Source organism: Apium graveolens, chromosome 7, assembly GCF_009905375.1.
Source record: "Apium graveolens cultivar Ventura chromosome 7, ASM990537v1, whole genome shotgun sequence".
NCBI lineage: Eukaryota > Viridiplantae > Streptophyta > Magnoliopsida > Apiales > Apiaceae > Apium > Apium graveolens.
Window position 1 is genome coordinate 271,725,934 of NC_133653.1, and position 70,073 is coordinate 271,796,006.

The 70,073-nt window shown below is 31.8% G+C and overlaps 5 long non-coding RNA genes across 5 annotated transcripts; all 5 read left to right on the forward strand.

Moving 5' to 3' along the window:
- Window positions 1-894: 894 nt before the first annotated feature.
- LOC141671162 (uncharacterized) lies at window positions 895-2,868 on the forward strand. Its single transcript, XR_012554983.1, has 3 exons — window positions 895-1,068; window positions 2,103-2,169; window positions 2,646-2,868. It is a non-coding gene; the product is annotated as an uncharacterized LOC141671162 (long non-coding RNA).
- A 4,420-nt stretch (window positions 2,869-7,288) lies between these two features.
- LOC141670367 (uncharacterized) lies at window positions 7,289-12,303 on the forward strand. Its single transcript, XR_012554516.1, has 7 exons — window positions 7,289-7,570; window positions 8,829-8,895; window positions 9,397-9,488; window positions 9,620-9,756; window positions 9,832-10,384; window positions 10,995-11,061; window positions 11,876-12,303. It is a non-coding gene; the product is annotated as an uncharacterized LOC141670367 (long non-coding RNA).
- A 14,826-nt stretch (window positions 12,304-27,129) lies between these two features.
- On the forward strand, window positions 27,130-29,074 carry LOC141671292 (uncharacterized). The gene is made up of 3 exons (XR_012555031.1): window positions 27,130-27,274; window positions 28,309-28,375; window positions 28,852-29,074. It is a non-coding gene; the product is annotated as an uncharacterized LOC141671292 (long non-coding RNA).
- A 4,420-nt stretch (window positions 29,075-33,494) lies between these two features.
- LOC141670368 (uncharacterized) lies at window positions 33,495-38,509 on the forward strand. The gene is made up of 7 exons (XR_012554517.1): window positions 33,495-33,776; window positions 35,035-35,101; window positions 35,603-35,694; window positions 35,826-35,962; window positions 36,038-36,590; window positions 37,201-37,267; window positions 38,082-38,509. It is a non-coding gene; the product is annotated as an uncharacterized LOC141670368 (long non-coding RNA).
- A 12,249-nt stretch (window positions 38,510-50,758) lies between these two features.
- On the forward strand, window positions 50,759-54,486 carry LOC141671027 (uncharacterized). The gene is made up of 4 exons (XR_012554900.1): window positions 50,759-50,921; window positions 52,697-52,763; window positions 53,952-54,053; window positions 54,154-54,486. It is a non-coding gene; the product is annotated as an uncharacterized LOC141671027 (long non-coding RNA).
- The last annotated feature ends 15,587 nt before the right edge of the window (window positions 54,487-70,073 follow it).

The window sequence follows — 70,073 nt, forward strand, 5'->3', positions numbered from 1 at the left end:
TTAAGTAGCTGGAAAAGGTAATTTATTAGTTATTAGTGGTTATAGTATTATTATTATATTTTATTAAATAAACTTGTCTGTGATATTTAAAGAAGTTGTTTTAATTGACAGAAAATAAAAAAGGTAACGTGTTATAGTTCAAAACGATTTTTATTTCTTATCTTATTATAATTCGATTACTAAGTCTAATAAAACTTTTAAGTAAAATAAGGGTAATTCAGTAAATTCAGCGTGTATCAAAAAAATATATCCACGACAGCTAATGGTTAGAGGTGCAGATGGTTTTGACTTTTGTATTTATGAATAGAGGGTTTTTGTATTATCTTAAACGATGAGATGAGATTGTTGGAACTTAATTAAGTCTTTAAGTAAAACAATGATTAAATAAAATAAACAATTAAGTAGCTGGAAAAGGTAATTTATTAGTTATTAGTGGTTATAGTATTATTATTGTATTTTATTAAATAAACTTGTCTGTGATATTTAAAGAAGTTGTTTTAATTGAGAGAAAATAAAAAAGGTAACGTGTTATAGTTCAAAACGATTTTTATTTCTTATCTTATTATAATTCGATTACTAAGTCTAATAAAACTTTTAAGTAAAATAAGGGTAATTCAGTAAATTCAGCGTGTACGAATAAACAAGTAGTGTACCAAAATTTTTAATGTTTCTTCTGTAAATAAGGGTAATTCAGGCGTGTACCAAAAAATCAGGTATTGTACCAAAACTTTTAATATTTCGCCTTTAGATATAATGTATTAAAATGGGGAATTTATATGATACTACTGCCCAACCTAAATTAGACACGTGAATCAGACTCTCTGGCCCATACCTAATTTATCGTAAATTAACCAGAAGCCCAAAGGCAAACTCATAAAACCCTCGACAAATTTACAAACCAATTTTTAGAGCAGGCGGCGGCTTTACAAATCCATGGATGAAATCTATCCAAACCCTCTCATTTCTCCACCGAGAAAGCACAGGAAGATGACGTTAAACAATAATCAATACGTTTCGATTTTTGACTTACCTGAAGAACTCTCAGGAGAAATTCTCATAAAACTACTGGTAAAATCTATCTTCCATTGAATGTTTGAATCAAAATTTTGCTATATTTACATGCCTACTATCTCTGCTGGTATGCATCATTGCATGATATATTGTGTGTCTATCATTTTTTTAGAAGATCGTCACGAGCCTGCAATATATAGCTATCGCTTGTTGAAAAATACACTACTCTACCTGATTCACCTCTTGCTATATAAAATTTGCTATATTTTTTATGTTTATAGTCTGAATACTAAATACCTGGAAGAAAAGAAGTCATGATAAAGTTTTTATTGATTGCATTGACGGTCATGATGGTGCTTTCTTTAATGGTGCTGGGATAGGGTTTAATTCGATTCACCATTAAATTGTAATATGCTTTGATACCAAGATTGATATATATATAGTAGTGTGACTGTGAAGTCTTGAAGCATATAATCAATCAAGTCGTAGTGACTGAAAAAATTTCACTAGTTTCTGTGTGCTTGATAGTGTTGAAAGGCTATTTCACTAGTTTGTGTGTGCTTGATAGTATTAAAAGGCTATCCCTTCACCAAGTTATCGCCAACAATCAGCTCTTCTCCCTTGGTGGATAAGTGTCAGTTCCTTTCTAGTATTGCCCAAAAACTTTCTTTATTCACATTTGAGAAAGACTCTTCGGCGGCAAGGTTTTACATATAGGGCCATCTGCTTTCTATATCTTGCTTGTTCTTTTCTTCAATGAAGAGAAGACCTTTCTTTGTATGGTACCTGTGACCGAGCTATTCCTACTCTTTCTTATTATGTATACGGATATTATTTTCGAACTCTATTATGAATAGGATTGAACTGGGATTTCATGATTCATATCAATTTTTGATTTATCCTTCGTGCTAAAACTTGGATCAAGCACAATTGTGTTTTACTAATTTGGATTAGCACAATTGATCGAGAAAAATTAACTATGGCATAAAATTTTAACTATGTTTTATTTGAATTTCCTTCTCAAAAAGCTCGTATCCAATATTTTTGAGGTCTTCAACTTGATTAACCTTTTCTTTATGAATTTGTTACAGCAAAGAAACAATGAAGAAATTGCTCCAGAAAAGATCGAGTTGCCCTTGAAAAAGCTTGCTTTTGGAGGTAATTCTTGTTTCACATTTTAAAAAGTTAAAGTTTCAATGTTTTTATTATCTTTTCAAGTCTAGTTAGTTTTAGGTTTAGTGGTTTTAGTCATAAATCATTTAATACATGTTCTCTTGTTTAGTGAAGATGTTTGGATTAATTAAAAAAAATCCCCGGAAGTCCAAGGTAGTGGTTTTGATTTTAATTAGAGCGGGTTGCGCTTTGCACTTTAACGACGTCTTTGTGAAACTTGGCGTCAAATCTTTTCCGGCATCTTTAGCCTCTTTAAAAATATATTGGTTACCATTAATAATTGAACTAGAACGATGTGAAGATAGATTGTGATCATCAATAGTTGTTTGAATTTAGTTGATATATTTATTGATGCGGTTAGTTTTCCTATTCTTTCTATTATTAAATTTTGTTAACACTTAAACACTAAAATGTTGTACAATATTTTGACGTGGGGTGGTGAATATATTCTTACTTTGCAGAACAAGTGGATGGAGTCTTTTCCCAATATTATTTCAAGGGCAACAACAGTTGAAGTTATATCAGCTGGATTGGGAATGGCTTGTTACAAATGGTAACATATATTCATTTCATGGTAGAAACATCTTTAAAAAAAGTTATGAATAGAACTATAATACATATTCATATTCATCTAATAAAACATGCAGGACAATAAAAAAGTACGAAGGGAGTATAATATATGGTTTTTGATCCATAAGTACTCGTAGGGAAAAGATATGAATGACATTTGACCATTTGATTAAATTTCATTCTGCAATTTGTATCATGTCTTCAATGAGCATGATTGCTGAATGTTGGAAAATTAATAAGGTCAGCAATACTTAAGCCTAAGCTCTCAAACCATATTGTTATAATCCGTTTGTAAGAATTATTCCTGATATATGCACCTGAAAAATGATTAAATGTGATCAAAATTGAACCCAACTGTTTTAAATGAATTTGTTGTTTGATATTTTATGTGACATTTTTGTTTCAGTTCTAAATTCAGAAAAACTGATAATTTCCACTTAATTCCAGAAATTAAGGTAAAAAATGAACAGAAGAATATGATCACGATTAAAAATAATTAAACTCGGTCGAATTTAGAGTTACCCTAGTCAACCTTTTATTTTCTGCCTAGTCAAACTCAAACAGAGTGAGATAGTGTTGTATTTAACCGCGATCATATTAAAGCGGTTGTATTTAGTACGACCTTCAAAATAAATCGGTTGTTTTCGGTTGTAGAGGAAAAAAGCAGGAAAAAGCTTGCCAAAAAATTCATTTTTAGCAATAAACACGACCAATTTCTTTCATAAACAACTTTAAGAAAAAGCGGCAAAATTCCTGGGTTTTTTGAATTTTTTGTTAAAAATCCGGAAAAAATGCTGTAATTTTTTCAGCTGATTTAAAACTGAATGCAATAACATTTGGTCGTATTTTTTAAATACAACTGCTGGCCATTGTAATTAACGGGTAATTTTTAAAAGGTTAAATATTAAAGAACGTTTTGGGAAAGACTAGGGGTGTAATTCGAGTCAAGTCGAGTGTATGCATATCAAATTCGAGTTCGAATTTTTTTTATCGTGTCGAGCCCAAAAATAATCGAGCCTGAAATTCTGACCATATCTTATTTTCAGAAAACAATCACTACAATCCGATAACTACTGTGCTAAGTTTTTTTTCGATATTTTCATGAATCATGACACGAATCAAAGATCCAAAATTACCGTCGAGACACCACACATATACTATAACACATAATACTTTGAAAAATATCATCAATTAGCCCATGTTTTGATAATCAGATATAAACGCATAACATATAATCTTGAAAATACTAATCGATCGAAAACTAATTACCTCAAATTCTAACCAGATTTGATTTTACCCTTTTTGACCCTTTAAACGATGATTTCTTAGAAAAACGATTTACGAAAGTTGTAAAGAACGAAAAAATCTTTCCAAAAAGTCCAGAATCAATAAATTCTGGCTTACGAATTTTACAAGACTGCTGATTTTTATGTAAAAGAGCCCTACAGATTTTTAATAAAAAAATGAGGAACTCGACGACTATGGTGTATTTATAACGATACAAAACCCAATATCTTAACGATACAAAACCCTATATCTTAACCTACAAGTTATACAAATTAGAATTGATCCAAATTTTACGCCCATTGGTCTAATTTAAATTTTAAATTCTAATCATTATCCAATTATAATATTTTTTTTTCAATTATCCTATTATTATTATAATTCTAAAAATTACGGAATATTACAAGTATGATAGGATAATGAAAGGTTTTAATAATGTGATTGGTCTAGAATACTCTTTGATTGGACTAAAATAATGTAAAATTATGTGATCGGTTAACTACGTATTATTATACAAATAATTACTAACTACACTAATAACTAAACTATACATATATTGTATAAAAACTCTCTACTTGTATAAAAACTATCTGGAATAATATAGGTAGACTAAGAAAATATAACTTTTCAGAAAAAAATCAACATAACTTACATTTAAGATTTGAATTTCATGTCAATTATCGATATAATGAATATATAAAATAAAGGCTCGCAAGGGTCGACTCAGTTGGTTAAAGAGGGGATAACTATACGCTTGATCATAGGTTCTTATAATCTCACGGTTGAAAAATTTATGATTATGGCTACTGATATAGAACTTATCGCTTAAACGCGGTTTACCTGGTTCACGTGGTTTGAAAGTTATTGCGTGAACGCGTAGGGTAAACCCAGTGCGCACCCGAAAGGTAGCGACTGCGCTTACCTATGTTAAAAAAATATGTACTAGACAATAATTGAAATTTTGGTACGATACTTTTTTTTGGTATACGTTAATTTTATTGAATTATCCATGCTTTACTTAAATATTTTATTACCTTACTAATAAAATTATAATAGAAAAGGAAATCAATTTGTTTTCAGCTAAAACATGTCTTTTTTATTTCTCCCAACAAAAACACCTACTCCAAATATCACGTAAAGTCTGATTGTATAATTTATACTGCTTATATCCCTTTCAATTGTTTACAGAGAGAATGTTTGACACGCATTTTAAGTTGGATATAAAGTATAGTTTTGTATTTTTACATTTATTTTTTAGAAGAAAAATAAAATATTCAATTTTTATTCAAAATATAAATTATAAAAATAAGTTACATAAATATATTATATTAGCAAGTTAAAATGCTTTTTAGACAATCTCTAAGAAATGTAAAGGTATAACAAACAAATTACTTTTTACAATTAAAACACATTACCTTTTCAACTTTTTTTTAACCAAACCCTTCCTTTTTATTCTATTAACATGGGCATATTTATTTAAAAAAATAAAATAATGATATTATAATTATTATAATTAAATTAATTACCATTTTCAACTAAAATACACTAAACATTGAAACTTTGGTACAATACTTACATGTTGATTCTGCCTACTTACTCTTACTTAAAAGTTTAAAGAAATTTTAATTTTTTTTATTATTGAGATTTTTATAGGTTAATACACAAGTCACTGTCTTTCACTATTTATTATATTAAATAAAATTTAAGTTATAAATAAAATTCTAAAATATTTAAAAAATATTTGAATTTAAATTTAAAAATTAAAAACAGAATATATTATATAATAAAAATATAATTTAAGCCGGCTTTTATGCTAGTTTATGTATTAAATAGAAAGAATATCTTAAAGTGGGGAATTTCTCTGAGACCAACGGGGGTGCATTGAACTAGGATTTTAAAAGATTTTTTTATTCAAATCTAGGTGTATTCAAATGGGATTAAAAAATATATCAGAATTCTATGATATTCAACTTGGATATACTATACAATCTGATGGTATTTAATTAAGATTTTAAATTATGCTAAAAAAACTGACAGTATTCAACTGAGATTATATAAAATTCATTAAAATGTAGTAGTATTCACATGCTAAAATCTAGTGGTATTCACATGCTGAAGAATTTTTTTGAACTTCATAAAATGATGGATTTTGTGGGATTGTTCAATGTATTTTATGGTTTTTGAAATCCCACCATAATTGATGAGATTTCGAAGGATTGTCTTTAAATCCTAAAGACTCTTCATCAACTCTACGACATTTAATCTCAAATTCGTGTAAAATCAAAATCAGATATAATCCATTAAGATCCATAAATTATATATAATAATGCATTAAAATCCTAATTCAATATACTCCCTAAATTATTTATGTAGTAAATAGAATATAATGTATTAAAATGAGGAATTTCTACTAACTCCTGTCCAATCTAGGGATGACAAAATAATCCGATCCGACGGATACCCAATCCGAAACCCGAAATTTTGGATTTACCGAACCCGATTTTTTGGATTTGGATATGGATTTAATTTTTAAACCCGAACATTTTTGGATTTGAATTTTGATATTAGGTATACCGATCCGAACCCGATCCGAAATCCGAAAATCTATCTGAACCCGATCCGAACCCGAAATCCGAAAAAACCCCGAATTATTATATATATATATATTTATGTATACTATATTAAAATTTTATATATTACACATTATAATATATATATATATACATTATACATATTATTATATAATTTTAGAACATATATTTTTATATTTATGTTAAAAATTAACTAATTATAAAGTTTAATAAAAGATAATTATTCAATCATTTAATCGGGTAATAAGGTTTATAAGGTTAACAAAATATCTTTTAGTAATAAATTTAAAAAATTGGGTATTAATTGAGTTGATTTTTTAAATATTAGCTATACATATAATAACACAACTAATGATGTGGTGTAGTGGTTGAAGTTGACATGTTAAAATTCTTTCTCTACAAGTCGCGTGTTCGATCCTAAGCACTTGTAATATCAATAATTATACAAATTTTCAGATTTCGGATTCGGGTTGGGATATGAATATCCAGTTCAAAAAAATTTCGGGTTTCGGATACGCGAATCCGAACCGAAATTCAATGGATCGGATTCGGATATTAATTTTTGAGTACTTTTCGAGTTCGGGTCGGGTACGAATATAAATAAAATTTTTGTGTTTGGATATTGATTCTGCAATACCCTACCCCATTGCCATCCCTAGTCCAACCTAAATTAGACACCTAAATCAGACGCTCTGGCCAGTACCTAATTTAAATTGTAAATTAACCAGAAGCCCAAAGGCAAACTCACAAAACCCTCGACAAATTTACAAACCAATTTTTAGAGCAGGCGGCGGCTTTACAAATCCATGAATGAAATCTATCCAAACCCTCTCATTTCTCCACCGAGAAAGCACAGGAAGATGACGTTAAACAGTAATCAATACGTTTCGATTTTTGACTTACCTGAAGAACTCTCAGGAGAAATTCTCATAAAACTACTGGTAAAATCTATCTTCCATTGAATGTTTGTATCAAAATTATGCTATATTTACATGCCTACTATCTCTGCTGGTATGAATCATTGCATGATATATTGTGTGTCTATCATTTTTTTAGAAGATCGTCACGAGCCTGCAATATATAGTTATCGCTTGTTGAAAAATACTATATAAAATTTGCTATATTTTGATGTTTATAGTCTGAATACTAAATACCTGGAAGAAAATAAGTCATGATAAAGTTTTTATTGATTGCATTGACGGTCATGATGGTGCTTTCTTTAATGGTGCTGGGACAGGGTTTAATTCGATTCAGCATTAAATTGTAATATGCTTTGATACCAAGATTGATATATATATAGTAGTGTGACCGTGGTTGAAGTCTTGAAGCATATAATCAATCAAGTGTAGTTACTGTAAAAAATTTCACTAGTTTGTGTGTGCTTGATAGTGTTGAAATGCTATTTCACTAGTTTGTGTGTGCTTGATAGTATTAAAAGGCTATCCCTTCACCAAGTCATCGCCAACAATCAGCTCTTCTGCCTTGGTGGAGAAGGGCCAGTTCCTTTCTAGTATTGCCCAAAAACTTACTTTATTCTCATTTGAGAAAGACTCTTCGGCGGCAAGGTTTTACATATAGGGCCATCTGCTTTCTATATCTCGCGTCTTGTTCTTTTCTTCAATGAAGAGAAGTCCTTTCTTTGTATGGTACTTGTGACCGAGCAATTCATACTTTTTCTTTGCTAAAGAAAGAAAGCTAAAAAATATTTGTGATAAGATTTAATATCTAAGATTTTATGTGCATATTTCTTGTTCGATCATTATCTATCTCTCTATCATTCATACATACATATATAAAGTTTGACGAGCAATTTATTATAAGCAATTTGTAATTTAACGGATGATATGCTAACTTTAATCAATGGGTAGATGATGTTTTTGGTAATATAGTGACAAAAAATCCTAATAAGAACTACTTACACTTGGTATGTATAAGGATATTATTTTTGAACTCTATTATGAATAGGATTGAACTGGGATTTTATGATTCATATCAATTTTTGATTTACCTTTCATGCTAAAACTTGGAGCAAGCACAATTGTTTTTTACTAATTTGGATTAGCACAATTGATCGAGAAAAATTAACTATGACATAAAATTTTAACTATGTTTTGTTTGAATTTCCTTCTCAAAAAGCTCGTATCCAATATTTTTGAGGTCTTCAACTTGGTTAACCTTTTCTTTATGAATTTGTTACAGCAAAGAAACAATGAAGAAATTGCTCCAGAAAAGATCGAGTTGCCCTTGAAAAAGCTTGCTTTTTGAGGTAATTCTTGTTTCACATTTTAAAAAGTTAAAGTTTCAATGTTTTTATTATCTTTTCAAGTCTAGTTAGTTTTAGGTTTAGTGGTTTTAGTCATAAATCATTTAATACATGTTCTCTTGTTTAGTGAAGATGTTTGGATAAATTAAAAAAAATCCCCGGAAGTCCAAGGTAGTGGTTTTGATTTTAATTAGAGCGGGTTGCGCTTTGCACTTTAACGACATCTTTGTGAAACTTGGCGTCAAATCTTTTCCGGCATCTTTAGCCTCTTTAAAAATATATTGGTTACCATAAATAAAGAAACTTCAAACTCTAATAATTGAACTAGAACGATGTGAATATAGTTAGATTGTGATCATCAATAGTTGTTTGAATTTAGTTGATATATTTATGGATGCGGTTAGTTTTCCTATTCTTTCTATTATTAAATTTGGTTAACACTTAAACACTAAAATGTTGTACAATATTTTGACGTGGGGTGGTGAATATATTCTTACTTTGCAGAACAAGTGGATGGAGTCTTTTCCCAATATTATTTCAAGGGCAACAACAGTTGAAGTTATATCAGCTGGATTGGGAATGGCTTGTTACAAATGGTAACATATATTCATTTCATGGTAGAAACATCTTGAAAATGAATTTATTATTGTTGCAGATGTATGAAGAGTTGAAGGTGTTGTCCCTTTTAGTGCCAGCCCATGAATTCTATTTTCTTCATTTTTCTCAGCAAATTGCACAAATGCATGGGCTATAGTTGACGTTTCCTATGACCTTCCCCAAGGACCTTTTTATAATTCTCAGAGTCCAGTTCGTCATCTACCTTCTGGGTGCTTAATTCAGGACATGCTCAATGGCCACTCGAAGGTCTTGCTAAGTCTTTATATCACAACCATTTGTTTTTTTTGTGTTTTCTGACCCGGTCGTCTTTCATGATTATAGATTACTTGGATGGAACACACGGAAATAGAAGATATAAGACCGATTCATAATCTTTATATGAAACATGTTGGTCGTGGTTTAGCATTTGGCGCCACAAGCAAGCTTGCTACACTTCAAAGAACATGTGAAAGGCTTACCTGTTTGATGAATTCCAGTAATATGTCTGATCTGGGAGGAGGTAAGGCATCTACATGCTCCTTATTTTAGTTTTTCCTTATCTATTACTACTATTTAGTGGTGCTCATTGTGCCAAATGTATGTGGATAATAATTTTGCACCTGATATCCAGTAATTACATGCCCTCATGGCAAAAGAGGTTTGATGAAGCTTTCCCAAAGAATGGTTAAGACTTTCTGTTCTAGCATCAACATAGTTAATGGTCAGCAAATGATGATATCCCAGATGAACTATGCGGAAGTATGAGCAACTCTTCGAAAGTGCACTGATCCTGGCCATCCCAACAACATGGTTCTCAGTGCAGAAACTACTATTTCGGTCCCATTTGCTTCTATAGAGGTTTTCAATTTCTTCATGCAAAATAAACTGATTTCTGGTAAGATATCTGATACAAAGTTTCTTTCTAATCATATTCCTGTTCTAGTTGATTCATATGTGGGGATATTAGTTTTGCTGTCATGTATATACTATGGAAATAACTTTTATGTTTTAAAAATTATGTAATTTATAAAATAACGTTTCGAGAAAATATTGTATTCACTAATAATAAAACGTAAGAACGTATCTCCTTAAGATAAATTCAATACAAGGCATATATCTTAAGTACCGAACTAAGGTTTTTATTTTACCAATAAATGATACACAATATTCTAAAATTAATAACTACAGAAAATAAATTACTTTTCCTTTAAATCTAAAAATTATAAATACTTGTGGGATAGGTCTGAATTTAGTATATTTTCTACATACAAGGATTGAATATTTTTAATATACAACATCAAGTAGCAAGCTACAATCCTAGTATATATATAGTAGTGTGATTGTGGTTGAAGTCTGTGGTTGAAGTATTGAAGTATAGAATCAATCAAGCGTCATAAGTGCAAACAAGTCCTCGCCAACACTCTTCTCCCTTATCGAAAAAACTCGTATCCAATATTTTTGAGGACTTCAACTTGATTAACCATTTATTTATGAATTTATTACAGCAAACAAACAATGAAGAAATTGCTCCAGAAAAGATCGAGTTGCCCTTGAAAAAGCTTGCTTTTGGAGGTAATTCTTCTTTTACATTTAAAAAGGTTAAATGTCCAATGTGTTCTTTATATTTTTAAGTCTAGTTAGTTTTTTGTTTAACGGTTTCCGTCATAAATTATATTATACATGTTTTCTTGTTTAGTGAAGATAATTGGATAATTTTTTTTTAAAAAAAAGATGCTCAGAAGTTCAGGGTAGTGGCTTTGATTTTACTTGGAGCGGGTTACGATTTTCCGTCTTTGTGAAACTTGGCTTCAAATCTTTTTCAGCATCTTTTGTCTCTTTAAAAATATACTAGTTACCATAAACAAAGAAACTTTAAACTCTAATAATTTTTCCAAAGGCAAATTTACAGAGCGCTCGATAAACTTTTTAATCCTCGTAGCTGTTGTTAATCCCAATTTTTAGAGCAAGCGGCCTTCCAAATCCATGGTAGTCTATTGATTAATTCTCCGGTCCGAAATTAAACAATACTTGGTATTTTTTGATTTTGGACTTACGTGAAAAACTCTTCAAAGAAATTCTAAACACTTTTAGTAAAATCTAACTTCCATTGCATGTTTAAGGAAAAATCATGGTATTTTAAAACTTTTCACCCTTACAATAAAAACCGAGTCGTTTAATGCTCAAATTAATTTCTCATTCAGTAGTAGATTTTTATGATTTTATAAAGAAAAGTATTCTTTTATAGATATATTGTGGGGTCTTAATAAATTTATAAAAAGGAATTGTCAAAAATTCATTCAGACAATTATATTTGCTAGTCTAAACACCATATGTATTACATTACTACTACGACAACATATTTTACTTGCTCTTGATTTGTTTCAAGGATACATATTCATGGATGATACATATTCATGGATGATACCAGAGAAAGAGAAATGGGTGGTAGCTCGGGTGGAGATGGCTCTGAAAGTCCCTGGAGAAGGTGTCATGCCAACAACACACAACTCAACTAATTGAAAGTCTTGAAGGCACTACACCATAAATGGTCTTCAGCAACATCATGCTTAAAAATGTACCCATAAGGCGTTGATCAACTTTGAGGGTGTAGAAAATATTCATGTGGCCTTTAATGTTATACCAACACATTTTAGAAAATTATGTCAACATCTCTAATATGTTGCCTTACAATGCTATAGCAGCATTTTTTACACCAGCTGTGGTGTTGCTTTAACTCTGTGGCAACAATATGTAGTAAATAGCAACAAAGGTGGGGTGTTGTCTTAAATCTTATTGTAACATCTTTTCCCTCTATAGTAACACCATTTGATTAACATTTTTTATTTTTACCAACACCGAATCATGTAACAGCAACACGGACTAGTTCTCACGGTTAAAGTTTTAGCAACATTTTTACGAGCTAAGGCAATATTTTTTGTGGTAATTTTATAATAGTTTATTTCTTAATAAAAATCAAAATATTAATTAATATTCATCTCAACAATACATAAACCAAATGCAAATCAACTTACAACATAAATATTTCGATACAGAACTTCCAACTTGAAAGTTCCAAGTCAAACATAGATAATAATTCCAACCTAAATTTAAAGTCGTGCTAAAATTCTTTAACTACTATAAGTTATAAACCTCCATTCACATAAAAGTAACGGCTATAAGATTTTCGATCTGAGTGACCTTCTGGAACCTCTGCTTGAGTTGAGGGAGACCAGACTTTCTCTATAGAATCTTCAAGGTGTTAGCATTTTAGTTCTTATTGCTTTCCGATTCTAGTTTACCTGTCTAGGCGTGATATTTCAGTGATGTTATGGGAGATGACTCCAATAAATGAATAGTCCGAATTTTCGTGACAAGGGAAGTTTGTAAAATTTATAGATAAAGCTGCCTGGTTCATACCATAATTCTCCATTATAATGCAGCTTCATATATCCATAAAGTATCGGCGTTCTACTTGATCAGGTCTCTGGCAGATTAGAAAAAAATAAAAGTATTTGGTTTGTTATCTTAATAGTCAACCGGCGTTTTGACCAGAATTTTTTACTTCAGCTCGGCTCGGCCCGTTTTGATGGAGAAAGCTCGTGTTCGGCTCGGTTCGACTCAGATCGATTTTGTTCGATAAAAACTCGTGTTCGACTCGTTCGTTAATGAGCTCGAACTCGAACACAGTTTTCTGTTTGTTAAGAAAGCTTGGCTCAGCTCGGCTCGGTTCTTCAGAAAAAAAAAATTAAAACTCGGCTCATTTCAATCAAAACTCGGCTCAACTCGGCTCGTGAACAACCCTAATTCTTTAACTTCCAGCTAACAGTAAAAAAAACAAAAAACACCAAAGCTTCTGGTTAATCCGATTTGTATAAATTAAATACCCAAAATTTAACAACTTAGAAGCCCTAGAATATGGGTTTGTAAACAAATTCTAAAAACCCCCCTAAAAATTTATGGTCCGTGAACCAACTCTAAAAATCCCCAAAAATCAGGCTTTGTAAATAAATATTAAAGAACCCTACAAAATTACGGTTTGTAAACCCCATTTCAACCAATTATAATCAGGGTGTACTTTTAATTAGAGCTTTGAAAAAAGAGAACAAATTGTGGATCTTTTAATTTATGAATTATATTTTGGATTTGGTTCATGTTTTTAGCTTCCATTCAACCTGCACTTTAATTTTTATTACACATATTTGTCACAGTTTGATAGTCTTTTGATAGTCTTGTCCCTTTTCACAAATAAGAATACTTTACCTACTTGGTCTTAATAAGTTGGTTGGCTGGTAGCCCACAAAAAAAGTACTAAGTTATATGTTCTTTAAATGTGCTGAGTGTTTGATATTTTATGTTTATTTTTGTATACCTGCTCTTAAAAATCTTTATGTTTTATGTCCTCATTCGAACTTGTAGGCCACAAAGACAACAGCAATCAGAAGGCTGAGGTGGAAGGCCATGTCAGCAAAACTAGTTGTTAGACGTAAACACCTGCTACTTCCGTTATTCATTCTTTTTGAAAATTAACAGTTTGTTATCATATGTCAAATTAGTGGTTTAATTGAGACCGAAAATTTGTGAGTGACCCGAACGATATATTTGAATGTAATAAGTGAGTTGTTTGATAATTAACCCCTAAAATTAATAACTAAAGATAATAAATTACATTTCCTTTTAATCTAAAAATTATAAATACTTATAGGATACGTCTTATAAGTTTAGCATATTTTCTAAAACAAGGATGATTTTCTTATTGTACAACCTCAAGTGAAGCAAGCTACAATCCTAGTAGTATATATAGAGTAGTGTGACTGTGGTTGAAGTCTTGAAGCATATAATCAATCAAGCCTAATGATAGCAAAAAATTACACTACTTTGTGTGTGCTTGATAGTGTTAAAAGGCTAACCCTTCATCAAGTCATCGCCAGCAATCAGCTCTTCTCCATTGGTGGATAAGGGAAAGTTCATTTCTTGCATTGCTTAAAAACTTTCTTTATTCTCATTCGAAAAAGACTCTCCCCCGCAAGGTTTTACATATAGGGCCATGGGCCATCTGCTTTCTTTGTCTTGCTTGCTATTCTTTTCTTCAATGAACAGAAGACCTTTCTTTGTATGGTACCTATGACCAAGCTATTCCTACTCTTTCTTTGCTGAAGAAAGAAATCTAAAAGTTATTTGTGATAAAATTTAATATCTAATATTTTATGAACATATTGCTTGTTCGATCATTATCAATCACTAATTCATATATAGATATATACATGTATAAATTTTGACGAGAAATTTATCCCTTTTGTCACGTTTACATGTGTATATTCAGTATTTTACTAAAAGGAACTAGGACACCTATCACTATATTGAAAAACCACTTGGTTTAACAATGTCGGTTTAATAATGTCATAATCTTTCATTCCCGACTGCCACATATCTTGCTATTTTTTTTTTCATATCACTCTTTCATTATCTGCTCTTAATTTCTATATATACTTGTTTCCTAGCTCAAATATAAATCTCCATGGTTTATACCATCTTTATTTCTCCTCTCTATTTCTCTCTCTAGAATTCTTATGTCACACATTTTTCATAAATTTAGATCTTGATTCTCTTTAACCACTTATAACACTACCACCAAAAATATCTTATTGTACTTGGTTGTTTGCTTTTTATTCCTTATTTGTTGATATTTCTTTCCACTTTGTTTGATTTTTTTAATTTTTTTATTATGCATGCAACTTGGTCAATTTTTAAATAGTTTTACAAAATAATTTTTTTGCCAAAATTCATACTAAATTTTAAATCAATGAGACTGAATCAAAACCAACTTTTATGCTTTTTTAAAATAAAATAAAATTTTATGTTTAAATTTATCTTTGAGATAATTAAGGGAAATCCAATCTTGATCCAAACCATGTATGTATTTTTTAAATAATATATTTATTAATTTTATTTTAAGTTTGAGTTTCAGTTGAGTTTAGATTTTGAACATATTTTATTAATACTGGCATATAACACATGCGATGTACATTATATCTTTATATCTTTTATATCGTTTTTCATATTAGAATACTATAATCATATTCTCTATGCTTGTATTACTGATCCTTCTTATCATATTCTTTATGGTTATTTTACGATTCATTCTAATTAGTTTTAGAGGTACTATAATACAAATACGTATATAGTGTTGACGGAGGAAATTGGTAACAATAAAATTTGAGGTTCGTAGCCGGAAACAAGATATGTGACGGTGGTTCTTTGTCGGAAACGTGAACAGTAATCGATGGATTCGATGAACAGTATTCGTCGGAAACGATGAACAGTGTTTGGTGGTGGTGATTATTGGGGGCTGAGATTGCTTAGGGTTAGTGGTGGCTCCTTAGGCTCTCGCTTCTGACCCCTTGTAATTTGCCTACGTATCCCTATTTATAGGAAATCAAGTCCACGTAGTTCTTGGGGAACAAGAAACCTAATAGGCTTAGATTTCTTATCCCGAGGCCCAATGGGAAACCCATTGGAAACCGTATTCTACTAGCTTTAGGAATGTCGGCCGATGAGGCCCAACCACAAAGGCCCAAGACTCGTCCGCGGCTTCGAGACTTCACGGATAAGGCATCTCCCTGGCCAAGGATAACCCTCCGCTACCAGCTGTTTCTCTAGTCCGCAGGACGCAGGTATAGCCGTAGTTCACCCCAAATGTTGGACGCATCCTTGTCCCCCGATAAGGAGCCCCTACCAGATTGCAAGACAAGTGATCCCAAGTTTTTGGGTGCAAAGTGCAGGATACTCCAAAGTCTCCCAACGAGGACACCCATTGACTCTCTGAGCCAGAGCTCCCAAAACACACACCAGATTTCACCCCACATCCCCAATGAGGACACCCATTGACTACAGGAGGAGGCCTTTAGTAGATATGCTACAGAAAGGAGTTCTTCAATAAAGTACCTGCATCAAATAAGTTAATAATAATAAACTCCATCTTTCTTGAGCCTTCCACGAAATCCGTCCAAGCAGCCATGTCTCGAACCTATCCAAAACCATTTCCCACATAGGGCGCGCGCTACGCTCTTTCCAGAACACATTGAAGGTCCTTTACATCATGAGGGCGCGCCTTCTTCCCTGAGGGGAGGGCGCGCCTTCTCTACTGTCCAAGCGTTCATTGATTGTTCTTCCCCAAGTGTCCTAGCAGTCTATCAAGCAACATGTTCAAGTCAAGTTCTGTGCCAAACTGAGAGTGAGGGCGCGCCCAAGTGTATCTCTTGGCGTCGCCCTGGTCATCAATCCTTTGATTTCTCTTATTAAGAGGGCGCGCTCTAACTTGTCCAAAGGTAAGGGCTTGCCCTAACTTTTTCAAGGGCTTTGGCTCGCGCCAACCTGTCCAAGGGCTTTGACTTGCGCCAACCTGTCTGAGGGCTTTGACTCGCGACAACCTGTCTAAGGGCTTTGCCTCGTGCCAACCCGTTTAAGGGCTAGGCCTCGTGCCAACCCCGCCACGAAAACTCATTTTCTTGGCCGTCCGCCCTTGGCTGTCCGCCCTTGGCTGTCCGCGAAAACCCGTTTTTTGGCGTTCGCCCAAATTGAATTATGTTGACCCGGATTTGACCCGGATATCTTCCGTACCAAATTTTGGCTATAACATATAGTTATTAGACGAAATTTGTAATCCAACAGATGATATGCTAACTTAAATAATCAACGGATATAGGATGTTTTTGGTAGTATACTGACCAAAAATCCTAATAAGAACTACTTACGCTGAGTATGTATAAGGATATTATTTTCGAACTCTACTGTGAATAGGATTGAACTGGAATTTCGTGATCCATATCAATTTTGATTTACCCTTCGTGCTAAAACATGGATCAAGCACAATTGATCGAGAAAGTTTAACTATGGCATAAAATTTAATTATGTTTTGTAAGAATTTCCTTCTTAAAAAGTTTAGATCCAATATTTTTGAGGTCTTCATCTTGATTAACCTTTTCAGTATGAATTTGTTAAAGCAAACAAATAATGAAGAAATTGCTCCAGAAAAGATGAGTTGCCCTTGAAAAAGTTTTCGTCATAAATTATTTTATACATTTCTCATATTTAGTGAAGATATGGATATATTAAAAAATATGCCCAAAAGTCCAGAGTAGTGGCTTTGATTTAACTTAGAGCGGGTTGCCCTTTGCCCTTAAACGACGTCTTTGTGAAACTTGGCATCAAATCTTTTTCGGCATCTTTAGCCTCTTTAAAAATATACTCGGTACTATAAACAAAGAAACTTCAAACTCTAATAATTTTTTGAAAGGCAAACTCACAAAACCCTAGATAAACTTTTTAATCCTCCTAGTCATTGTGAATCCCTATTTTTAGATCGGGGGCCTTCCAAATCCATGGGTAGTCTATTGATTAATTCTTTGGTCCGACATTAAACAATAATCGATATTTTTCGATTTTGGACTTACCCTATTTTTATCTATTTATTTCTTCTAACTAAAACACGTCCTCCGAATATAACTGGAAAGTCTATTTAATAAAATAGAATAATAATAATATAATTAATTATAATTAACGAATTACTTTTTACAGCTAAATCACATTACTTTTTCAAACTACCTATTTTAACCAAAGACTACTTTCTTTTCCAAAAATAACGTGGACATATTTATTCAAAAAAAATAAATTATTATATAATAACTATTATAGCTAAATACCATTTTCAACTAAGACGCACTAAACATTGAACGAGACTTGTTTTTTAGTTCACATTAATTTTACCGAATTACCTCTATTTTACTTAAAAGTTTTATTAGTCTTACTAATAAAATTATAATTAGAAAAAAATCAATTTTTTCTAGACTAAAAATGTCTTTTTTTATTTCTCCCAAGTAAAACACGTACTCTAAATATCAAAGAAAGTATATTTAACAAAATAGAGTAATAATATATAATTTTTACTCCTTTCGTCCCTTCCAATTATTTTTTTATATTTTTAAGAGAATGTTTGACACATATTTTAAGTTGGGTATAAATTACAGTTTTGTATTTTTTCACATATATTATTTTAGAAGAAAAATATAAACATTCAATTTTTTTTTTAAAAAAAAGAAAATTGTAAAAATAAGTTACATAACTATACTTTATTAGCAAGTTAGCTTGTAGACAATCTGTGAGAAATATAAAGAAATAACAAAACAAATTTCTTTTTATAATAAAAAACATTATCTTTCCAACTACATTTTTAGCCAAACCCTTCCTTTCTTTTCTATTAACATGGGCATATTTATTTAACAAAATAGAATAATGATATTATAATTATTATAATTAATTATCATTTTCACCAAAAATGCACTAAACATTGAAACTTTGGTACAATACTTACTTGTTGATTTTTCCCACTTATTCTTACTTAGAAGTTTAAAGAAATTTTGTTTTATTTATTATTGAGGTTTTGTAGGTTAATACAAAAGTCACTATCTTTCCCTATTTAATATATTATATAAAAGTCTAATATATACATAAAATTTAAATCTTTCTATATATAATAGCGGGCGGAATTGAACCAAAATCTACCCATTAGTTCTAACACTACAATACCACTATGACATTAAAATTTCCGCTTCCTATTGCAATTCACAAAATTACTCTTTTAGTCATATTTTTCCGTTCATATATATTAATTTAGTTAGCTATATATTTCTAAATAAATAAAGTTACAATTTAGATAATAATTTTGATCAATATCTAACATATAAAGATAACCATTATACGAAAAATATAAATAAATTAAGACATGACATGTATTTGGTAAATAATATAGTATATTTCCAAGTAATTGACTTGTTAAAATCTACGATATTATATATAAGAATCAATTAACAATGTCAAATAATCAAGTTCACACTAATACGAAAAATAAAAAAATAAAGTTTATAATGCGCATTTATTCAATAAAAATTATATTGTTAGAGATTTACATAATATAATTTTGAGAAAATAAACTGCTATATTTTAGTAATTTGACCAAATTGACAACAAAAAATCAAATAAGTCAACAATTATGGAATAATTGGGATAGTGTTAGATGTACACATAATGCATAAATTTATTCAATTTTAATTTCGACCAACATATTTAGGTTTATTTTGAACTTAACATAATAATCTATTCGATTTTAAAAGAAATATTAAAATTTGACCATTTTTCTAAAATAAATGAAAAAGTCATAGAAAAAACCTCACAATTACTACTATCAATCGAAATTACAAAATTTCAATTGGAGAAACACGATTGTTTTACTTCAAATATGGTTGAAGTTATTCAAATTTCAGTTTCTCATTCTCCCAAAATTCTGAATTTTTTAATATTATAAAATTTCAGAATGCTCACTATGCTCACAAAATTTTAAAACTTTGTACGCGGAATTCTGGTATTGGTAGAAAACGGCCAGTGTCCCGCACGAGCTATTACGTTAATTAAAAAAATAAAATTCTAAGATACTTAAAAAATATTTGAATTTAAATTTAAAAATTAAAAACAGAATATGTTATATAATAAAATATAATTTAAGCTTGCTTTTATGCTAGTTTATGTATTAAATAGAACTAGCTTAAAACTTGTGCGATACACGGTTGTTTTAAATAATTGTCATTTTATTATTTGTATTTTAATATTTTATTAATTATATATGTTAAAAAAGTAAGTATATCTGAATAAGTATAACTAGATATCTTTCATTATATTCTAATAACTATTTATAATAATTAGATTTTAAAATAAATAAGTTTATACAGTGACACAATAATTAGATGCTGAAAATATATATTCGACCCAATTAAATAGGTCATGCATTTCAATTGTGATATTTTAATTTACAATTACTTAGATTGTTGATAAGATTCAAATATTTTACTAATTTATATGATTACTATTATATCTAAATATATATTTGATTTAAAAATTTCAATGATTATAATTTTCGCGATAAAACGACAACGGATTATAATCGGAGATTGAAGTGATTTTTTATTAGTGATTTAGCGTGATATAAGCATGTTAGTGCTAATGTTGATATGGTATATATTCTCGGATACTTTCAGTTTGGGATCAGTTTCAAAACGTATAATGAGAGTGGAGACATATGCAATCTATCAACTAAGGCCGATATGGAAGTATAAGTGCATGTGACCATGTGTAATTATTTTCTCTAATCTTGTTGTTTATAAGAACGTGTGCGATACATAGATTATTTTTAATATATTTTTTGAATTTATTTATATTTGAAATTTTAAAATATGAAACTTGTCATTTAAGATATTTAATAATATTTTTTGATAATAATTAAACATACACATACACGTATATGTAAGTGATATCTTTGAAATAAGACATATCTTATAAAAAATAATATTATTGGCTGTGATATATAGTTTTATTGAAATTTATAGCTGTGCATAGATATGATAACAATGTTTTATTTAAAAGATAAATTTTAATATTGATTATAGTACAAATTACCCTTAATTTGATTTTTGTCTTCTTTTGACCCAGATCAATTGTACATATTATTTTGTTATAGTCTAAGAGAGACTATACCGACTAAATTCAACTAATTATTTTCAGTTTTAATTTAATTTGTTTAAGCTCAAATATATGGTATAATTATTTTAGCCCCTGTAAAATTATATTATTTATTTATTTAGAAAAATATAAATTATTTTATTTTAATTGGTCTAAATAATTTTTATTTTAATTTTTTTTCTTGGAATAATAGTATTAAACTTTTTTAGCCTTGTTGAATAGTATATAATGTTTTATTTTCTGCTGACACTACTCCACAAAGTGACGAATTTTAATAGTGCAGATGGAAAAAAATAGTATGAAAATGATTGAAATAGAACCTATAGTTACATAAGCCCATTATTTCAACCAAATCCAAGTATATATATTTAGTTTGTTTGAAAATCTTTTTAATGCAGGTTCAATATTATTTTATTTTAGTCAGGATGAGTAGTATATTATCTTAGTTCAGTTTGAATATTAATTTATTTAACCCATGTAACAAATCAAATTAATTCTGTTTAGTTTTTTTATTTGTTTTTTTAGTCCGGATGAACGGTATAATTTTTTAAAACTGAATGAATAGTGTGTATTATTTTCTTTTATCCCAGGCCATTGTACTTGCCAACGAATCATCTTTTGATTTGAATAATATTTTAGTCGGTTCAATAGTATTATTTTTTTGGGCTCGAGTGAATATTATGTATTATTTTGTTTTGTCTCGAATTCATTATACATATTTATTTGTAATTATATCTATGTTATTATTTTGTTTCTAATTAAATTAAATGATAAGATTTTTATTTTTTCTTAAAATAATTATACTTGAAATATATGTCTATATTTTATGTTATTTTTAATTAAGTTATTATTTTGACACATGTCGCGTATCTTTTGATGGATTCAAAAGAGAATGAAATTGTTTATTTTAACTAAAAAACTTTAGTTTGCGATAGGAGTTTGTTAGGAGGAACGGTTCAAGGGTGCTAATTAGATTCGACTGGGTATAAGCCGTAAGGATATGTACTGTTTTGTCGGAAGGTTTCTTGTTAAGGATCATGAGTCCCGCGTTGGTTTTTGAATTAATATTAAATAATTAAATAAGAATAATTAATTAGTTTAATAAAAATAATAAAGTAAGGATAATTAAGTAATTTCAGCAAGTACCGACCGACCGACCAACTATCAAACTTTTAATATTTTATCTTCATATAATAGTATAGATAGTATAAAAGATAGATAAATAATCAGCATATATTAAAAATAATTGTCCATAATATTTTTAGAGAAAGATTTGTTTTATTTTGAGAAAATAAAAAGACAACGTGTTTTACTTAAAAAATGTATAGATTAAAAAGAATTGTCTAAAATATTTGTAGAGAAATGGTTGTTTTTTTTTTGAAACTGAACTGATTTCATTCACACCGAAATATCATAAGAAAGGGCCTCCAACAAACACGCAGGAGGAGACGTGCATACATTATAGGAATTTACTAAACAAGGAATTCTAGCTATCTCATGTGCTACCTTGTTAGCATTTTTCCTGACAAAAACAATTGAAACTTTATACAACTCTTGGAGAAGCTGCTTACAATTCTAGATTATGTCTCCAATCTCCAAGTAGTTCAGATTCTTACTGTGAATGGCATTGATAGCGAGCTGTGAATCAGATTCTAAAATCACCTTATCCTCTTGCCGTTGTAATTCTTTGATCCACGATAACGCTTCCCGAACACCAATAGTTTCCGCTTCAACTACTGATACTTCACCCCCGAACTTCTGATTTTTAGCGGCCATAAAATCGCCTGCACTATTTCTCAGTATCATACCAATGGAGAACTCATTTGTTCCTGGAAAAACCGACGCATCCACATTTACTTTAAAGACTCCAGCCTCAGGTGCTTGCCATTTTGAAACTAATTTCTGCATGCTTCTTGTATTCCCTGTACTCTCTTGCTGTTTTCTTGCATGAGTCCATTCTTTCTGCAACTGAAAACTACTGTCCATAGCAAATTCTGGAGTGACTGTCTTTCCGTCCCAAACTTTTTTATTTCTCCAATACCAAATACCCCATAAAGTGATGCATATTTTAATCTTCTCCTCAGTTGTTGCAGAGCTTAGTTTCTGGATTAACCATTCTGACGCTACCTCCACCTGGCTCCAATCATACGTCAGACCAACATAGTTCCAACACCCAACCGCAAATCTACAATCATAGAATAAATGTGCCATATGCTCAATGTCAACAGTGCACATAGGGCATATAATAGGGACTCGAATACCTTTCAGACTCAGCCTCCTTCGAACTGGTATTGCATTCCTACAAAAACGCCATACAAACACTTTGATTTTGTGTGGCAGTCTCAGTCGCCATATATTTTTCCACCCCGTACCCTGCATAGCTACATCAGTACCAAAATGAGAGTCATACCAGAAATGATATGCATTTTTAGCAGTATATTTTCCATCGCTTGAATTCACCCATACCATCCTGTCATTTACTTCTCGCTGTGGAATCGGTATTGACATAATTGCATTGGCATCTTCCTGTAGAAAATTTCGTCGAATCATCTCCGTATTCCATTTCTTCTCATCTGGTAAGAAATAACTTGATACTTTTTCAGTTCTTCCTTCGTAAAACTGAGATTGTTCAACCTGAAAATTCATCTTATTCCTCAACCATGGGTCGCGCGTAGCCACAATTTCATTTCCATTTCCTAACACCCATCTGAAGCCCTTAGCTAGCTCTTCCTTTGCACTCCATATTCCTTCCCAAATAAAGCTAGATCCTCGACTTTTTTCTGCTTTCAAGATATACTTATGAGGGAAATATCTACCTTTGAAAACCCTTGTGACCAGTGAATGCGGATTCTGCATAAAATTCCATACATGCTTACCCAGTAGGGCTATGTTAAACCCATGCAGATCTCGAAATCCCAGCCCTCCCTTACTTTTTGTACAGCTCATGTTATTCCATGATAACCAATTCAAGCCTTTTTGGTTCTCACTCCTTCCTGATCGCCACCAGTAATTGTTGTACATCTGCTCAATTTCACGACACAGTGATACAGGTAACAAGAAACAGGACATAGTATATGATGGGATCGCTTGTGCCACATTCCTTATTAACACTGTTTTACCTCCTTGAGACATCTATTTTGTCCGCCATGCTTGAATCTTTTTACTCGTCTTCTCTTTTAGATAATTAAACACCCTTTTCTTCGATCGACCTACTAAAGATGGCAGTCCAAGATACCTTGTATTGGTGATCTCGTTGTGCACCTCCAGAATCTGAGATATTTCCCTTTGCTTATTCTCCTTGACATTAGCACTGAAATACACTCCAGACTTTTGAAAATTAACCGATTGCCCAGAGAGTTTTTCATAATTAACAAGCAACTTTTTAACGTTCTTTGCTTCCTCATTTGTAGCCCGAAAAAATAGGAAACTATCATCAGCAAATAACAAATGGGAAATCGTTGGTGCTACAGGGCTAATTTGACACCCATGAATCTTCTCCTGATTCAATGCATCATCAATTGCATTCGATAGACCCTCCACACATAGCAAAAATAGATACGGAGATAAAGGATCTCCCTGTCGCAATCCTTTCTTTGGAACAACTGGCCCAATAAGCAAACCATTTAGGCTAAAGTTGTACGTGACAGTTTTGACATACAACATCATCCATTCGATCCACTGTTCACAGAACCCCATAGCTTGCATCCGCCTTCTTAAAAAAGCCCAACTTACTCTATCATAAGCCTTGCTTATGTCCAATTTCAACACAACTTCCCCTATTCTGCCATGCTTATTCCGAGACATATGGTGAATCATTTCAAAAGCTATGAGCACATTATCCGTTATACCTCTATTCTTGACAAAAGCAGATTGATTTTCTGAAATTAGAGATGGCAGCACCTCCTTTAATCTATTCGCCAGCACTTTTGCCATGATTCTGTACAGGACATTGCATAATGCAATTGGTCGTAAATCCTTCATACTCGATGCATTCTCTTTTTTTGGGATTAAGACCACATTCGTACTATTTAACTCTCCTGGAAAGCTCTTCTCCTTAAGCCACTGCACACACTGTTTACTTATAAAAAAGGTACTCCCTCCGTCCCTCCCAATTGTTATCATTTCTGGGAGAGTGTTCAACACACATTTTAAGATGGATAAAAAGTATATTTCTATAACTTTTTCTAAATATTTTCTTTTTCTGAATAAAAATAGAATGTTTAAACTTTTATTGAGAAAAATAAATTTTTTAAAAAAAGTTATAGAAATATACTTTTTCTTCATCTTAAAATGTGTGCCGGGCACCCTCCTAGAAATGATAACAATTGGGAGGGACGGAGGGAGTAATTGGTTAGATATTAAATAAGGGCAATTAAGTAAAATATATTTTTTTTAAGAAAGGGCAATTATGTAATTGAAGAAAGGACCGTAATATTTAGTATTTAAAATAATAATATAGATTGATTAATTATTCGACCGTAATGTTTATTTTATTTATAATTGAATTGTAAGATAATGCTTACTTTAAGTATATTTGTCTTTACATTAATAGTAAAAATTATATATAAAAAAATATTTTTTACGATGGACTCGTACAAAATATATCCGTGACAGCTAATGGTTAGGGGTGTAGATGGTTTTGATTTTTTGCATTTATTTAAGAACATAGGTTTTTTGTATTATCTTAAATGATGAGATGAGATTGTTGGAGCTTAATAAAGTCTTTAAGTAAAACAATAATTAAATAAAATAAACAATTATGTAGCTGAAAAAGGTAATTTATTAGTTATTAGTGGTTATAATGTTATTATTCTATTTTATTAAATAAACTTGTGTGTGATATTTAGAGAAGTTGTTTTAATTGAGATAAAGTAAAAAGGTAATGTGTTATAGTTGAAAACGATTTTTATTTCTTATCATATTATATTTCGATTACTAAGTCTAATAAAACTTTTAAGTAAAATAAGGGTAATTCAGTAAATTCAGCGTGTATCAAAAAAATATATCCACGACAGCTAATGGTTAGAGGTGCAGATGGTTTTGACTTTTGTATTTATGAACAGAGGGTTTTTGTATTATCTTAAACGATGAGATGAGATTGTTGGAACTTAATTAAGTCTTTAAGTAAAACAATGATTAAATAAAATAAACAATTAAGTAGCTGGAAAAGGTAATTTATTAGTTATTAGTGGTTATAGTATTATTATTGTATTTTATTAAATAAACTTGTCTGTGATATTTAAAGAAGTTGTTTTAATTGACAGAAAATAAAAAAGGTAACGTGTTATAGTTCAAAACGATTTTTATTTCTTATCTTATTATAATTCGATTACTAAGTCTAATAAAACTTTTAAGTAAAATAAGGGTAATTCAGTAAATTCAGCGTGTATCAAAAAAATATATCCACGACAGCTAATGGTTAGAGGTGCAGATGGTTTTGACTTTTGTATTTATGAATAGAGGGTTTTTGTATTATCTTAAACGATGAGATGAGATTGTTGGAACTTAATTAAGTCTTTAAGTAAAACAATGATTAAATAAAATAAACAATTAAGTAGCTGGAAAAGGTAATTTATTAGTTATTAGTGGTTATAGTATTATTATTGTATTTTATTAAATAAACTTGTCTGTGATATTTAAAGAAGTTGTTTTAATTGAGAGAAAATAAAAAAGGTAACGTGTTATAGTTCAAAACGATTTTTATTTCTTATCTTATTATAATTCGATTACTAAGTCTAATAAAACTTTTAAGTAAAATAAGGGTAATTCAGTAAATTCAGCGTGTACGAATAAACAAGTAGTGTACCAAAATTTTTAATGTTTCTTCTGTAAATAAGGGTAATTCAGGCGTGTACCAAAAAATCAGGTATTGTACCAAAACTTTTAATATTTCGCCTTTAGATATAATGTATTAAAATGGGGAATTTATATGATACTACTGCCCAACCTAAATTAGACACGTGAATCAGACTCTCTGGCCCATACCTAATTTATCGTAAATTAACCAGAAGCCCAAAGGCAAACTCATAAAACCCTCGACAAATTTACAAACCAATTTTAGAGCAGGCGGCGGCTTTACAAATCCATGGATGAAATCTATCCAAACCCTCTCATTTCTCCACCGAGAAAGCACAGGAAGATGACGTTAAACAATAATCAATACGTTTCGATTTTTGACTTACCTGAAGAACTCTCAGGAGAAATTCTCATAAAACTACTGGTAAAATCTATCTTCCATTGAATGTTTGAATCAAAATTTTGCTATATTTACATGCCTACTATCTCTGCTGGTATGCATCATTGCATGATATATTGTGTGTCTATCATTTTTTTAGAAGATCGTCACGAGCCTGCAATATATAGCTATCGCTTGTTGAAAAATACACTACTCTACCTGATTCACCTCTTGCTATATAAAATTTGCTATATTTTTTATGTTTATAGTCTGAATACTAAATACCTGGAAGAAAAGAAGTCATGATAAAGTTTTTATTGATTGCATTGACGGTCATGATGGTGCTTTCTTTAATGGTGCTGGGATAGGGTTTAATTCGATTCACCATTAAATTGTAATATGCTTTGATACCAAGATTGATATATATATAGTAGTGTGACTGTGAAGTCTTGAAGCATATAATCAATCAAGTCGTAGTGACTGAAAAAATTTCACTAGTTTCTGTGTGCTTGATAGTGTTGAAAGGCTATTTCACTAGTTTGTGTGTGCTTGATAGTATTAAAAGGCTATCCCTTCACCAAGTTATCGCCAACAATCAGCTCTTCTCCCTTGGTGGATAAGTGTCAGTTCCTTTCTAGTATTGCCCAAAAACTTTCTTTATTCACATTTGAGAAAGACTCTTCGGCGGCAAGGTTTTACATATAGGGCCATCTGCTTTCTATATCTTGCTTGTTCTTTTCTTCAATGAAGAGAAGACCTTTCTTTGTATGGTACCTGTGACCGAGCTATTCCTACTCTTTCTTATTATGTATACGGATATTATTTTCGAACTCTATTATGAATAGGATTGAACTGGGATTTCATGATTCATATCAATTTTTGATTTATCCTTCGTGCTAAAACTTGGATCAAGCACAATTGTGTTTTACTAATTTGGATTAGCACAATTGATCGAGAAAAATTAACTATGGCATAAAATTTTAACTATGTTTTGTTTGAATTTCCTTCTCAAAAAGCTCGTATCCAATATTTTTGAGGTCTTCAACTTGATTAACCTTTTCTTTATGAATTTGTTACAGCAAAGAAACAATGAAGAAATTGCTCCAGAAAAGATCGAGTTGCCCTTGAAAAAGCTTGCTTTTGGAGGTAATTCTTGTTTCACATTTTAAAAAGTTAAAGTTTCAATGTTTTTATTATCTTTTCAAGTCTAGTTAGTTTTAGGTTTAGTGGTTTTAGTCATAAATCATTTAATACATGTTCTCTTGTTTAGTGAAGATGTTTGGATTAATTAAAAAAAATCCCCGGAAGTCCAAGGTAGTGGTTTTGATTTTAATTAGAGCGGGTTGCGCTTTGCACTTTAACGACGTCTTTGTGAAACTTGGCGTCAAATCTTTTCCGGCATCTTTAGCCTCTTTAAAAATATATTGGTTACCATTAATAATTGAACTAGAACGATGTGAAGATAGATTGTGATCATCAATAGTTGTTTGAATTTAGTTGATATATTTATTGATGCGGTTAGTTTTCCTATTCTTTCTATTATTAAATTTTGTTAACACTTAAACACTAAAATGTTGTACAATATTTTGACGTGGGGTGGTGAATATATTCTTACTTTGCAGAACAAGTGGATGGAGTCTTTTCCCAATATTATTTCAAGGGCAACAACAGTTGAAGTTATATCAGCTGGATTGGGAATGGCTTGTTACAAATGGTAACATATATTCATTTCATGGTAGAAACATCTTTAAAAAAAGTTATGAATAGAACTATAATACATATTCATATTCATCTAATAAAACATGCAGGACAATAAAAAAGTACGAAGGGAGTATAATATATGGTTTTTGATCCATAAGTACTCGTAGGGAAAAGATATGAATGACATTTGACCATTTGATTAAATTTCATTCTGCAATTTGTATCATGTCTTCAATGAGCATGATTGCTGAATGTTGGAAAATTAATAAGGTCAGCAATACTTAAGCCTAAGCTCTCAAACCATATTGTTATAATCCGTTTGTAAGAATTATTCCTGATATATGCACCTGAAAAATGATTAAATGTGATCAAAATTGAACCCAACTGTTTTAAATGAATTTGTTGTTTGATATTTTATGTGACATTTTTGTTTCAGTTCTAAATTCAGAAAAACTGATAATTTCCACTTAATTCCAGAAATTAAGGTAAAAAATGAACAGAAGAATATGATCACGATTAAAAATAATTAAACTCGGTCGAATTTAGAGTTACCCTAGTCAACCTTTTATTTTCTGCCTAGTCAAACTCAAACAGAGTGAGATAGTGTTGTATTTAACCGCGATCATATTAAAGCGGTTGTATTTAGTACGACCTTCAAAATAAATCGGTTGTTTTCGGTTGTAGAGGAAAAAAGCAGGAAAAAGCTTGCCAAAAAATTCATTTTTAGCAATAAACACGACCAATTTCTTTCATAAACAACTTTAAGAAAAAGCGGCAAAATTCCTGGGTTTTTTGAATTTTTTGTTAAAAATCCGGAAAAAATGCTGTAATTTTTTCAGCTGATTTAAAACTGAATGCAATAACATTTGGTCGTATTTTTTAAATACAACTGCTGGCCATTGTAATTAACGGGTAATTTTTAAAAGGTTAAATATTAAAGAACGTTTTGGGAAAGACTAGGGGTGTAATTCGAGTCAAGTCGAGTGTATGCATATCAAATTCGAGTTCGAATTTTTTTTATCGTGTCGAGCCCAAAAATAATCGAGCCTGAAATTCTGACCATATCTTATTTTCAGAAAACAATCACTACAATCCGATAACTACTGTGCTAAGTTTTTTTTCGATATTTTCATGAATCATGACACGAATCAAAGATCCAAAATTACCGTCGAGACACCACACATATACTATAACACATAATACTTTGAAAAATATCATCAATTAGCCCATGTTTTGATAATCAGATATAAACGCATAACATATAATCTTGAAAATACTAATCGATCGAAAACTAATTACCTCAAATTCTAACCAGATTTGATTTTACCCTTTTTGACCCTTTAAACGATGATTTCTTAGAAAAACGATTTACGAAAGTTGTAAAGAACGAAAAAATCTTTCCAAAAAGTCCAGAATCAATAAATTCTGGCTTACGAATTTTACAAGACTGCTGATTTTTATGTAAAAGAGCCCTACAGATTTTTAATAAAAAAATGAGGAACTCGACGACTATGGTGTATTTATAACGATACAAAACCCAATATCTTAACGATACAAAACCCTATATCTTAACCTACAAGTTATACAAATTAGAATTGATCCAAATTTTACGCCCATTGGTCTAATTTAAATTTTAAATTCTAATCATTATCCAATTATAATATTTTTTTTTCAATTATCCTATTATTATTATAATTCTAAAAATTACGGAATATTACAAGTATGATAGGATAATGAAAGGTTTTAATAATGTGATTGGTCTAGAATACTCTTTGATTGGACTAAAATAATGTAAAATTATGTGATCGGTTAACTACGTATTATTATACAAATAATTACTAACTACACTAATAACTAAACTATACATATATTGTATAAAAACTCTCTACTTGTATAAAAACTATCTGGAATAATATAGGTAGACTAAGAAAATATAACTTTTCAGAAAAAAATCAACATAACTTACATTTAAGATTTGAATTTCATGTCAATTATCGATATAATGAATATATAAAATAAAGGCTCGCAAGGGTCGACTCAGTTGGTTAAAGAGGGGATAACTATACGCTTGATCATAGGTTCTTATAATCTCACGGTTGAAAAATTTATGATTATGGCTACTGATATAGAACTTATCGCTTAAACGCGGTTTACCTGGTTCACGTGGTTTGAAAGTTATTGCGTGAACGCGTAGGGTAAACCCAGTGCGCACCCGAAAGGTAGCGACTGCGCTTACCTATGTTAAAAAAATATGTACTAGACAATAATTGAAATTTTGGTACGATACTTTTTTTTGGTATACGTTAATTTTATTGAATTATCCATGCTTTACTTAAATATTTTATTACCTTACTAATAAAATTATAATAGAAAAGGAAATCAATTTGTTTTCAGCTAAAACATGTCTTTTTTATTTCTCCCAACAAAAACACCTACTCCAAATATCACGTAAAGTCTGATTGTATAATTTATACTGCTTATATCCCTTTCAATTGTTTACAGAGAGAATGTTTGACACGCATTTTAAGTTGGATATAAAGTATAGTTTTGTATTTTTACATTTATTTTTTAGAAGAAAAATAAAATATTCAATTTTTATTCAAAATATAAATTATAAAAATAAGTTACATAAATATATTATATTAGCAAGTTAAAATGCTTTTTAGACAATCTCTAAGAAATGTAAAGGTATAACAAACAAATTACTTTTTACAATTAAAACACATTACCTTTTCAACTTTTTTTTAACCAAACCCTTCCTTTTTATTCTATTAACATGGGCATATTTATTTAAAAAAATAAAATAATGATATTATAATTATTATAATTAAATTAATTACCATTTTCAACTAAAATACACTAAACATTGAAACTTTGGTACAATACTTACATGTTGATTCTGCCTACTTACTCTTACTTAAAAGTTTAAAGAAATTTTAATTTTTTTTATTATTGAGATTTTTATAGGTTAATACACAAGTCACTGTCTTTCACTATTTATTATATTAAATAAAATTTAAGTTATAAATAAAATTCTAAAATATTTAAAAAATATTTGAATTTAAATTTAAAAATTAAAAACAGAATATATTATATAATAAAAATATAATTTAAGCCGGCTTTTATGCTAGTTTATGTATTAAATAGAAAGAATATCTTAAAGTGGGGAATTTCTCTGAGACCAACGGGGGTGCATTGAACTAGGATTTTAAAAGATTTTTTTATTCAAATCTAGGTGTATTCAAATGGGATTAAAAAATATATCAGAATTCTATGATATTCAACTTGGATATACTATACAATCTGATGGTATTTAATTAAGATTTTAAATTATGCTAAAAAAACTGACAGTATTCAACTGAGATTATATAAAATTCATTAAAATGTAGTAGTATTCACATGCTAAAATCTAGTGGTATTCACATGCTGAAGAATTTTTTTGAACTTCATAAAATGATGGATTTTGTGGGATTGTTCAATGTATTTTATGGTTTTTGAAATCCCACCATAATTGATGAGATTTCGAAGGATTGTCTTTAAATCCTAAAGACTCTTCATCAACTCTACGACATTTAATCTCAAATTCGTGTAAAATCAAAATCAGATATAATCCATTAAGATCCATAAATTATATATAATAATGCATTAAAATCCTAATTCAATATACTCCCTAAATTATTTATGTAGTAAATAGAATATAATGTATTAAAATGAGGAATTTCTACTAACTCCTGTCCAATCTAGGGATGACAAAATAATCCGATCCGACGGATACCCAATCCGAAACCCGAAATTTTGGATTTACCGAACCCGATTTTTTGGATTTGGATATGGATTTAATTTTTAAACCCGAACATTTTTGGATTTGAATTTTGATATTAGGTATACCGATCCGAACCCGATCCGAAATCCGAAAATCTATCTGAACCCGATCCGAACCCGAAATCCGAAAAAACCCCGAATTATTATATATATATATATTTATGTATACTATATTAAAATTTTATATATTACACATTATAATATATATATATATACATTATACATATTATTATATAATTTTAGAACATATATTTTTATATTTATGTTAAAAATTAACTAATTATAAAGTTTAATAAAAGATAATTATTCAATCATTTAATCGGGTAATAAGGTTTATAAGGTTAACAAAATATCTTTTAGTAATAAATTTAAAAAATTGGGTATTAATTGAGTTGATTTTTTAAATATTAGCTATACATATAATAACACAACTAATGATGTGGTGTAGTGGTTGAAGTTGACATGTTAAAATTCTTTCTCTACAAGTCGCGTGTTCGATCCTAAGCACTTGTAATATCAATAATTATACAAATTTTCAGATTTCGGATTCGGGTTGGGATATGAATATCCAGTTCAAAAAAATTTCGGGTTTCGGATACGCGAATCCGAACCGAAATTCAATGGATCGGATTCGGATATTAATTTTTGAGTACTTTTCGAGTTCGGGTCGGGTACGAATATAAATAAAATTTTTGTGTTTGGATATTGATTCTGCAATACCCTACCCCATTGCCATCCCTAGTCCAACCTAAATTAGACACCTAAATCAGACGCTCTGGCCAGTACCTAATTTAAATTGTAAATTAACCAGAAGCCCAAAGGCAAACTCACAAAACCCTCGACAAATTTACAAACCAATTTTTAGAGCAGGCGGCGGCTTTACAAATCCATGAATGAAATCTATCCAAACCCTCTCATTTCTCCACCGAGAAAGCACAGGAAGATGACGTTAAACAGTAATCAATACGTTTCGATTTTTGACTTACCTGAAGAACTCTCAGGAGAAATTCTCATAAAACTACTGGTAAAATCTATCTTCCATTGAATGTTTGTATCAAAATTATGCTATATTTACATGCCTACTATCTCTGCTGGTATGAATCATTGCATGATATATTGTGTGTCTATCATTTTTTTAGAAGATCGTCACGAGCCTGCAATATATAGTTATCGCTTGTTGAAAAATACTATATAAAATTTGCTATATTTTGATGTTTATAGTCTGAATACTAAATACCTGGAAGAAAATAAGTCATGATAAAGTTTTTATTGATTGCATTGACGGTCATGATGGTGCTTTCTTTAATGGTGCTGGGACAGGGTTTAATTCGATTCAGCATTAAATTGTAATATGCTTTGATACCAAGATTGATATATATATAGTAGTGTGACCGTGGTTGAAGTCTTGAAGCATATAATCAATCAAGTGTAGTTACTGTAAAAAATTTCACTAGTTTGTGTGTGCTTGATAGTGTTGAAATGCTATTTCACTAGTTTGTGTGTGCTTGATAGTATTAAAAGGCTATCCCTTCACCAAGTCATCGCCAACAATCAGCTCTTCTGCCTTGGTGGAGAAGGGCCAGTTCCTTTCTAGTATTGCCCAAAAACTTACTTTATTCTCATTTGAGAAAGACTCTTCGGCGGCAAGGTTTTACATATAGGGCCATCTGCTTTCTATATCTCGCGTCTTGTTCTTTTCTTCAATGAAGAGAAGTCCTTTCTTTGTATGGTACTTGTGACCGAGCAATTCATACTTTTTCTTTGCTAAAGAAAGAAAGCTAAAAAATATTTGTGATAAGATTTAATATCTAAGATTTTATGTGCATATTTCTTGTTCGATCATTATCTATCTCTCTATCATTCATACATACATATATAAAGTTTGACGAGCAATTTATTATAAGCAATTTGTAATTTAACGGATGATATGCTAACTTTAATCAATGGGTAGATGATGTTTTTGGTAATATAGTGACAAAAAATCCTAATAAGAACTACTTACACTTGGTATGTATAAGGATATTATTTTTGAACTCTATTATGAATAGGATTGAACTGGGATTTTATGATTCATATCAATTTTTGATTTACCTTTCATGCTAAAACTTGGAGCAAGCACAATTGTTTTTTACTAATTTGGATTAGCACAATTGATCGAGAAAAATTAACTATGACATAAAATTTTAACTATGTTTTGTTTGAATTTCCTTCTCAAAAAGCTCGTATCCAATATTTTTGAGGTCTTCAACTTGGTTAACCTTTTCTTTATGAATTTGTTACAGCAAAGAAACAATGAAGAAATTGCTCCAGAAAAGATCGAGTTGCCCTTGAAAAAGCTTGCTTTTTGAGGTAATTCTTGTTTCACATTTTAAAAAGTTAAAGTTTCAATGTTTTTATTATCTTTTCAAGTCTAGTTAGTTTTAGGTTTAGTGGTTTTAGTCATAAATCATTTAATACATGTTCTCTTGTTTAGTGAAGATGTTTGGATAAATTAAAAAAAATCCCCGGAAGTCCAAGGTAGTGGTTTTGATTTTAATTAGAGCGGGTTGCGCTTTGCACTTTAACGACATCTTTGTGAAACTTGGCGTCAAATCTTTTCCGGCATCTTTAGCCTCTTTAAAAATATATTGGTTACCATAAATAAAGAAACTTCAAACTCTAATAATTGAACTAGAACGATGTGAATATAGTTAGATTGTGATCATCAATAGTTGTTTGAATTTAGTTGATATATTTATGGATGCGGTTAGTTTTCCTATTCTTTCTATTATTAAATTTGGTTAACACTTAAACACTAAAATGTTGTACAATATTTTGACGTGGGGTGGTGAATATATTCTTACTTTGCAGAACAAGTGGATGGAGTCTTTTCCCAATATTATTTCAAGGGCAACAACAGTTGAAGTTATATCAGCTGGATTGGGAATGGCTTGTTACAAATGGTAACATATATTCATTTCATGGTAGAAACATCTTGAAAATGAATTTATTATTGTTGCAGATGTATGAAGAGTTGAAGGTGTTGTCCCTTTTAGTGCCAGCCCATGAATTCTATTTTCTTCATTTTTCTCAGCAAATTGCACAAATGCATGGGCTATAGTTGACGTTTCCTATGACCTTCCCCAAGGACCTTTTTATAATTCTCAGAGTCCAGTTCGTCATCTACCTTCTGGGTGCTTAATTCAGGACATGCTCAATGGCCACTCGAAGGTCTTGCTAAGTCTTTATATCACAACCATTTGTTTTTTTTGTGTTTTCTGACCCGGTCGTCTTTCATGATTATAGATTACTTGGATGGAACACACGGAAATAGAAGATATAAGACCGATTCATAATCTTTATATGAAACATGTTGGTCGTGGTTTAGCATTTGGCGCCACAAGCAAGCTTGCTACACTTCAAAGAACATGTGAAAGGCTTACCTGTTTGATGAATTCCAGTAATATGTCTGATCTGGGAGGAGGTAAGGCATCTACATGCTCCTTATTTTAGTTTTTCCTTATCTATTACTACTATTTAGTGGTGCTCATTGTGCCAAATGTATGTGGATAATAATTTTGCACCTGATATCCAGTAATTACATGCCCTCATGGCAAAAGAGGTTTGATGAAGCTTTCCCAAAGAATGGTTAAGACTTTCTGTTCTAGCATCAACATAGTTAATGGTCAGCAAATGATGATATCCCAGATGAACTATGCGGAAGTATGAGCAACTCTTCGAAAGTGCACTGATCCTGGCCATCCCAACAACATGGTTCTCAGTGCAGAAACTACTATTTCGGTCCCATTTGCTTCTATAGAGGTTTTCAATTTCTTCATGCAAAATAAACTGATTTCTGGTAAGATATCTGATACAAAGTTTCTTTCTAATCATATTCCTGTTCTAGTTGATTCATATGTGGGGATATTAGTTTTGCTGTCATGTATATACTATGGAAATAACTTTTATGTTTTAAAAATTATGTAATTTATAAAATAACGTTTCGAGAAAATATTGTATTCACTAATAATAAAACGTAAGAACGTATCTCCTTAAGATAAATTCAATACAAGGCATATATCTTAAGTACCGAACTAAGGTTTTTATTTTACCAATAAATGATACACAATATTCTAAAATTAATAACTACAGAAAATAAATTACTTTTCCTTTAAATCTAAAAATTATAAATACTTGTGGGATAGGTCTGAATTTAGTATATTTTCTACATACAAGGATTGAATATTTTTAATATACAACATCAAGTAGCAAGCTACAATCCTAGTATATATATAGTAGTGTGATTGTGGTTGAAGTCTGTGGTTGAAGTATTGAAGTATAGAATCAATCAAGCGTCATAAGTGCAAACAAGTCCTCGCCAACACTCTTCTCCCTTATCGAAAAAACTCGTATCCAATATTTTTGAGGACTTCAACTTGATTAACCATTTATTTATGAATTTATTACAGCAAACAAACAATGAAGAAATTGCTCCAGAAAAGATCGAGTTGCCCTTGAAAAAGCTTGCTTTTGGAGGTAATTCTTCTTTTACATTTAAAAAGGTTAAATGTCCAATGTGTTCTTTATATTTTTAAGTCTAGTTAGTTTTTTGTTTAACGGTTTCCGTCATAAATTATATTATACATGTTTTCTTGTTTAGTGAAGATAATTGGATAATTTTTTTTTAAAAAAAAGATGCTCAGAAGTTCAGGGTAGTGGCTTTGATTTTACTTGGAGCGGGTTACGATTTTCCGTCTTTGTGAAACTTGGCTTCAAATCTTTTTCAGCATCTTTTGTCTCTTTAAAAATATACTAGTTACCATAAACAAAGAAACTTTAAACTCTAATAATTTTTCCAAAGGCAAATTTACAGAGCGCTCGATAAACTTTTTAATCCTCGTAGCTGTTGTTAATCCCAATTTTTAGAGCAAGCGGCCTTCCAAATCCATGGTAGTCTATTGATTAATTCTCCGGTCCGAAATTAAACAATACTTGGTATTTTTTGATTTTGGACTTACGTGAAAAACTCTTCAAAGAAATTCTAAACACTTTTAGTAAATTCTAACTTCCATTGCATGTTTAAGGAAAAATCATGGTATTTTAAAACTTTTCACCCTTACAATAAAAACCGAGTCGTTTAATGCTCAAATTAATTTCTCATTCAGTAGTAGATTTTTATGATTTTATAAAGAAAAGTATTCTTTTATAGATATATTGTGGGGTCTTAATAAATTTATAAAAAGGAATTGTCAAAAATTCATTCAGACAATTATATTTGCTAGTCTAAACACCATATGTATTACATTACTACTACGACAACATATTTTACTTGCTCTTGATTTGTTTCAAGGATACATATTCATGGATGATACATATTCATGGATGATACCAGAGAAAGAGAAATGGGTGGTAGCTCGGGTGGAGATGGCTCTGAAAGTCCCTGGAGAAGGTGTCATGCCAACAACACACAACTCAACTAATTGAAAGTCTTGAAGGCACTACACCATAAATGGTCTTCAGCAACATCATGCTTAAAAATGTACCCATAAGGCGTTGATCAACTTTGAGGGTGTAGAAAATATTCATGTGGCCTTTAATGTTATACCAACACATTTTAGAAAATTATGTCAACATCTCTAATATGTTGCCTTACAATGCTATAGCAGCATTTTTTACACCAGCTGTGGTGTTGCTTTAACTCTGTGGCAACAATATGTAGTAAATAGCAACAAAGGTGGGGTGTTGTCTTAAATCTTATTGTAACATCTTTTCCCTCTATAGTAACACCATTTGATTAACATTTTTTATTTTTACCAACACCGAATCATGTAACAGCAACACGGACTAGTTCTCACGGTTAAAGTTTTAGCAACATTTTTACGAGCTAAGGCAATATTTTTTGTGGTAATTTTATAATAGTTTATTTCTTAATAAAAATCAAAATATTAATTAATATTCATCTCAACAATACATAAACCAAATGCAAATCAACTTACAACATAAATATTTCGATACAGAACTTCCAACTTGAAAGTTCCAAGTCAAACATAGATAATAATTCCAACCTAAATTTAAAGTCGTGCTAAAATTCTTTAACTACTATAAGTTATAAACCTCCATTCACATAAAAGTAACGGCTATAAGATTTTCGATCTGAGTGACCTTCTGGAACCTCTGCTTGAGTTGAGGGAGACCAGACTTTCTCTATAGAATCTTCAAGGTGTTAGCATTTTAGTTCTTATTGCTTTCCGATTCTAGTTTACCTGTTCTGGCGTGATTTTTTCAGTGATTTTGTGGGAGATGACTCCAATGAATGAATAGTCCGAATTTTCGTGACAAGGGAAGTTTGTAAAATTTATAGATACAGCTGTCAGGTTCTTACCATAATTCTCTATTATAATGCAGCTTCATATATCCATAAAGTATCGGCGTTCTACTTGATCAGGTCTCTGGAAGATTAGAAATAAATAAAAATATTTGGTTTGTTATTTTAATAGTCAACCAGCGCTTTTGACCAGAATTTTTTACTTCAGCTCGGCTCGGCTCGTTTTCATGGAGAAAGCTCGTGTTCGGCTCGGTTCGACTCTGCTCGATTTTGTTCGATAAAAGCTCGTGTTTGGCTCGTTCGTTAACGAGCTCGAGCTCGAACACAGTTTTCTGTTTGTTAAGAAAGTTTGGCTCGGCTCGGCTCGTTAGAAACAAAAAACTAAAGCTCGGGTCGATCAAAACTCGGCTCGACTCGGTTCGTGAACAACCCTAATTCTTTAACTTCCTGTTAACAGTAAAGAAAGCAAAAAACACCAAAGCTTCCTGTTAATCCGATTTATATAAATTAAATACCCAAAATTTAACAAATTAGAAGCCCTAGAATATGGGTTTGTAAACAAATTCTAAAAACCCCTCTAAAAATTTAGGGTCCATGAACCAACTCTAAAAATCCCCAAAAATCAGGCTTTGTAAACAAATATTAAAGAACCCTACAAAATTACGGTTTGTAAACCCCATTTCAACCAATTATAACCAGGGTGTACTTTTTATTAGAGCTTTGAAAAGAGAGAACAAACCGTGGATCTTTGAAACAGAGTTGAGCAGATAAACCGGAACTTTGCGACTGAGCTTTGAAAAGAGATGGGCGGTGGCGGTGGCGGTGGTAGTGGGGGTGGCAAGCGGATTCGGTTATGATGTTGCTATACATCATTCTTTCAATTTTAGGCCATATTAATATTTTTTGTGTCAGCACTATTTTTGGATGTTGTTGAAGACCATTTATGGTGTTGTAAGAGTATTATTTATTTTTACTATTGTTTATTCTATTTTTTTCAAATATTCTTGATGAAAAGTTTGTTGTGAATCTACGCTTTTGTCACTTATGTCCATAGGATTTATGAAAAGATTTGGAGTATTGGGATTCAACGTTGTTTATTTCTTGATATAATACGTGTGTACAAAGTTGTCAATCATAGAGGAGGTCTCGACCATGGCTATTAATGTCAATGAAGAGATTAATCGCCGAAAGTGCTCCTAATCTAATTCGGTGCTTTCATTTTGCCGAATATTGATAAACACGATATTCTATCAACTTGTCTAGTTCGTAGAAAATCTGGAGTAGTCTTGTTGTCCTGTATATACAATGGAAGAAACTTTTATGTTCTTAAAATTATGTAATTTAGAAAATAATGTTTCAAGAAAATATTGTATTAAGTGATAAGAAAATGTAAGAACAAATCTCCTCATGAATTCAATATAAGGCATGTATTTTAAGTACTAAACTAATATTTTTTGATTTTATCAATAGATGATACACAATATTCTAAAATTAATAACTTAAGAAAATAAATTACTTTTCCTTTTAATCTAAAAATTATAAATACTTATAGGATACGTCTAAATTTAGCATATTTTCTAAAACAAGGATGATTTTCTTATTGTACAACCTTAAGTGAAGCAAGCTACAATCCTAGTAGTATATATATAGTAGTGTGACTGTGGTTGAAGTCTTGAAGCATATAATCAATCAAGCCTAATGATAGCAAAAAATTTCACTACTTTGTGTGTGCTTGATAGTGTTAAAAGGCTATCCCTTTACCAAGTCATCGCCAGCAATCAGCTCTTCTCCATTGGTGGATAAGGGCAAGTTCATTTCTTGCATTGCCTAAAAACTTTCTTTATTCTCATTCGAAAAAGACTCTCCCCCGGCAAGGTTTTACATATAGGGCCATGGGCCATCTGCTATCTTTATCTTGCTTGCTGTTCTTTTCTTTAATAAACAGAAGACCTTTCTTTATATGATACCTATGACCAAACTATTCCTACTCTTTCTTTGCTTCTTTGCTGAAGAAAGAAATCTAAAAGTTATTTTGTGATAAGATTTAATATCTAATATTTTATGAACATATTGCTTGTTCGATCATTATCAATCACTAATTCATATATAGATATATACATGTATAAATTTTGACGAGAAATTTATCCCTTTTGTCACGTTTATATGTGTATATTCAGTATTTTACTAAAAGGAACTAGGACACCTATCACTATATTGAAAAACCACTTGGTTTAACAATGTCGGTTTAATAATGTCATAATCTTTCATTCCCGACTGCCACATATCTTGCTATATTTTTTTTCATATCACTATTTCATTATCTGCTCTTAATTTCTATATATACTTGTTTCCTAGCTCAAATCAAAATCTCCGTGGTTTATACTATCTTTATTTCTCCTCTCTATTTCTCTCTCTAGAATTCTTATGTCACACATTTTTCATAAATTTAGATCTTGATTCACCTACACTTTTAACTCTTTAACCACTTATAACACTACCACCAAAAATATCTTATTGTACTTGGTTGTTTGCTATTTATTCCTTATTTGTTGATTTTTCTTTCCACTTTGTTTGATTTGTTTAATTTTTTTATTATGCATGCAACTTGGTCAATTTTTAAATAGTTTTCCAAAATAATTTTTTTTTGCCAAAGTTCATACTAAATTTTAAATAAATGAGACTGAATCAAAACCAAATTTATGCTTTTTTTAAAATAAAATAAAATTTTATGTTTAAATTTATCTTTGTGATAATTAAGGGGAATCCAATCTTGATCCAAACCATATATGTAACTTTTAAATAATATATTTATTAATTTTATTTTAAGTTTGAGTTTCAGTTGAGTTTAGGTTTTGAACATATTTTATTAATACTGGCATATAACACATGCGATGTATATTTATTTGAATGTCTTTTTATATTTTATATCATTTTTCATATTAGAATACTATAATCATATTCTCTATGATTGTATTACTGATCCTTCTTATCATATTCTTTATGGTTATTTTACGATTCTTTCTAATTAGTTTTAGAGGTACTATAATACAAATACGTATATAGTGTTGATGGAACAATTTGGTAACAACAAAATTTGAGGTTCGTAGCCGGAAACAAGATCTGTGACGGTGGTTCTTTGTTGGAAACGTGAACAGTAATCGATGGATTCGATGAACAGTATTCGTCGGAAAAGATGAACAGTGTTTGGTGGTGGTGATTATTGGGGGCTGAGATTGCTTAGGGTTAGTGGTGGCTTCTTAGGCTCTTGCTTCTGACCCCTTGCAATTTGCTAGGTATCCCTATTTGTAGGGAATCAAGCCCACGTAGTTCTTGGGGAACAAGAAACCTAATAGGCTTAGATTTCTTATCCTGAGGCCCAATAGGAAACCCACTGGAAACTGTCTTTCACTAACTTTAGGAATGTCCGTCGATGAGGCCCAACCACAAAAGCCCAAGGCTCGTCTGCGGCTTCGAGACTTCACGGATAAGGCATCTCCCTGGCCAAGGATAAACCTCCGCTACCAGCTGTTTCTCTAGTCCGCGGACGCAGGTATAGCCGTAGTTCACCCCAAATATTGGACGCATCCTTGTCCCCCGATAAGGAGCCCCTACCAGATTGCAGGACAAGTGATCCCAAGCTTTTGGGTGCAAAGTGCAGGATACTCCAAAGTCTCCCAACGAGGAAACCCGTTGACTACAGAGACAGAGCTCCCAAAACACACACCAGATTTCATCCCACATCCCCAATGAGGATACCCATTGACTACAGGAGGAGGCCTTCAGTCCAGGCATACCCCTGGAGGTCTCTGACCACGGACACCGCCTTTTCTGTAGATATGCTACAGGAAGGAGTTCTTCAATAGAGTACCTGCATCAAATAGGTTAGTAATAATAAACTCCATCTTCCTTGAGCCTTCCACGGAATCCGTCCAAGCAGCCATGTCTGGAACCTGTCCAAAACCATTTCCCACATAGGGCACGCCCTACGCTCTTTTCAGAACACATTGAAGGTCCTTTACATCATGAGGGTGCGCCTCCTTCCCTGAGGGGAGGGCGCGCCTTCTCTACTGTCCAAGCGTTCATTGATTGTTCTTCCCCAAGTGTCCTAGCAGTCTATCAAGCAGCATGTTCAAGTCAAGTTCTGTGCCAAACTGAGAGTGAGGGCGCGCCCAAGTGTTTCTCTTGGCGTCGCTCTGGTCATCAATCCTTTGATTTCTCTTATTAAGAGGGCGCGCCCTAACTTGTCCAAAGGTAAGGGCTTGCCCTAACTTTTTCAAGGGCTTTGGCTCGCGCCAACCTGTCCAAGGGCTTTGACTTGCGCCAACCTGTCTGAGGGATTTGGCTTGCGCCAACCCGTCTAAGGGCTTTGCCTCGTGCCAACCCGTCTAAGTGCTTGGCCTCGTGCCAACCCAGCCACGAAAACTCATTTTCTTGACCGATCTTTCTTGGCCGTCCATCCTTGGTCGTCCGCCCTTGGCCGTCCGCCCTTGGCTGTCCGCCCTTGGCTGTCCGCGAAAACCCGTTTTCTTGGCGTTCGCCCAAATTGAATTATGTCCACCCGGATTTGACCCGGATATCTTCCGTACCAAATTCTGGCTATAACATATAGTTATTATAAGAAATTTGTAATCCAACGGATGATATGCTAACTTAAATAATCAACCGAGATAGGATGTTTTTGGTAGTATACTGACCAAAAATCCTAATAAGAACTACTTACGCTGAGTATGTATAATGATATTATTTTCGAACTCTACTTGAATAGGATTGAACTGGAATTTCATGATTCATATCAATTTTGATTTACCTTTCGTGCTAAAACATGGATCAAGCACAATTGATCGAGAAAGTTTAACTATGGCATAAAATTTAATTATGTTTTGTAAGAATTTCCTTCTTAAAAAGTTTAGATCCAATATTTTTGAGGTCTTCATCTTGATTAACCTTTTCTGTATGAATTTGTTACAGCAAACAAATAATGAAGAAATTGCTCTAGAAAAGATGAGTTGCCCTTGAAAAAACTTGCTTTTGGAGGTAATTCTTCTTTCACATTTTAAAAAATTAAAGTTTCAATGTTCTTTTATCTTTTTAAGTCTAGTTAGTTTTTGGTTTAGTGGTTTTCGTCATAAATTATTTTATACAAATCTCTTATTTAGTGAAGAAATGGATATATTAAAAAATATGCCCAAAAGTCCAGAGTAGTGGCTTTGATTTAACTTAGAGCGGGTTGCCCTTTGCCCTTAAACGACGTCGTTGTGAAACTTGGCATCAAATCTTTTTTGGCATCTTTAGCCTCTTTAAAAATATACTCGGTACTATAAATAAAGAAACTTTAAACTCTAATAATTTTTTGAAATGCAAACTCACAAAACCCTAGATTAACTTTTTAATTCTCCTAGTTATTGTGAATCCCTAAAAATATAGATCAGGAGGCCTTCCAAATCCATGGGTAGTCTATTGATTAATTCTTTGGTCCCGCATTAAACAATAATCGGTATTTTTCGATTTTGGACTTACCCTATTTTTATCTATTTATTTCTTCTAACTAAAACACGTCCTCCGAATATAACTGGAAAGTCTATTTAATAAAATAGAATAATAATATAATTAATAATAATTAACGAATTACTTTTTACAGCTAAATCACATTACCTTTTCAAACTACCTATTTTAACCAAACACTCCTTTCTTTTCCAAAAATAACGTGGACATATTTATTCAAAAAAATAAATTATTATATAATAACTATTATAGCTAATTACCATTTTCAACTAAGACGCACTAAACATTGAACGAGACTTCTTTTTTGGTTCACATTAATTTTACCGAATCTTCGATACTGTCATTTCGAAATGTCCGCCTCAACCGCTGTTTCACCTCCCAAAGAGCAAAGCTGGCTTGATGAGCGTAGATGAGGAAGCGGGAGCTTACCTCCATTTTACTTAAAAGTTTTATTCGTCTTACTAATAAAATTATAATTAGAAAAAAAATCAATTTTTTCCGACTAAAAATGTCTTTTTTATTTCTCCCAAGTAAAACACCTACTCTAAATATCAAGGAAAGTATATTTAACAAAATAGAGTAATAATATATAATTTTTACTCTTTCCGTCCCTTCCAATTATTTTTTTATATTTTTAAGAGAATGTTTGACACATATTTTAAGTTGGGTATAAATTACAGTTTTGTATTTTTTCACATTTATTATTTTAGAAGAAAAATATAAACATTCAATTTTTTTTTAAAAAAAGAAAATTGTAAAAATAAGATACATAACTATATTTTATTAGCAAGTTAGCTTGTAGACAATCTCTGAGAAATATAAAGGAATAACAAAACAAATTTCTTTTTACAATTAAAACACATTATCTTTCTAACTACATTTTTTAACCAAACCCTTCCTTTCTTTTCTATTAACATGGGCATATTTATTTAACAAAATAGAATAATGATATTATAATTATTATAATTAATTCTCATTTTCACCAAAAATGCACTAAACATTGAAACTTTGGTACAATACTTGTTGATTTTTCCCACTTATTCTTACTTAGAAGTTTAAAGAAATTTTGATTTATTTATTATTGAGATTTTTGTAGGTTAATACACAAGTCACTATCTTTCCCTATTTAATATAGTATATAAAAGTCTAATATATACATAAAATTTAAATCTTTCTATATATAATAGCGGGCGGAATTGAACCAAAATCTATCCATTAGTTCTAACACTACAATACCACTATGACATTAAAATTTCAGCTTCCTATTGCAATTCACGAAATTACTTTTTTAGTCATATTTTTCCGTTCATATATATTAATTTAGTTAGCTATATATTTCTAAATAAATAAAGTTACAATTTAGATAATAATTTTGATCAATATCTAACATATAAAGATAACCATTATACGAAAAATATAAATAATTTAAGACATGACATGTATTTGGTAGATAATATAATATATTTCCAAGTAATCGACTTGTTAAAATCTACGATATTATATATAAGAATCAATTAACAATGTCAAATAATCAAGTTCACACTAATACGAAAAATAAAAAAATAAAGTTTATAATGCGTATTTATTCAATAAAAATAATATTGTTAGACATTTACATAATATAATTTTGAGAAAATAAACTGCTATATTTTAGAAATTTGACCAAATTGACAACAAAAAATTAAATAAGTCAACAATTATGGGATAATTGGGATCGTGTTAGATGTACACATAATGTATAAATTTATTCAATTTTAATTTCGACCAACATATTTAGGTTTATTTTGAACATAACATAATAATCTATTTGATTTTAAAAGAAATATTAAAATTTGACCATTTTTCTAAAATAAATGAAAAAGTCATAGAAAAACCTCACAATTATTACTATCTATCTAAATTACAAAATTTCAATTGGATAAACACGATTGTTTTTGCTTCAAATGTGGTCGAAGTTATTCAAATTTCAGTTTCTCATTATCCCAAAATTCTGAATTTTTTAATATTATAAAATTTCAGAATTCTCACTATCGTCACAAAATTTTAAAACTTTGTACGCGGAATTCTGGTATTGGTAGAAAACGGCCAGTGTCCCGCACGAGCTATTACGTTAATTAAATAAATAAAATTCGAAGATACTTAAAAAATATTTGAATTTAAATTTAAAAATTAAAAACAGAAAATGTTATATAATAAAATATAATTTAAGCATGCTTTTATGCTAGTTTATGTATTAAATAGAACTAGCTTAAAACTTGTGCGATACACGGTTGTTTTAAATAATTGTCATTTTATTATTTGTATTTTGATATTTTATTAATTATATATGTTAAAAAAGTAAGTATATCTGAATAAGTATAACTAGATATCTTTCATTATATTCTAATAACTATTTATAATAATTAGATTTTAAAATAAATAAGTTTATACACTGACACAATAATTAGATGCTGAAAATATATATTCGGCCCAATTAAATAGGTCATGCATTTCAATTGTGATATTTTAATTTACAAATACTTAGATTGTTGATAAGATTTAAATATTTTACTAATTTATATGATTACTATTATATCTGAATATATATTTGATTTAAAAATTTCAATGATTATAATTTACGCTATAAAACGACAACGGATTATAATCGGAGATTGAAGTGATTTTTTATTAGTGATTTAGCTTGATATAAGCATGTTAGTGCTAATGTTGATATGGTATATATTCTCCGATACTTTCAGTTTAGGATCAGTTTCAAAACGTATAATGAGAGTCGAGACATATGCAATCTATCAACTAAGGCCTATATATAAGTGCATGTGACCATGTGTAATTATTTTCTCTAATCTTGTAGTTTATAAGAACGTGTGTGATACATAGATTATTTTTAATATATTTTTTGAATTTATTTATATTTGAAATTTTAAAATATGAAACTTGTCATTTAAGATATTTAATAATATTATTTGATAATAATTAAACATACACATACACGTATATGTAAGTGATATCCTTGAAATAAGACATATCTTATAAAAAATAATATTATTGGCTGTGATATATAGTTTTATTGAAATTTATAGCTGTGCATAGAGATGATAACAATATTTTATTTAAAAGATAAATTTTAATATTGATTGTAGTACAAATTACCCTTAGTTTGATTTTTGTCTTCTTTTGACCCAGATCAATTGTACACATTATTTTGTTATAGTCTAAGACAGATTATACCGACTAAATTCAACTAATTATTTTCAGCTTTAATTTAATTTGTTTAAGCTCAAATATATGATATAATTATTTTAGCCCCTTTAAAATTATATTATTTATTTATTTAGAAAAATATATATTATTTTATTTTAATTGGTCTAAATATTTTTTATTTTAATTTTTTTTCTTGGAATAATAGTATTAAACTTTTTTAGCCTTGTTGAATAGTATATAATGTTTTATTTTCTGCTGACACTACTCCACAAAGTGACGAATTTTAATAGTGCAGATGGAAAAAAATAGTATGAAAATGATAGAAATAGAACCTATAGTTACATAAGCCCATTAGTTCAACCAAATCCAAGTATATATATTTAGTTTGTTTAAAAATCTTTTTAATGCAGGTTCAATATTATTTTGTTTTAGTGAGGATGAGTAATATATTATCTTAGTTCAGTTTGAATATTAATTTGTTTAACCCATGTAACAAAGCAAATTAATTATGTTTAGTTTTTTTATTTGTTTTTTTAGCCCGGATGAACGGTATAATTTTATAAAACTGAATGAATAGTGTGTATTATTTTCTTTTATCCCAGGCCATTGTACTTGCCAACGAATCATCTTTTGATTTGAATAATATTTTAGTCGGTTCAATAGTATTATTTTTTTGGGCTCGGGTGAATATTATGTATTATTTTGTTTTGTCTCGAATTCATTATACATATTTATTTATAATTATATTTATGTTATTATTTTGTTTCTAATTAAATTAAATGATAAGATTTTTATTTTTTCTTAATATAATTAAACTTGAAATATATGTCTATATTTTATGTTATTTGTAATTAAGTTATTATTTTGACATATGTCGCGTATCTTTTGATGGATTCAAAAGAGAATGAAATTGTTTATTTTAGCTAAAAAACTTTAGTTTGCGATAGGAGTTTGTTAGGAGGAACAGTTCAAGGGTGCTAATTAGATTCGACTGCGTATAAGCCATAAGGATATGTACTGTTTTGTCGGAAGGTTTCTTGTTAAGGATCATGGGTCCCGCGTTGGTTTTTGAATTAATATTAAATACTTAAAGAAGAATAATTAGTTAGTTTAATAAAAATAATAAAGTAAGGATAATTAAGTAATTTCAGCAAGTACCGACCGACCGGCTATCAAACTTTTAATATTTTATCTTCATATAATAGTATAGATAGTATAGAAGATAGATAAATAATCAGCATATATTAAAAATAATTGTCCATAATATTTTTAGAGAAAGATTTGTTTTATTTTGAGAAAATAAAAAGACAACGTGTTTTACTTAAAAAATGTATAGATTAAAAAGAATTGTCTAAAATATTTGTAGAGAAATGGTTGTTTTAATTGGTGAAAATAAAAAAGGCATTGTGTTTACTTATAAAAAAGGTACTCCCTCCGTCCCTCCCAATTGTTACCGTTTCTGGGAGAGTGTTCAACACGCATTTTAAGATGGATAAAATGTATAGTTTTATAACTTTTTCTAAATATTTTCTTTTTCTGAATAAAAATAGAATGTTTAAAATTTTATTCAGGAAAATAAAATTTTTAAAAAAAGTTAAAGAAATATACTTTTTCACCCTCCTAGAAACGATAACAATTGGGAGGGACGGAGGGAGTAATTGGTTAGATATTAAATAAGGGCAATTAAGTAAAATATTAATTTTTTTAAGAAAGGGCAATTATGTAATTGAAGAAAGGACTGTAATATTTAGTATTTAAAATAATTATATCGATTGATTAATTATTCGACCGTAAAGTTTATTTTGTTTATAATTGAATTGTAAGATAATGCTTACTTTAAGTATATTTGTCTTTACATTAATAGTAAAAATTATATATAAATAAATATTTTTTACGATGGACTCGTACAAAATATATCCGCGATAGCTAATGGTTAGGGGTGCAGATGGTTTTGACTTTTGCATTTATTTAAGAACAGAGGTTTTTTGTATTGTCTTAAATGATGAGATGAGATTGTTAGAGCTTAATAAAGTCTTTAAGTAAAACAATAATTAAATAAAATAAACAATTATGTAGCTGAAAAAGGTTATTTATTAGTTATTAGTGGTTATAATGTTATTATTCTATTTTATTAAATAAACTTGTGTGTGATATTTAGAGAAGTTGTTTTAATTGAGAGAAAGTAAAAAAGTAATGTATTATAGTTGAAAACGATTTTTATTTCTTATCATTTTATAATTGGATTACTAAGTCTAATAAAACTTTTAAGTAAAATAAGGGTGATTCAGTAAATTCAGCGTGTACCAAAAAATAAATATCCACGACAGCTTATGGTTAGAGGTGCATATGGTTTTGACTTTTGCATTTATTTAAGAACAGAAGGTTTTTGTATTGTCTTAAACAATGAGATGAGATTGTTGGAGTTTAATTAAGTCTTTAAGTAAAACAATGATTAAATAAAATAAACAATTAAGTAGCTGAAAAAGGTAATTTATTAGTTATTAGTGGTTATAATATTATTATTCTATTTTATTAAATAAACTTGTCTGTGATATTTAGAGAAGTTGTTTTAATTGAGAGAAAATAAAAAAGGTAACGTGTTATAGTTGAAAACGATTTTTATTTCTTATCCTATTATAATTCGATTACTAAGTCTAATAAAACTTTTAAGTAAAATAAGGGTAATTCAGTAAATTCAGCGAATAAACAAGTACTGTACCAAAAATTTTAATGTTTCTTCTGTAAAATAAGGGTAATTCAGGCGTGTACCAAAAAATCAGGTATTTTACCAAAACTTTTAATATTTCGTTTTTAATATAATAGGAATAGATAGATATAATGTATTAAAATGGGGAACTTCTATGAGACTACTGCCCAACCTAAATTAGACACCTGAATCGGACTCTCTGGACCATATATACCTAATTTATTGTAAATTAACCAGAAATCTAAAGGCAAACTCATAAAACCCTCAACAAATTTACAAACCAAACCAATTTTTAGAGCAGGCGGCGGCTTTACAAATCCATGGATGAAATCTATCCAAACCCTCTCATTTCTCCACCGAGAAAGCACAGGAAGATGACGTTAAACAATAATCAATACGTTTCGATTTTTGACTTACCTGAAGAACTCTCAGGAGAAATTCTCATAAAACTACTGGTAAAATCTATCTTCCATTGAATGTTTGTATCAAAATTATGCTATATTTACATGCCTACTATCTCTGCTGGTATGAATCATTGCATGATATATTGTGTGTCTATCATTTTTTTAGAAGATCGTCACGAGCCTAACATATATTTGTGATATATTTATTATTGGTGTTTATAGTCTGAATACTAAATATCTGTAATATGCTTTGATACCAAGATTGATATATATATATATATATATATAGCATATATATAGTAGTGTAATCGTGGTTGAAGTCTTGAAGCATATAATCAATCAAGCGTAGTGACTCTAAAAAATTTCACTAGTTTGTGTGTGCTTGATAGTGTTGAAATGCTATTTCACTAGTTTGTGTGTGCTTGATAGTATTAAAATGCTATCCCTTCACCAAGTCATCGCCAACAATCAGCTCTTCTGCCTTGTGGATAAGGGCCAGTTCCTTTCTAGTATTGCCCAAAAACTTTCTTTATTCTCATTTGAGAATGACTCTTCGGCGGCAAGATTTTACATACAGGGCCATCTGCTTTCTATATCTCGCTTGCTATTATTTTCTTCAATGAATAGAAGACCTTTCTTTGTATGGTACATATGACCGAGCTATTCCTACTCTTTCTTTGCTAAAGAAAGAAAGTTAAAAGATATTTGTGATAAGATTTAATATCTAAGATTTTATGAGCATATTTCTTGTTCGGTCGTTATCTATCATTAGTTCATATAGACATATATACATGTATAAAGTTTGACCAACAATTTATCCCTTTTGTCACGTTTACATGTCTATATTCAGTATTTAACTAAAAGGAGTTAAGACATCTATCACTATATTGAAAAGCCACATAGATTAACAATGTCGGTTTAACAATATCACGGTCTTTCATCCACGAAGACTCCCCGACTGCCACGTATCTACTAGATTTTCTTTTTCATTTCATTCTTTCATTATCTATTCTTAAATTCTATAGATACTTTTTTCCTAGCTCTAATCTAAATCTCTGTGGTTGATACCATCATTATTCTCCTCTCTATTTGTCTCTCTAAAATTCTTCTGTCACTTTTTTCACAAAATAAGATCTTGATTCACCTACAATTTCAACTCTTTAACCACATATTGATTATATCTTCAATAATACTACAACAAAAAATATCTTAATGTAAGTTTAGGTTTTGAAAATGTTTTATTAATAATAGCTTATAACCCATGCGATGTACAGTTATTTGAATGTCTTTAACTTCGTTATATCGTTATTCATATTAGAATACTGCAATCATATTCTCAATGATTGTATTGCGGATCCTTCTTATCATATTCTTTATGGTTATTTTAAGATTCTTTTTAATTAATTTTAGAGGTACTATAATACAGTTACACACATAGTTATTATAAGCAGTTTGTAATTTAACTGATGATATGCTAACTTTAATAATTAACGGATAGAGGATTTTTTGGTAGTATAATGACAAAAAATCCTAATAAGAACCACTTAGGCTTAGTATGTATAAGGATATTACTTTCGAACTCTATTGTGAATAGGACTGAACTTGGATTTCATGATTCATATCGATATTTGATTTACCCTTCGTGCTAAAACTTGGATCAAGCACAATTTTTTTTACTAATTTGGAGAAGCACAATTGATCGAGAAAGATTAACTATGGCATAAAATTTTAACTATGTTTTGTTTGAATTTCCTTTCGAAAAGCTCGTATCCAATATTTTTGAGGTCTTCAACTTGATTAACCTTTTCTTTATGAATTTGTTACAGCAAACAAACAATGAAGAAATTGCTCCAGAAAAGATCGAGTTGCCCTTGAAAAAGCTTGCTTTTGGAGGTAATTCTTCTTTCACATTTTAAAAAGTTAAAGTTTTAATGTTTTTTTTATCTTTTTAAGTCTAGTTAGTTTTTGGTTTAGTGGTTTTCGTCAAAAATTATTTTATACATGTTCTCTTGTTTAGTGAAGATGTTTGGATAAATTAAAAAGAAAAGATATCAGGATGAATTAGGTAGTGGTTTTGATTTTACTTAGAGCGGGTTACGCTTTGCCATTTAAAGAAGTTTTTGTGAAACTTGGCGTCAAATTTTTTCCGGTATCTTTAGCCTCTTTAAAAATATACTGGTTACCATAAACAAAGAAACTTTAAACTCTAATATAATTTTTTCAAATGCAAACTCACAAACCCTAGATAAACTTTGTAATCCTCGTAGTTGTTGTTAATCCCAATTTTTGGATCAGGCGGCCTTCTAAATCCGTGGGTAGTCTATTGATTAAATCTTTTGGTTAATCATACTCGGTTATTGTTGGTGTTTACAGTCTGAACACCAATACATAAAAAAAAGTCATGAATTTTTTATTGATGGCATTGAGGGCCATGATGTTGATTTTTTTAATGGTGCTGCATATTGGATAGGGTGTAATGCGCTTCACCATCAAATTGTAATATGCTTTGATAACTAGACTGATATGATTCGAAAAATCTTGTTGCCATTTTAGGGTAAGGCTAAAATTTTCTATATTCATCGATGAGGAGGCCATCACGAGGGTTTTGGAGTATAATTTCACGATAAAAGAAATATGTCAATTACATAGGAGCAGTGTTATTAAAAGCGCACATATGTGCTTGCATATGCGAGATGCGATGCGTTGCGAGGCTAAAGCGCACTATTTTACTTTTTTGTTGATGGTGCTGTTGACCGGACTGTTAATCGAGTAGTTTTTAAGGAAAGAGGTCATAACAAAGCCATAATACCTAAGTTAGCCAACGGATACACATTACACAAATGTTACGGTACAAATATACAAACATATATATAAACACACTTACAAGGCAGTTCAATTAAACTAAAACGATGTGAAGATAGTCAGGTTGTGATAATCGATTGTTGTTTGGATTTAGTTGATATATTTATGGATGCTGTTAGTTTTCGTATTCTTTCTATTAATAAATTTGGTTTAACACTTAAACACTAAAATGTTGTGCAATATTTTGACGCGGGTTGTGAATATATTCCTACTTTGTAGAACAAGTGGATGGAGTCTTTTCCCAATTTTTTTTCAACGGCAACAACAGTTGAAGTTATATCATCTGGATTGATGGGTAGTCGGAATGGCTTGTTACAAATGGTAACATATATTCATTTCATTCACTTTTTCTCCACTTCTGTATAATCTTTGTATGCAATATGGTAGAAACATCTTGAAAATGAATTTATTATTGTTTCAGATGTATGAAGAGTTGCAGGTGTTGTCCCCTTTAGTGCCAACCCGTGAATTCTATTTTCTTCGTTTTTGTCAGCAAATTGAGCAAAATGCATGGGCTATAGTTGACGTTTCCTATGACTTTCCCCAAGGACCTTTTTCTAATTCTCAGAGTCCAGTTCATCGTCTACCTTCTTGGTGCTTAATTCAAGATATGCTCAATGGCCACTCGAAGGTCTTGTTAAGTCTTTATATCGCAACCATATGTGTTTTGTGTTTTCTGACCAGGCTGTCTTAATATATTTCATGATGACAGATTACTTGGATGGAACACACGGAAATAGAAGATATTGTTAGAAAATGGAAAGTTTGACGCATATTTTATATATTTTCTTGATATGATTTCCGGAAACTAACACTTGGAAGTTGTTCCTTGACATGAGGACTTAAACTTTCATATTTGGATCTAAGATATTTTTTTAGTGGAATCCATGATATATTGAGACAAAGTTGCTTGTTTGAAATGGGTTATGGGGATTTTATCCCACATTGGTATTGTAAAAGAAAGATATTGAGTTTATATAGCATCTTGTGTTAGTTTTGTTTACAACTACTAGCATAAGTGGAATGCTTGTGTGGCCTAGTGCTAGTGGTAACTCTTATATTTTTCTTTTCTATTATAAGTTTAATTATTTATATTGATTATTTAATTATTAATATAAAATATATTGAGTAAGGATTATTTTAATCATACTCCGAATATATTTTGTAATATTAATATTAATTAATCAGGATATAATATAAATAATAAGGAAAACCCATTTTGTTTACTTTTTCTGTTTTGTTACTTGGTGTACCACATCGAGTAAAATAGAAGAAGAGCAACTTGAGATGCCTATATATTGAGAGGTATACTTGAGATTAAATGATACAAGTCTCGGTGCCTACCTCGCAAACATATATGAGTTGCATAGGTTTTTTGGGCAAACTGAGGTGCGAGTCGCTGTTGATCATTGTTGGTTCTGTGGCCAGATTGATCTGTTGCTGTTTTATCCTGAAAGTGATATTGCTGCATTCCATCACAGCTTAAGTGGAGGGCAATAATCTCTTCAAGAACAGTCAAGTCCTCTTGAGGGGTTTGGCGACTCAGCTGTTGTGTTCTTCTTCTTATCAGAATTTGGAAAGCGATAAAAGATAAGTTTTCTTACTTTTTTTGTCAATTACAGTCTTTATAGTTTGTTATTGCCTTCGTGTTTTATTTCATTAGTTGGTTATTTTTCATGTTCTTGTTATTATATATATAACTGCCCATTGTTGCTGTGTAGTTAGAATTATATCCAACAATCTTGAAGAGATTATCTGTGTTATATATTAATTAGCAAGATGGTTAACGAAACTGGTGATGTTCCTAAAACTGTTGAGACTTATTTTGGTTCTGGTGGTACTACTACCATTGACTGGACCACGTATCGTTTTCCCCATCCAATTGATGTATCAGGTATGCCTAATAAATTTAGTGGTGGAGCTTCTTTTTCTCTTTGGCAGAAAAAGATGAAGCTCTAGTTAACGGTTAAGGGTCTATTGTTAGTGGTACAGTATGATCCTCCTGGGTTGGATCAAGAGAAAGCTGAATCTGTTAAGGTTTATGCTTTATGGGCTGAGAAGGATGGGGTGGCTAGGGCAGCCAATTTTGGCATCCTTGGAGAACACCTTGTTTGATGTTTATTCATCAGATGCCTATACTGCTAAAGTCTTATGGGATAAGCTGGACCAAACCCATAATACTGATTCTCAAGGATTTGAGAAGTATTCTGTGGCTAGGTTTCTTGATTTTGAGTTGGTGGATGGAAAATCCATGACTGAACAGGTTCATGAGTTTGAGATGTTAGTTCATGATTTGGGTGAGTCCGGTATGGTCTTGCTTGATAAGTTTCGAGTGATGTCTGTGACTGAAAAGCTCCCTAAGTCTTGGGAAGAGTTTGCTCTCTCCTTGAAAAGATAGAAAGGAGAGATCACATGGACTAACTTGATGTTGGACATCTCAGTACAGGAGCAGCACAAGTCCAAACAGGGACATGTGTTGCATGTGGAACATGGGAGCTCGAAGGTAAATGTAGTGACTGTAGGACAGAAAAGAAAGGTAGTCATTAAGAAGGCTAACACTAAACCTGACAAGAACAAGGCTAAGAAACCAAAGGCGAACAAACCATGTTGGTCTTGTGGACGGGTTGGTCATTGGAGCAAGGACTGTCCAAGTAAGAAAGCTAAGAAAGCTGTAGTGGTAGCTCAAGCAAATACTGTGCTTGGACTTAGAACCATGAGTGGGCCAGTAGCTAACATGGTCATTGGTGAGGTTGTTGCCTCTGGAACCGATGACGGGTATGTTACTTACAACCCTGTACTACTTTCCACTTATCTGTCACATGAGTGGTTGATTGATACTGGAGCTAATGTACATATTTATGTTGATATTAGCTTGTTTGTATCTTATCAACAGAGTCATGGAGCGACAGTGACGATGGGGAATGCTAGTGCTGCACAAGTGCTTGGAATAGGAAACGTGGACCTGAAGTTTGCTTCTGGGCGGATTCTATCTCTCACTAGAGTGTATCATGTTCCCTCTATTCGTAGAAATATTATAAGTGGAAGTTGTTTAGTTAAAAACGGCTTTGAACTTTCTTTGAAGTGTAATAAAGTAGTTATTACTCATACTGGTACATTCTTTGGCAAGGGTTACTTATCTGATGGTTTGTTTTTAATAAATGTTGAACCCGTTTTGGGTGGTTTTATTAATGATAGTGTTGCACCTTTTGTTAATTGTGTAGAATCATCTGATTTGTGGCACTTACGACTTGGTCATTTAAAATCTTGGTGCTCTAAAGAATATGTTGAATTTAGAGTTGATTCCAAAGTACGCCATTGATAAGAAATCTAAGTGTCAAGTGTGTGTAACTGCTAAACAAACAAGGAAACCTTTTCATAATGTTGTTAGGGATTCAGACTTGTTAGATTTAGTACACTCAGACATATGTGAATTTGGTGGTGTGTTGACTAAGGATCACTGTAGATATTTCATTACCTTTATAGATGATTGTAGTAGATATTGTTATGTTTATTTGCTTAAACATAAGTATGAAGCACTAGATAAATTCATTATGTATAAAAATGAAGCTGAAACATAAATTGGCAAAGTACTTAAATGTTTGAGGTCTGATAGAGGTGGTGAGTATACGAGTACCTTGTTTAATGAATTTTGCGCAAACAATGGTATAGTTTATGAGGTTACTCCACCATACACACCTGAGTCTAATAGGTGGCAGAACGAAGGAACAGAATTTTTAAAGACATAATTAACAGTATGCTAATTAATTCTGGGTTACCTAAGTACATGTGGGGAGAGGCTCTGAATACGGCTTGCCATATTCTGAATAAAGTCCCTCTAAAACATATGGACAAGACACCATATGAATTATGGAGAAAGCGTAGGACAAGTTTGAGTTATCTTCGTGTGTGGGGGTGCCTTGCTAAGGTGCTTTTCCCTGAACATAAGAGAAAGAAATTGGGTCCGAAAACTGTTGATTGTATCTTTCTGGGCTATCTTGAAACCACAAATGTTATGAGATTTTTAGTATTAAAATCTGACATAGATGGTATTGTGGCGAATACGATAGTTGAGTTTCGTGATGCAACTTTCTTTGAGGAAGTATTCCCAATGAAGACTGGTATATCTTTGGGTAGCTCTGAGGATGATCCCACTCACACATCAAGTTCTATTCCTGATCATGTGGAAAAGATGACACATATGGGGGTGGATCCTGGTAGTAGCTCTACTCCTAACGAAGTAGAGGAACCTAGAAGGAGTAAGCGTTCAAAGGTAGTCAAGGACTTTGGAAGTGACTTTATCACTTACAATGTCGAGGATGAGCCTTTAACATTCCGTCAAGCCAAGGATTCTTCAGAGTCAAGGCATTGGAAAGGCGCTGTAAAGAGTAAAATTGACTCAATTGTTTCAATCGGAACATGGGAGTTAGTTGATCTTCCTCCAGGGTGTTCTACTATTGGATGTAAATGGATTTTCAAGAGGAAGCTAAACCCTGATGGCTCAATAAATAAGTACAAGGTTAGGCTAGTTGCTAAGGGCTTTAGGCAAAGGGAAGGCATTGATTATTTTGATACATATTCTCCAGTTGCCTGAATGATAACAATCAGAATGCTTATTGCATTGGCTTCTGTACATGGTCTTATCATCCATCAAATGGATGTAAAGATAGCTTTTCTTCATGGTGACCTTGAAGAAGAGATTTATATGGATCAGCCTGAGGGATTTGTTGTTTCTGGTAATGAGAGGAAAGTATGTAGACTAGTCAAGTCCATCTATGGCCTTAAACAAGCACCTATAGACTGGCATAAAAAGGTTTGATGAAACTGTTTTAGACTTTGGATTTTTTTTTGTTAATGAAAGTGACAAGTGTGTCTACTATAAGGTTAGAGGTAATGATTGTGTGATCGTGTGCTTGTATGTAGATGATATCTTGTTGTTTGGAACCAATATTGAGATTATTAACGAGACAAAGAGTTTCTTGAAGGATATGGGTGAAGCTAGTGTGATTCTTGGGATCAAGTTGACTCAGTCAACTGATGGAATAACTTTGTCACAGTCTCATTATATAGAGAAATCTATACTTGAGAAGTATGGTTATTCAAATTGTAGAATCGCTAGTACACCATATGATTTAAAAGTTGCCTTAGTCAAGAATAGTTCAGGAGTTCCTGTGTCTCAGTTAAGGTATTCTTAGATTATTGGGAGTTTGCAATATCTTGCTAATGTGATTAGGACAGATATTTCTTATTCTGTATCTAAGTTGGCTAGATATACAAGCTGTCCAAACAAGACTCATTGGGAGGCACTGGATAGAGTTCTTAGATATCTGAAGGGAACTATTTCCCTTGGCTTGCATTACCGGAGATTTCCGGGGGTACTCGAGGGGTACAGTGATGCAAGTTGGATAGCTAAGAAATCTGGTTCCAATGGAGTGACTGGATATGTGTTTACCCTTGCGGGTGGAGCAGTGTCCTGAAAGTCTTCTAGACAGACTTTGATTACTCGGTCTACTTTTAAGGCTGAGTTGTGTGCACTTGATGCCACGGGGACGGAGGCTGAATGGCTACATGGACTCATGAGTATGTTACTTGTAGTAAGCAAGCCGATTCCTGCCATTTCTGTTCATTGTGATAGCCGTACAACTATCGACAAAGTCAAAAGTGTAAAGTATAATGCTAAAATAAAGAGACACATCCAAGTTAGACTAAAGTCTATAAGGGGTCTTGTTTCTGATAGGATTATTGCTATAAGAGTTCATATGAACTCAAGATAATATAGCTGATCCGCTGACTAAAGGGATTGAGCATGCTATAGTCCTTAAGTCGAGTTGGGAATGAGACTGGTAACCCATCATAATTCATCAACAGCGGGAACCCAATACACCTGAGAGGAGATCCCTCGAAGTGTATTCAATGTGGTAATAACAAGTTGTAAGGATGAATTGGTAGTACCTCTACCATATACATTTAGATACTTATGTATCTGAGTCTATTCCCTATAAACCTTAAGAGGTACTTGAACTGCTAGTAAGCAAGAGTTATTTGAACTCTGAATGGGGTCAAGTCGTTTGACGAGATGATAGCAGTACATCTATGGAGATGCCCAGCTAAGCGAATGTAATTGTGTGGTCGCAATTAGAGGAAAGGGTTATTTCTCGAAACATTCGACGAACAGGATCGAGACATGAAACGTCTCAAAGCCGTAGATTGGCACCATAGCCTTTGACTTGTCGTCGTCTATGGAGTGTGGTTACACCCAACGGATAAAGATTCAAGGTGAAACATTCCATCTGTATCCGGTACCCATCGAAGTAGAGGACTTAGGAGGGTTCAAACCCGGAGGGGTACCGACTCTGAAAAGCAAGTCATGATAAAATCCGATATGCAATTTAATTATGGATTTGTGGGGGATTGTTAGAAAATGGAAAGTTTGAGGCATATTTTATATATGTTCTTGATATGATTTCCGGAAACTAACACTTGGAAGTTGTTCCTTGACATGAGGACTTAAACTTTCATATTTGGATCTAAGATATTTTCTTAGTGGAATCCATGAATATATTGAGACAAAGTTGCTTGTTTGAAATGGGTTATGGGGATTTTGTCCCACATTGGTATTGTAAAAGAAAGATATTGAGTTTATATAGCATCTTGTGTTAGTTTTGTTTACAACTACTAGCATAAGTGGAATGCTTGTGTGGCCTAGTGCTAGTGGTAACTCTTATATTTTTCTTTTCTATTACAAGTTTAATTATTTATATTGATTATTTAATTATTAATATAAAATATATTGAGTAAGGATTATTTTAATCATACTCTGAATATATTTTGTAATATTAATATTAATTAATCAGGATATAATATAAATAATAAGGAAAACCCATTTTGTTTATTTTTTCTGTTTTGTTACTTGGTGTACCACATCGAGTAAAATAGAAGAAGAGCAACTTGAGATGCCTATATATTGAGAGGTATACTTGAGATTAAATGATACAAGTCTCGGTGCCTACCTCGCAAACATATATGAGTTGCATAGGTTTTTTGGGCAAACTGAGGTGCGAGTCGCTGTTGATCATTGTTGGTTCTGTGGCTAGATTGATCTGTTGCTGTTTTATCCTGGAAGTGATATTGCTGCATTCCATCACAGCTTAAGTGGAGGGCAATAATCTCTTCAAGAACAGTCAAGTCCTCTTGAAGGGTTTGGCGACTCATCTGTTGTGTTCTTCTTCTTATCAGAATTTGGAAAGCGATAAGAGATAAGTTTTCTTTACTTTCTTTGTCAATTACAGTCTTTATAGTTTGTTATTGTCTTCGTGTTTTATTTCGTTAGTTGGTTATTTGTCATGTTCTTGTTATTATATATATAACTTCCCATTGTTGCTGTGTAGTTAGAATTATACCCCACAGATATAAGACCGATTCATAATCTTTATATGAAACATGTACGTAGTGGTTTAGCATTTGGCACCACAAGCAAGCTTGCCACACTTCAAACATGTGAAAGGCTTACCTGTTTGATGAATTCCTGTAATATGTCTGATCCTGGAGGATGTAAGGCATCTACATGCTCCGTACTTTATTTTTTCGTTATCTATTACTATTTAGTGGTGCCCATTATGCCAAAAGTATGTGGATAATAATTTTGCACCTGATATCCAGTACTCATGGCAAAAGATGTTTGATGAAGCTTTCCCAGAGAATGGTTAAGACTTTCTGTTCTAGCATCAACATAGTTAATGGTCAGCATATGATGATATCCGGGATGAACGATGCGGAAGTACGAGCAACTCTTCAAAAGTGTACTGATCCTGGCCATCCCAACAGCATGGTTCTCAGTGCAGAAACTACTATTTCGGTCCCATTTGCTTGCATAGAGCTTTTTAATTTATTCAGGGACAAAACAAACCTATTTCTGGTAAGATATGTGATACAAAGTTTCTTTTTTCTGGTGTGAAGCTTTTTGTGTACATTACTCTTTTACTAAACTTTTTTTTTATTTTTTTGATTAGTTGGATGTTCTTTCTAATCATATTCCTGTTCTAGTTGATTCATATGTGGGGATTAATTAGTTTTGCTGTCATGTATATACTATGGAAAAACTTTTATATTTTAAAGTTATGTAATTTAGAAAATAATGTTTCAAGAAAATATTGTATTAACTATTAAGAAAACTTAAGAACGTATATAAATTCGATATAAGGCATATATCTTAAGTACCGTACTAATGTTTTTTATTTCTCCAATAAATGATACACAGTATTCTAAAATTAATAACTACAGAAAATAAATTGCTTTCCCTCTTAATCTAAAAATTATAATTACTTGTAGGATATGTCTTAATTTAGTATATTTTCTACACACAAGGATTGAATATTTTTATTAAACAATGTCAAGTGAAGCAAGCTACAACCCTAGTATATATATAGTAATGTGACTGTGGCTGAAGCCTATGGTTGAAGTCTTGAAGCATAGAATCAATCAAGCGTAACGAGTGCAAAAAATTTCACTACTTTGTGTGTGCTTGATAGTGTTAAAAGGCTATCCCTTCACCCAAGTCATCCCAGCAATCAGCTCTTCTCCGTTGGTGGATAAGGGCGAGTTCCTTTCTTGTCTTATCCAAAAACTTTCTTTATTCTTATTGGAGAAAGACTCTCCCGCGGCAAGGTAAGGGAAGACCTTTTTTCGTATGGTACCAAGCAATTCCTACTATTTCGTTGCTGAAGAAAGAAAGCTAAAAGCTATATTGTGATAAGATTTAATACCTAAGATTTTATGAGCATATTATTCGTTCGATCCTTATCCATCTATCATTCAAACATACATATATAAAGTGTGACTAGCAATTTATTCCTATCACGTCTACATGTCAATATTCATTATTTAACTAATAGAAGTTATGACACCTATCACTATATTAAAAAGCTAGGTGATTTAACAATGTAGGTTTAACAATCCGACAATCTCTCGTTTATCTTGCTATATTTTTTTCCCATTTTATTCTTTCATTGTCTGCTCTTAATTTCAATATATGTTTTTTCCTAGCTCAAATCAAAATCAATCTTTGTAGTTGATACGTACCATCATTATTTTTCCTCTCTATTTCTACCTCTAAAATTCTTCAGTCACACTTTTTGCACAAAACTAGATATTGATTCACCTACAATTTCAACTTTTTAACCACTTATTGATTATATCTTCAATAACACTACTACAAAAAATATCTTACCGTACTTTGTTACTTTCTATTTATTCCTTATCTGTTGATTTTTCTTTCCACTTCGTTTGGTTTTTCTCTTATTCTTGCAGATTGGTCAATTTCCATATATTTTTCCAAGGCGTTGCTTATGATAATTTTTAGAATACAAATTTTATAATTTTATTCAAATTAATGGATTCTTACTATTTTTTTTCCAAAATTCATAATATATTTTAAATCAATGAAATTGAATCAAAACCAACTTTTACGCTTCTTTTTTTATAAAATTATAATTTTATGTTTAAATTTATCTTTGAGATAAATAAGGAAATCCCAATCTTGATCCATGTATTTTTTGAATAATATATTTGTTATTTTATTTTAAGTTTGTGATCAGATTAGGTTTTAGACATATTTTAATAATACTAACTTATATCCCATGCAATGCACGGTTATTTAAATGTCTTTATATATGGTTATTCATAATAGAATATTATAATCATAGTCTCTATGATTTTATTAGGAATCCTTCTTATCATATTCTTTATGATTATTTTACAATTATTTTCTAATTAATTTTAGAGGTAACATTTTTCATTTTTTTAGATGTACTAAAATTATTTCCTAGCTTTAATTGTATAAGGAGAACTAAGCATAAAGTAATTATATTTGATATAATACAGTTTCCAATGGATGATATGCTAACTTTAATAATTAACACATATAGGATATTTTTGGTAGTACAGTGACCCGACATCCTAATAAGAACTACTTACGCTTAGCATCTATGAAGATATAATTTTTGAACTTTATTGTAAATAGGATTGAAGTGGAATTTCATGATTCAGATCGATTTTTGATTTACCCTTCTTGCTAAAACATGGGTGAAACACAATTGTTTGAGAAAGATTAACTATGGCACAAAATTTTAACTATGTTTTGTATGAATTTCCTGTTGAAAAACTCACTAACAAGTAAAGCAACATAGAGGCAAGTGTATAAAGAATTTAACAAGTTTAGGCCAAGACCACAGTTAACAAAACAAAACATGCAGGTAAACAAAATCAGTAACTGAAATAACGAAGAGAGAAAGAAAGATGTACCCGAAACCATAGCTTTCAACAGTGACTGAAATAAAGGTTTACAGATACAAAATGCCAAGAAAATAATCACAGCTGAGTCACCAGGCCTTGCTCGAAGTCCTGGCTGCTCTTGAAGAGATTATTGCCCCCTACCTGCTGCGTTTGGGATGTGCGCAATATCTCCACCAGGATAAAACAGCTCAGAGTTTATGTTAACAGCAGCAACAAAACCTCCACCTCGACCAGCACCTCAGTCGCCGGAAAATATCAGCACTTCAGGACTTATGGGAGAGAAATGCAGAGAGGTTGAAGAGAAGAGATGAGAATGTAGTGTGTAGTATATTATTCATTCAATTTAGCCTCTATTTATAGGAGAGGAAAAATGAAACTGTCCACACACTTAATGTCTGAATTAAACTGCTCCATTAATGAAAAAATCAAAACTGATCAGATTTTGAATTCATAAATGAAAAAATCAAAATTGAACAGCTTTTGAATTTAAATTATTTGTAACAGCTTTTCACATTAACACCCACATTATTATCAGAACTTAAGTTAAGTTCTGATTCGAGTCATCAGTACTTAAGTTCTGATTCGACTCATCAGTACTTAAGTTCTGATTCTGATATCAGAACTTGTTAAGTTCTGATTTTATTCATCAGTTCTTAAGTTCTGATTCTTATATCAGAACTTGTTACAGATCAGATTATTTGCAGGTTCAATATATTTAGACTACTTAGCCTATTTCAGAACCCAGCCCAATAATCCAATCACCGATAAATAAATTCGAATTAAAATAATTCTCAAATAAATAAAATCCTCGCCCAGGTCGCCTCGCGTACGCGAGACGCCGAGACATTCGCCCAAATCGCCCTTCGACCCGACCCGGTCCGGTGCGGTGCGTGGCGGGGCGGGGCGCGCGTGTGTGTGTGTGTGTGCGCGTGAAGCACACAACAACACAATGGACCATCACACACCTTAGTAGTTGTATACTACTCATGTGGGTAATACCATATAAAGCACACAACCCCCTTTATTTATTTCAATGTGGGACAAACATTCTCAAATTTTCCAAGCTTTTCCAAGCTACTTTCATCTCTCATTTCATATGGATTTCATTAAGAAAATTCTTAAAACCATACATGAAAATTTAAGTTCAAATATCATTGAACAATTTCCAATCATTAGATTTTAGGATTAACATCAAGAACATAATTAAATTAAGCTCTAAAATCCTAATTTTCTAACAATCCCCCACAAATCCATACAGAAATGTGATCAATTTCCCATCATGACTTGTTTTTCAGAGTCGGTACCCTTCCGGGTTTGAACCCTCCTAATTCCTCTACTTCAATGGCTATCAGACTCAGATGGAATGTTTCACCTTGAATCTTAATCCGTTTAGTATAACCATATTCCATAGACGACGACAAGTCAAAGGTTATGGTGCCAATCTACGGCTTTGAGACATTAATGGTCATGTCTCGATCCTGTTCGTCGAATGCTTCAAGGATTAACCCTATCCTCTAATTGCGACCACACAATTATATTCGCTTAGCTGGGCATCTCCAGAGATATATTGCCTCTATCTCGTCAAATGACTTGATCCCATTCAGAGTTTTAACACTCTTGCTTTTCTGGCAGTGTCAGTACTTTCTAGGTTTACAGGGGATAGACTCAGATACTATAGTATCATCTATGTAGCAAAGGTACTACCAACTCATCCTTACAGCTTGTTATTACCCATTGAATACACTTCGAGGGATCTCCTCTCATGTGTATTGGGTTCCCACTGTTGATGAATTATGATGGGTTGACAATCCCATCCCCAACCTTGACTTAAGGACCACTGCAGGTTCCAGTCCTTTAGTAAGAGGATCAGCTATATTATTCTGAGTTCCTATGAACTCTATAGCTATGATCCTATCAGTCACTAAACCCCTTATAGACTTGAGTCTAACTTGGATGTGTCTCTTAGTTTTAGCATTATGCTTTTTACTGCTAATCTTGTCGATAGTTGTTCGACTATCACAGTGAATAGCAATAGCAGGAAGCGGTCTGCTTACTACAGGTATTGCAGACATAAGTCCATGTAACCATTCAGCCTCCGTCTCTGTGGCATCAAGTGCACACAACTCAGCCTCAAAAGTAGACCGAGTAACAATAGTCTGTCTCCTTGACTTCCAGGATATTGCTCCACCAGCCAAGGTGAACACGTATCCAGTCACTCCATTGGAACCAGACTTCTTAGCTATCCAACTTGCATCACTGTACCCTTCAAGCACACCAGGAAATCTCCTGTAGTGTAAACTAAGGTACATTGTGCCTTTTAGATATCTAAGTACTCTATCAAGAGCATCCCAATGAGTTCTGTTTGGACAGCTTGTATATCTCGCCAATTTAGACACAGAATATGAAATATCTGGTCTAGTACAGTTAGCAAGATACTGCAAGCTCCCAATAATCTGAGAATACCTTAACTGAGACACAGGCACTCCTGAAGTATTCTTGACAAGGGCAACTTTCGAATCATAAGGTGTACTAGCGATTCTACACTGTGAATAACCATATTTCTCAAGTATAGATTTCTCTATATAATGAGATAGAGTCAAGGTTATTCCATCAGTGGACTGAATCAATTTGATTCCAAGAATCACACTTGCCTCACCCATATCCTTCATTTCAAAATGCCTTTTCAAGAATTCTTTAGTCTCGTTAATAATCTCAATATTGGTTCCAAACAATAAAATATCATCCACATATAGGCACAAGATAACACACTCATTACCTTTAACTTTAGTGTAGACACACTTATCACTTTCATTAATCTTATAACTGAAAGGCAATATAGTTTCATCAAACTTTTTATGCCAATCTCTGGGAGCTTGTTTCAAGCCATAGATGGACTTGATCAACTTACATACTTTCCTTTCATTGCCTGATGCAACAAATCCATCAGGCTGATCCATATAAATCTCTTCCTCAAGTTCACCATGAAGAAAAGCTGTCTTTACATCCATCTGATGAATGATAAGACCATGGACTGAAGCCAATGCTATAAGCATTCGGATTGTTACCATTCTTGCAACCGGAGAGTATGTATCAAAATAATCAATTCCTTCCTTTTGCTTAAAACCCTTAGCTACCAGTCTAGCTTTGTACTTATCTATTGAGCCGTCAGGATTCAACTTCCTTTTAAAGACCCATTTGCACCCAATAGTAGAACACCCAGGAGGGAGATCAACCGACTCCCATGTTCCATTGGAAACAATAGAGTCAATTTCACTCTTGACAGCGCCCTTCCAGTGCCTTGACTCAGAAGAATCCATAGCTTGCCGGAAAGTTAAAGGTTCGTCCTCGATATTGTAAGTGATGAAATCACCTCCAAAATCCTTGACTATTTTTGCACGCTTACTTCTCCTTGGTTCCTCTAATTCCTTAGGAATAGAGCTACTACTAGGTTCCGCCCCCACATTTGTCATCTTTTCCACATGATCAGGAATAGAACTTGATGTGTGAGTAGGATCTTCCTCAGAAGTCGTTTCAGGTATTCCAGTCTTCATAGGGTAGACATCCTCAAAGAATGTCGCATCTCGAAATTCAACTATCGTGTTTGCCACTATACCATCTATGTCAGATTTTAACACTAAAAATCTCATAGCTGTAGTGGTTTCAAGATAACCCAGAAAGATACAGTCAACAGTCTTTGGACCTAGTTTCTTTCTCTTGTGTTCAGGAACAAGCACCTTAGCAAGGCACCCCCACACACGAAGATACTTAAGACTAGTCATCCTGCCTTTCCATAACTCCAAGGGTGTTTTATCCATGTGTTTCAGAGGGACTCTATTCAAAATATGGCAAGCCGTATTTAGAGCCTCTCCCCACATGTATTTAGGCAACCCAGAGTTAATAAGCATACTATTAATCATATCTTTAAATGTTCTGTTCTTTCGCTCAGCAACCCCATTAGACTCAGGTGTGTATGGTGGAGTAACTTCATGAACTATACCATTGTTTGCACAGAATTCATTAAAAGCATTACTCGTATACTCACCACCTCTATCAGATCTCAATCTTTTAAGTAACTTACTAGTTTGTTTTTCTACTTCAGTTTTATATATAATGAATTTACTAAGTGCTTCATCCTTATGTCTAAGTAAATAAACATAACAATATCTACTACTATCATCTATAAAAGTAATGAAGTATCTAAACTGGTCCTTGGTCAACACACCACCAAATTCACAAATATCAGTGTGTACTAAATCTAACAAGTCTGAATCCCTAACAACATTATGAAAAGGTTTCCTTATCTGTTTAGCAGACACACATACTTGACATTTAGAATTCTTTTCTATGGTATATTTTGGAATCAACTCTAAGTTCATCATGTTCTTAAGAGCACCAAAGTTTAAATGACCTAGTCTAGCATGCCATATATTTGAGGATTCAATACAATTAACAGTAGGAATAACATTATTATTCAAACTTCCCAAAACGGGATCCGCATTAATAACAAATAAACCATTTGACAAGTAACCCTTGCCAAAGAATGTACCAGTGTGAATAAGAACTACTTTATTACACTTGAACGAAATTTCAAAACCACTAGAAACTAAACAGCTTCCACTTATTATATTTCTACGCATGTCGGGAACATGATGCACTCTCGTCAGAGATAGAATACGTCCTGAAGGGAACTTCAGATCCACGTTTCCAACTCCATGTACTTGAGCAACACTAGCATTCCCCATCTTCACAGTCAGGCTATGACTCTGTTGATAAGATACAAATAAACTAATATCAGCACAAATATGTACATTAGCTCCAGTATCTATCAACCATTCATTTGACAGATAGGTAGAAAATATCACAGGGTTGTAGGATACATACCGGTCAACGTTGGTTTCAGAAGCCGTAGCCTCACCAACAACCATGTTCACTACAGGCCCACTTGCGGTTCCAAGCACAACATTTGCTTGTGCTACCTCGGTTTTCTTCGCTTTCTTCGTAGGGCAGTCCTTACTCCAGTGCCCAACCTGCCCACAAGACCAGCATGGTTTGTTTGCCTTGGGTTTCTTGGCCTTGTCCTTGTCACTCTTAGGTTTATTACTATTAGCTTTCTTAGCAAAAGCCTTCCTCTTTTGTCCTACAGTTGCTATGTTTACCTTCGAGGTACCGTGTTCAGTTGGCATCACATGTCCCTGTTTGGACTTGTGTTGTTCTTGTACCGAGATGTCCAGCATAAGGTTGGTCCAGGTGATCTCTCCTTTCTGTCTTTTCAGGGAGAGAGAGAACTCTTCCCAAGATTTCGGGAGTTTTTCAATCACACTCATCACCTTGAACTTCTCCGGGAGATTCATTCCAGACTCCTTCAAAGCATGCACTATCATCTCGAACTCATGCACCTGCTCAGTCATGGACTTATTGTCCACCAGCTTGAACTCGAGGAACCTTGCCACAGAATACTTTTCTAGACCTTGTGAGTCAGTATTATGTGTCTGGTCCAGCTTCTCCCATAAGAGTTTTGTAGAGTAGGCATCAGAAGAATAGACATCAAACAAAGTGTTTGTTAGTGCCGCCAAAATGGCCGCCCTAGCCACTCCATCCTTCTCAGCCCACTTCGCAAAAGCCTTAACTGTGTCAGCCTTCTCTTGATCCACTACTGGTTTCTCATATTCCATAACTGGCCACAGACCCTTTATAGTCAACCACAGCTTCATTCTTTTCTGCCAGCGAGAAAAGCCAATGCCACCGTTGAATTTCTCCGGTAAACCGGTTAGTTCAACAGCCTGTGGGAAACTATAGGTGGTCCAATCAATGGCCCCAGCAGTTACACCCGAACTGCTACCACCACCAACGATAACCTCACTTTCGTTAACCATTATGCTAAATTCTATATAACCAATAATCTCTTCAAGAATGTTGAAAAACTCACTAACAAGTAAAGCAACATAGAGGCAAGTGTATAAAGAATTTAACAAGTTTAGGCCAAGACCACAGTTAACAAAACAAAATATGCAGGTAAACAAAATCAGTAACTGAAATAACGAAGAGAGAAAGAAA